This window comes from Gymnodraco acuticeps, unplaced genomic scaffold, assembly GCF_902827175.1.
Source record: "Gymnodraco acuticeps unplaced genomic scaffold, fGymAcu1.1, whole genome shotgun sequence".
Classification (NCBI taxonomy): Eukaryota; Metazoa; Chordata; class Actinopteri; order Perciformes; family Bathydraconidae; genus Gymnodraco; species Gymnodraco acuticeps.
In genome coordinates, this window is record NW_022990238.1 from 5,339,240 (window position 1) to 5,410,956 (window position 71,717).

Consider the following 71,717-nt stretch of genomic DNA (forward strand, 5'->3'; position numbering starts at 1 on the left):
AGCTTATCATAGGAGAGAGATGTTAGGTTGTTTGGAATTAAACCCATTGCTCTGTAAAACTTCAATAAAAACAGATATACCTACATTTAAATGTATGTATTTGTGACATTTTACATAACTAAAGCTAGTTTTTAATCATGTAAAATTAACTACAACAGCATCAGCACTAAGTCGTCAGTGAGGTCTTTGTTTTGAACCACAGGGTTTAACACAGTTTCCTGTAAGAGTTTTCTGTGCTAAGTAGGATATCTCATGTTGAAAATGACAAACAAGAAGTAAAAAGAAAACAACACTTGTGACTGGTTTAACATTTATTGAAGATTGAGAGAAGAAAATTCCCATTCCCACACTCCTATTGTATGGATCAAATGCTTCAGCTGAGAGTCTTAACTCATTCAGCGGAGTCACTTCCCTGAAAGTCAAAGAGAGAGAGAATAAGTACTGAAACAGTTTACAGAATGACAAAACTAGTTATGACTATATATTATTGTCAGCCATATGGCTTGCCTTTCATTTGCAGAGGTTATTGGTTACTGAACATATGTGTGTCAGGGTATCCACTAGGATTTTTTCTCGCCGGTCAAATGTCCGGGCAGAATTTATTTTATCGGACAAATTTGAAACTTACCGGTCATATTTCAATAATAATAATAAGAGTTGTGTAGCAGTTTCCGTTAGCAGGTAATTACCGGACTATGACCGGATATGCTGATGTTTAAAACACAGTTAATGGGCTCATTTTTATATTGCTTCAGTTTATAATCGTAACAGATCGAAAAATTCAGATTCATTTTCCCATAAATTATTCCACAAACAACAAACAACATAATTATTACATTCAAACAAACTACTTGTAGTAGATAACGTACATTATTCAAAAGTTTACATTAACTTTGAATAATAACACGGGAGAAACGGATCCTCTCTTTTCCCCTCTCCCTCCCTCTCTCTCCTGACAGCCCGTCAGTTTCTCATGCAGCTCCTGCAGCTCGCTGAACAGAGGCGGGGCTTCAGGTGATTATGCAGAGCTGCGTGTCTCGGTCTGACTCAGCAGCTGATCTGATCTCTCTCGCGTGTCCGGTTATACTTCACTCGCGTTTATGTCCATATCGATCAGATCCAGCTCTCCTGATCGGCCTTTATAGAGAGCACCGATCAAACTATTAAGAATGAATATCGGCCGATAATGACCGGCGGCCGATCTATCGGAGCCTCCCTAATTATTACCAGACATTTTGACCGGCAGGTTTTGAATTTACCGGTTTTGAATAGCCTACATTTTACTAGCTAAAAACCGGTAATTACCGGCTAACGGAAACCCTGATGTGTGTGTAGTTTACACTGGAATGCAAAAAATATATATATATTAAATATATGTATGTTTATTAAATGACATAAAGAAAATGAAAAAGAGACCTTCCCAGAATCCCCGCTCTTCACTCTGAGCTTGTTGACCTGGGACTCAGCGATATCAGCACGCTCCTGAGCTTCCTCCAACTCATGCTGAACCTTTCTCAACCTGGACATGTGGGTGTTGGCCTGCTCCTCCTCTGAAGGGTTTTTGAGTTGTGTTAATTAAATTATTGACTGTGATATCATTTCTAATTACACTGCATTATTTGTCACATTGATACTCACAGCCTCCTCAGACTATCTCTTGTAAGCCTTGACTTTGAGCTGCAGCTTGTCCACCAGATCCTGAAGCCTGATCACATTCTTCTTATCCTACTCAGTCTAAACAGATAAAGAATTGTCACTTATGAAGGTTGGAAAGATGATCAAACAGGGGTTGAACAAGTATTAACAGGTTTTACTTAGTAAAAGTGTTACTTTTGCAAGTAGAAGTAATGTCTTCAAAATATTACTTAAATAATAAAACACACAAGATCAGTAAAAGTATTCAATAGGAGAGTGGACTTTTTCAATGTTAAATATTTATGATTTTGTATTACTAAGGTATTTAACTTCCTAGCATTGTAGTGTTACCTAAACAGTTATAATCCGAAAAGTAATTTGGTTGACTCAAGCAGTAAGTTTTGTGTTTTTCTTGTGAAATTAAATGTACCTGGTAGGTAAGCTCCTTCACTCTCCTCTCATATTTACGGACACCTTTAACAGCATCAGTTCCACGTCTCTGTTCGGCTTCAATTTCACTTTCAAGCTCCCGGACCTGTAATGTGATGACATAAATAATAATTAATTTAATTAAGTTTTGTACAAGAATTTGACTTCAGTAAAAGGAGGACAACGTTTAAGTGATACATTCACAACTTGTTTTTCATTATTCAACTAATTTCTGAGCATTTATGTACAGTTCGTACCCTGGACTCCGGTTTCTGGAGCTGTTTCTTGCCACCCTTCATTTGCGAGGTTCTCAGCCTCATCCAGGCGGTGCTGCAGGTCCTTGACTGTGACCTCCAGGTTCTTCTTCGTCCTCTCAAGGTGAGCACTTGTCTCCTGCTCCTTCTTCAGCTCCTCAGCCATCACGGCCGCCTGAAATCAAAATCAGAACCAGAAATCCTTTAATCGTCCCACAGCAGTGAAATGTACAATGTTACAGCAAAGGAGCAGATAAAAGGCAAACATAGGATTCGTGAACTAACTTTTAAGAAACACACATTAATAACATTAAGATAGAAAAAGAACAGCTGCAAGGTAAATGGTCTGTAAATACTCAACAATTACAGTGCATGATAGACCAAACCCATAACATAGGTGAATCAGGGATGTAGACTCACGTCAGTGATTGCCTTTTTGGCTTTCTCCTCAACATGTCTTGCTACCTGCATTGAATCATCCACTTGGTTTCAGTTTCTATCCTTTAAATGATTTGTGTAGGCTTAATTTACAGGCTGCTTCTGTCTGTACAGTATGAAAGTTCAAGATAAGATAAGATGGAATCAACAGAAATTAGATAAAGATGCCTAAAAACAGAAATAAAACATAGCTATTAACATACTCCTATTGTGAAGGTAAACTTCTGTTGTTGCAATGTTGAGGTAGAATGAAGGAGTCTGGAACCGTCGTTAGCCAAAGCACTGAGAGTTTTATTGATCACAGTACATTAATTACATACGGCCGGGAGATCATCTTAGTTTCACACTGTCCTGTGCTCCACCAAGATAATCTCTGCCCCAGAATAGACCCAACACGCATCAACATGAGGAAAGGCGGGCTCACAGAAACCCGCGTATACCTAATTAGCTATTAAATGCGAGACAATAATCTCCTTGTCTCAAAGAGATGCAGCTAGGTCTCAACCCTCCCCCACGGATATAGGAGAAGCGTTTGACCTGTGACCTCAACTTACAGAGGAGTCCTTGAGTGACTACAAGCAGATGTTTGCAGTATCACAGATTCTAAAAAACTATAAGAAGCTCTATAAACAGATCAGATTAAAATATTCTCTTACACCTATCACTTATACAGTAGGCTATTAGTAGTAGCCTTCTAGAAAATACTAATACAAAAAACAAAAACAATCATAGATATAGGATAGGATAACCAGTGCAAATTAAGAAAAAGATCCAATGGACACAACAGATAAAGAAGCAAAAAACGTAGTTCAATACACTGTTTCCAGGGGACACAAAAACGTGATGCACATGGCTGACTTGTTGTTGCCAATTGCCATGGTTTGTGGCTTATGGAGTTATAGAAGTCGGTATGGAAAATCACATCAAATGTAACTATTTTTTTGTTTTGTTTTGTTATATTGTGATGGCATGATTCAGGTATTATTGCAGATATCTGCTGTTAACCATAGCTGTTAACCTAGCGTTAGCCTTTTGCTAGACAGCTAAGTTACACCTGAACTAACGTTAGCTAATTAGCCTTCAAGTTTAGGTTAGATAGTTAGCTAAAACTTGCTCATTTCTAATTTTAAGTGGAATGAATGAATGTTCTCTGGTTAACTCATGTGTATTTATTTGAGAACTTGTATTAATTATGCACTGTAGCCCACGTGTCAATAAAGTCAAACTAAACCAAAAGTTAACTGGGCACTCCAGATAAAAAAACAACTGAAAAACATTTTTAAAGCTCAACATAGAACATGAATCTTCTCAGGTAAAACACTCAAATCAATAGCTCAATTATTAATTACAACTGGAACAATTAACAAGAGAGCTACTTTTCCAAAGGAAGGTAGTGCCGTCATAGTGTTTGGGATGTATTTTAATTTTTTTCCATATAAACTTCTTTTTTTTTGGAAAGATTGAAATGGAGAATTTCAATCTCAGCCAGCATCAGGTCCTTTCTGTCCTTCACCATGGCAACCTGCTCTCTCATGTCTTTGTGTCCTCTGAAACATCAACAAGGTGCAGTTGGGAATCCTGAGAAAAAAAGGTCTGTTAAGTCATAATATAGTATTGGTCTATCACCTAAATATATCATTCATCTTAAGTATTGATGCAATGCAAGGCAAAGCAAGTTTATTTATATAGCACATTTAAACACAAGGCAATTCAAGTGCTTTACAAAAATGACATTAAGAAAATGGCATTTAAAAGTAGGTCAGGCATTTAAAAACAGTCTTTAAAAAGAAAAAATAATAAAAGAAACATTAAAAGAAAAAATACATGAATAAAAGTTACAGTGCAGTTCAAGTTCAATTAAAAGCAGCGGCAAAAAGAAAAGTCTTCAGCCTGGATTTAAAAGTAGTCAGAGTTGCAGCGGACCTGCAGGTTTCTGGGAGTTTGTTCCAGATATTTGGAGAATAATAACTGAACACTGCTTCTCCATGTTTAGTTCTGACTCTGGTGAGAGAAAGCAGACCAGTCCCAGAAGACCTGAGAGTTCTGGATGGTTCATCATTTAGCAGAAGATCAGAAATGTATTTTGGGCCAAAACCATTCAATGCTTTATAAACAATACATGTACAACAGTAATGTTAACATTCTCAATCAACACAATGAAAAGAGACCTTTCCAGCATCATGTCTCTCGACTTGTTTACCTGGGATGTGCTTATGATTTTCCACCTGCTCATCCTGAACATTCCTCAGCCTTGACATGTTAGTGTTGACTTGCTCCTCCTGTACATTGTTTAGGGTTACACTGGTCTCATGAGAACAGGATTAGTGAGTGTAATCAGAATTATTCCACAGTTGTTTTTTTTCTGTCGAACAGTTCCATTCGGATATGGTCTCTTATTAAACAGACTCACTCTGGAAAATAAAACAAGAAACATGAAATTATTGAAGGGTGTTTATAGACTGTATTGTACGGAAGAGGATTAGGGCCACATACATTTTTTTTGGTGAGGATTTGAAAAAAAAACATTTTCGTTTAGTTCATTTAATTTTAATTTGTTCCGTTCATGGTATGCACAACTTAATGCATAATAATTGTTTACAAAACATGTCTCTGTAAACACCATTAACTGAAAATAATCTTATATGACCTGCTAAAAAAACACAAAATAAATAGAAATAGATGGTCTGTCCTTCATATTTCTTATTCACAGCCAAACATAACAGTGTCGTAGGATAATAAGAGAAACACAGAAACTTACTACAAACAATACTTAGTGCCCACTTGATAGTTAACGGAAAGAAACAAAACAAAAAACAACAACACCGAAACATCACATGTACAAGGAAAAGTGCAACACCCTCATCTGAGTCCTACTGGAGAATTATGCTCCTACAAGTGGTTCAACATGCCCTAATTGAACTTTGTATTAATGAGAAATAGGATATGCAGTAGCAACCTAAATATGAACGTAATACTCCTGATGAAAATAAAGTTACGTGGCCCTCTTTAAACTTTATTTATTGTAAAATAAAGTACTTTAGCCCCCCCCCCATGTAAACATAGTTGGCACTTAAATGTATCTGAATCAGCAGCCAAATGTTGAACCTACCAAATGTACCCTAGACAGCCAGATCCTTTTTAAAAAAAAGCAATTTTAGACAATGATAAAACTCTCAGAATTATTCCTTGTTGTGACTAGTCCCAAAACAAGTGAAATTGTAATTTCTCACAGTCTTGGCATTACTACAGGCCTCCACCTGGCTGCAGAGGTCCTCGAGGCAGATTCGTGATTAATTAACAGTCAATGTAACTTGCAATTGTTTAATTTGATCACGCTTTTGATGTTTACCATCTCTCCTGAACCTGATTCATCACCGGTGATTTGGCGACACATTGTAAATATTCTGCCACGCTATTCCAAGGTTTATAGGATTTAGCACGATAGTTTATTGTACCAATTTAAATACAATAAATAATTGAACATACAAATCCTTATATACAAATCTTATAAGTTGAGCAATGTAAATGAAAAATGAAACATTGAAGCAGCTTATTAACGACAGTACATAAACTGAACACAGTTTAAATGAATAAAGATTGCTATAGGAAATGTCACTCAAATGTCAATTGTCCAGAGCTGCTGTTTTTATACACGAGCTGCATCCTCATGTGAACCATTTGATTTTGTCAGAATTGCTTGACAACATTTATAGTTTTACAAAGCTTAAATAAAGACATTACACAACAGATACAATATTACCCAACCTGAAGGTTGGCAGCTGTGTCTTCATTTCAAATCACACCCGGTGATTGGATTTTAATTTGGAGAAGCCTTGAAATGTCACTGGTGTATAGTTACAGGACATGCAAATCTCAGATATCGGAAATAAAATGCAGGCCCTTGCAAGTCTTATATATCTCCTGGCAATAGTCTGAACAAGGATTGCAAACACCGTTATTTAAATAATAGAAATATTTTCCGCACACAAAAACAAAACAAATGTCTGCGAGGAGTTAAGAACAAGGCAGTTTTTGAGTTTATACTGAATGACTAACTGACTCACTGAAACATAATTAAATTTCCCCTCAAGGTGTATTATTAATTTTCATGTTTTGCACAGACTTATTAGTTGTAATCACACGATTTTATCATGGTCAAAAATAAATCCAGCTAAGGAGGGAGCAGTGATTCATATTTGGCATGAAGAGAATCATATATATTTATAGGACACAGTTGTCTTATTAAGCCCACAGGTTTAAAGAGATAGAATTTTCGAAATGATTGGTTAATTTCTCAGATTTATTTTATTACATTTCCTCTACTGTCCCCTTTAATCAACACACCCATTGATGGCCTGCTGGGTATTGATAGCAAACAGACATGAAATGCTAACCGAAATGCTTGGTTTGAAAAGGTTCTACAACGTTTCTTCTTTTTAACAAAATATATCTTTCTATGTTTCTTGACATTACAATAAGTTGTTTTTTTAATGATGGTTTCTGATGTTTTTCACGGTTGTTGATGTTCTTTTGATATTCTTTAATGTTCTTTGATATACTTTATACTTTATTTATTATTATTTGTGCAAAGTAAATTCCCCTAGGGGCAAAGAAGGTTGCTTTCACTCATACATTCAGGATGCATTTTATTGATATAACAAGAAGACAATTCAACAGCTAGTTCATATTTTATGAATTATGTCATAAGTCTTCAGAAGGATGTTTCTTCCTATTCAGCAGTGTCAGACTGGAAAAAAAGAAAGAAAAAACAATAATTAAACACATTTTCAAATGTAAGCTATCTTTTTATCTACATTTTATTTTAAATGTACAATTTACCATATACAATCGCTACATCACTTGTGAAAATAAATAAATGATGGTATACAGTATATACATATACATTTGACCTAAACCACCCTATTAAACACAAGTGCCCTCTCATTTTACAAATTGTTGTATCCTATTGGTTACTCTAGCAGTAGGGTTAGGTTAGGGCGCCTGCTGCTGGTGGAAAGACATCAGTGAATCAGCCAGAGATTAGAAAGCTGAACAAGAATTAGGTTTTCAGTAAGACAATAAGATCTTGATGGCAGCCTGGTCTCTTGGCCATGGAGTGGCACTTTTTGGTGAAGCTGAAGTATTTAAATGTGCTTCATTTTGCTGGTGTAGTTCTAAATGGTTGTATTTGAGATTAAACCTGCTTTGTTCTTGCACAACTCCCTTCTCCTTGCGTGTGAGCAAAGACTGTTACAGTTACCTTCCCAACATCACGGCTCTTGACTCTGAGCTTGTTGACCTGGGACTCAGCGATGTCAGCACGCTCCTGAGCTTCCTCCATCTCATTCTGCACCTTCCTGTGCCTGGTCATGTGGGTGTTGGCCTGCTCCTCCTGTGAAGGGTTTAAATGTACAGTATGTCATTTATGAATACTTCATCATATTAGTTCGGCTTGTTTGTGTCCTTATGGATTTGTGCTACGTAAGATCACAAAATATTTGACTCACAGCGTCCTCAGCCTGTCTCTTGTAAGCCTTGACTTTGAGCTGCAGCTTGTCCACCAGATCCTGAAGTCTGAACACATTCTTCTTATCCTCCTCAGTCTACACAAATAAACAATTGGTATTAATGAAGTATAGTGTCTGAATGCAAACAATAAGGAACTCATGATAGTTTTTTGTTGAATATTAAATTACCTGGTAGGTAAGCTCCTTCACTCTCCTCTCATATTTGCGGACACCTTTCACAGCATCAGCACCACGTCTCTGTTCAGCTTCAACTTCAGTTTCAAGCTCACGCACCTGTCATGTGATGATATATAGTGTATCAAAAATACTAGTACAGAGAAAGGTTACATTTCTTCTTTGCCCTAAACGTACATTGTACAGGCTAAACCTCTTATATTTTGAGCATTTATGTACAGTTCGTACCCTGGACTCCAGTTTCTGGAGCTGTTTCTTGCCACCCTTCATGGCGAGGTTCTCAGCCTCATCCAAGCGGTGCTGCAGGTCCTTGACTGTGACCTCCAGGTTCTTCTTCATCCTCTCAAGGTGAGCACTGGTATCTTGCTCCTTCTTCAGCTCCTCACACATCATGGCCGCCTGAAATGATTTTCAGTTTGGAATTACAATGTAAAACGTATTGACATCAATGGTCAAATGTTTCAAAGTTGCATTATACATAAAAAAAGAAGATTCATAACATAGACTCACATCAGTGATTGCCTTTTTGGCTTTCTCCTCAGCATTTCTTGCTTCCTGGATAGCATCATCAACTTCACCCTGGACCTGGACAAAGTCAGTCTCCAGCTTCTTCTTGGTGTTCATAAGACTGGTGTTCTGAATTTATAGAAAATAAACCCATGTTTAATATGATATTATTAATGTATTCATAAAACTAGTTTCTTTGGAATTAATACATAAAAAATGCACCTGAGAATGAAGCAATCCAACACGCTCACTGGCATCAACCAACTCCTGCTCAGCTATTTTGCGTGCTCTCTCTGTCTGCTCCAGAGCGGCTCTCAGCTCCTCAATCTCAGCCACCATCAGGCCATTTCTGCGCTCCACCATGCCAACCTGTTCCTTCATTTCTTCCTGTCCTCTGATAGCATCATCAAGGTGCAGTATGGCATCCTGAAAATATTCAAATAAAGACTCACTTTCTTTACTTTTAAACATGTTTTTTTCATTTAGCAATCAAACAGATCTCACCTTGAGCTGTCCCTGGACATTCCTCAGTTGTTTCTGGGCCTCAGCAGCCTGCCTGTTGGCATGACTCAGCTGAACCTCCATCTCATTAAGATCTCCCTCCATCTTCTTCTTAATTCTAAGGGCATCATTCCTACTTCTGACCTCAGCATCGAGATTGGTCTGCATGGAGTCGATCACCCTCTGGCTGTTCCTCTTGATCTGCTCCATCTCCTCATCCTTCTCTGACAGCTTCCTGTCAACCTCACCTTTGACCTGGTTGAGCTCAAGTTGAACACGAAGAATCTTGGACTCTTCATGCTCCAGTGTACCCTTTAAATAAAATGATGCATGGTGATGTATAGAATTTGCTCTTAGATATGCTATCATGTGAGTGGTCTGATATTGTATTTTCAAATATTACCTCAGCTTCTTCCAGTGCCATCTGAATCTCAGACTTCTGAACCTCCACAGACTTCTTGGATTTCTCCAGCTCATGGATACACTTCCCAGTCTCACCAATCTGTTCAGTCATGTCTGTGATCTCCTCTATAGAACAATGAAAGTAGACGTATAAGGATTTAACTCCACACAGGTTCATAACATACACCTGTATGTTACGAGTTACTTTTTATTTAGTGAGATTAATTTACGTTGCAGGTTCTTGTTTTCTCTCTTTAGGGTCTCCAAGTGATCCAGAGTTTCCTCATAAGAGTTCTTCATCTTGAACAGTTCAGTGCTGAGAGAACGAGCCTCCTTCTGGGATCCTTCCAGCTCTGCCTGGGCCTCTTCATACTTCTGCTTCCATTCTGCCAGGACCTAGATTTTTATAGGATAATTAAAAATCAGTTGGTTGAATATATGTATGTGTATCTTGTGACGACACTGGGTTTGATTATCAGTTTTACCACTTACCTTATCAAAGTTCCTCTGCTTCTTGTCAAGGTTGGCAGCTAGACCGTTAGCTCTCTCTACATCAATCATGAGGTCTTCCACTTCGGCCTGCAGCCTTTGCTTGGTCTTCTCCAGAGAGGCACACTTAGAGTTCACAGCCTCAGTTGATTCCTCAGCCTCCTGCAGACGCTGGGCAAGCTTTTTCCTGTAGGTAGCAAGGAAGGATTCGTTTTGTCTTGCATACATACAGACACTACAATGTATTCAGATGTGTTGACTAATGGAACAGTATAACTTGGTTTATATACTTGGCCTCCTCCAGCTCCTCAGTGCGCTGGATAGCATCAGTCTCATATTTGGCTCTCCACTGAGCTACCTCACTGTTGGCCTTGGACATCCCTCTCTGCAGCTCAGCCTTGGCCTCCTGCTCCTCCTCAAACTGCTCTCTGAGCAGATCACAGTCATGACGGGCTGCCTGAACAGCATGGGCCAGGGCGTTCTTGGCCTGATGAACAATAAAATATGTGTTACTTACCTATGAAGCAGGCAAAGATGTACATACATATTAAGCATTAATTATTATTTTTAATGACTACTATTCAAAAAGGAAGACTTGATTCAAGATAAACTTATCATACCTTCACTTCTTCCTCAATGTGCCTCTTAAACTCCTCGATCTGCTGAGTGAAGGCCTGTTTGCCTCTGGTGAGCTGGGAAACAAGAGCTTCTTTCTCCTCAAGCTGGCGGGAATATTCACCTGATGGACAACATGTAAACCTGTCATTTATCAAAGTAATTACTACTGGTTTCCATTTAGTTTCTCTCTCATATGGCTTACCATTCTCTGTCTGCAGTCTGGTCTTCTGTCCACTGATGTCATTCAGTTTGCGAACATTCTCATCATTTTTGGTTTTGAGCTCACTCAACTGATCTTCAAGAGTTCTGCACATTTTTTCCAAATTGCCCTACAAACAGAAAAAGTATGTTGAATATTTCTTTAAAACCATAAGAAAAAGCACACCCCTTGCAAAAACAAACCACTCACCTTTGCTTTGGCAACAGACTCCATGTTGCTGGAGAGATCATCAATCTCCATCTTGAACTCGCTCTTCTCCTTCTCCAGCTTCTGCTTGACGCGCTGGAGATTGTCGATCTGCTCTCCCAGCTCTGCAACACTGTCAGCCTGTTTCTTGCGGAGAGCTGCTGCAGTAGCTTCATGCTGCAGGGTTGACTCTTCAAGATCCCGACGCAGCTTCTGAAGCTCAGCTTCGCGCTTCTTGTTCATCTCAATCTGAGCGGATGTTGCTCCACCAGCTTCCTCCAGCCTCTCACTGATCTCCTCAAGCTCCCTGGAGAGGTCCGCCCTTTGCTTCTCCACCTTAGCCCGAGCAGCCCTCTCAGCCTCAATCTCCTCCTCCAGCTCCTCAATACGAGCCTAGATTTAATAATGGTAATGACCAGAAGGTTTGTTAACCTTTGTTGTTTCCAAATCACTTATTAAATATATCTTGTGAAATACATTACCTGGAGTTCCTTGACCTTCTTCTGAAGCTGAGCACCAAGTGTCTGTTCGTCTTCAATCTTGCTGAGGAGCTGGCTATTCTCAAAGTCCTTCCTGAAGAGTGGGAATGCAAATATTTACTATACCTTTTGTTGAAAGAAAAAAAAGGTTGCACTGTGGCAATAGAAAAATATGAGGTTTAAAAGTAACAAACAAACAAATACTTCTTGATTCTCTCATCAGATTGCTGCTTGTCATTCTCCAGATCCATTACGGATTCCTGGGTCAGTTTCAGATCCCCCTCAAGCTTCCTCTTGGCTCTCTCAAGGTCCATGCGGAGCTTTTTCTCTTGCTCCAATGATCCCTCAAGCTATCAGAAGACAGGTATTGATAAGGCATTTAACAGACCAATCATCAACACCAAGAAGTCAATATAAGAACAAAAAACACAAAGTCATAACAATTGTTTTCTTACATCGTCCACTTGCTGTTCCAGCTTTGTCTTGGCTTTGGTCAGAGTGTTGACTTTGTCTTCCTCTGACTGGAGATCATCAAGTGTTTGCTGGTGCGCCTCTTGGAGGGCTTTCTTCTCCTTGGTTAACTTGGCAATGGATTCATCTTGAGATGCCATCTCCTCTGTCAGGTTTTTCACCTAAAAGAAGGGTACACTTTTAAAGTAACTTAGCATTCTATACATGTTATTCTGTGCAAAGGTTTTTATCATTTTGTATCAGTGTATATTTAAAGTGATAGAAACCTTATTTTCTGTGGCATGTTTCTCCTTCTCCACTTTAGCCAAGGTGAGCTCCAAGTCATCAATATCTTTCTTCAGCTCTGAGCATTCATCCTCCAGCTTCCTCTTCTTAGCAGTCAACTCACCATTCATTTCCTCTTCATCTTCCAGTTTCTCGGTTGTCTCTTTGAGTTTGGCCTCAAGCTGGATCTTGCTCTTAATGAGCCCTTCACATCTTTCCTCAGCATCAGAGAGATTGTCTCCTTCCTATATTGTAGTTTGGACATGCAATGAGTCTGTTTGTTATCTTCTTTTTAGAGATTTTAATATTCATTGATTTTTGTTTATTATTCATTTAGTTAATCTACTTTTGCAATATAGTAAGAAGGCAAATAAAGTATATGGCCTCTACTTAGCTCACCCGGAATTTGAAAATGTGAGCAACAGTTTTCAATGATTTAGGATTACTTGTGATACAATAAGACTTGCTTTTGTTTACTACTTACCGAAGCCACTTGGAGTTGCAGGTCATTCTTTTCCTGCAACAGGGAGACCATTTTCTCCTCCAGTTCCTTCTTCTTGGCCAGGGCAGTAGCCAAGTCTGATTTCATCTTATCATAGTTCTCCTTCATCTGTAACAGCTCTTTCTCCGTCTCAGCACTCTGAAGAAGAGGCTTGATCTTGAAGTACAATTTAAGCCATGGCCAATTTTTCACATTCATGAAAGAACGGATATTGTACTGGACAGCAAAAATAGCTTCTCTAAAAAGAGATAATACAAAAGGTATTATTACTGAAATGAAATCTGTAAAACTGCTTAGAATTCAACCAAAAATACATGTACGATACATTTAAAAATGTACACTAAAGTTATATGTACTGTATGATAATTCTACCTCCTCTCCATCATCTTAACAAACTCTCTCCTTGAGAGGAAACCTCTCATGCGAGCCTGAGTCATGGTCACCAGCTTAGCCAGTTTATCATCTCTCAACTCTTCAAGGGTACCCAGCAGACCGGCTTTGAAGAACACCTAGGTTATCAAGTGAAATAATTCAATCATTTGTATAAATGGATACTGGACATATGCACTTCATAGCTATTGATATTGTCCATAGAAATGTACCTTAGTGTGCCCAAACTTGTACTGAGTGTGGTCTACATCAATGGAGCCAAGCAGCTTCTCTGAAGCTTTCTTGTTGTCAATAAACTGTCCCTCAGGGATGATACTGGCATTCAATACTTTGTATCTGCAAGAGAAAACAATGTTGTTACTTATATTTACCTCTCATCTTTTATTGGTGGTTTTTTTGTTGTACTGAAATTAACTTGACTTGCTAATAATTAAAACTGCAGTTACCTCTGCTTAAAGTCAGCGTAAAGGACTCTGCTTGGGAAGCCCTTTCTGCAGATTCTGATGCCTTCCAGCACACCGTTACACCTTAGCTGGTGGATGACCAAGTGGTTCTGCATAAGACCTGTAAATTGTACCAAATAATTCAGCTTAACAAGCATTATGGCTTGTGATTGTTTTTACAGCACATATAAAAAAACAAAGACCAATACATTCATTCTGTGTATTGCAATACATTGTATTGAAACATTGCTTTACACAACCATGTTGTATAAAGTCAATTCAACTTTATGCGCTTCTTACCTGGGGTCTTCGATTCATTTGGAATCAGGCAACGGACAAAATGAGGGTGAGTGCTCCTCAAGTTGAACATCAGCTTTCCCAAGTTCTCCTGTGCATTGGAAAACACAAGATATTAGGTCAGCTGAATTTCAAGATGTGTTAAGCAACTGTTTATCATATTGTAATTTGAAACAATACATACTCTGAAAAGAGCAGACACAGTTTGGAAGGAACCACCCTTCTTTTTTCCAGCCTTCTTACTGGCACCAGCCTCTGTTTTAAAACAAATATATTTATGTGACTGAATAAATAAAACCAACGTTTTTTTCTCTGTGGATTAGATTTTTCACACAAAAATACTATACGATAGTTATTACCTTCACCACCATGAGTTAGATACAGCAATGCCAGTAGTTTGTTTGAAGCTTTCTGGTAGAGCAGAACAACTGAGTCATTCAGGGGGTCCTTGTTCTTGTCCAGCCAGCCAGTGATATTGTAGTCCACTGTACCGGCATAGTGAACTAGGGAGAAGTGAGCTTCAGCCTTGCCCTTTCCAGGCTTTGGCTTCTCAAAGGCCTTGGTCTTGCCAAGATGCTGATCATGCAGCTTGTTCTTGAAAGTTGTGTCAGAGGCCTTGGGGAACATGCACTCCTCTTCAAGGATGGAGAAGATGCCCATTGGCTTGAAGGAGTTTACATTTTCTGTTAAAATTCAACTGAGGAAGCAAACATTTGCACATGAATCAAGATGTTCTTCTAATGTCAATACATACCTTCTCGATAAGCTCAATGCAGGCAGCCAAGTCCATACCAAAGTCAATGAACTCCCATGCAATGCCTTCTTTCTTGTACTCCTCTTGCTCCAGGACAAACATGTGGTGGTTGAAAAACTGTTGCAGTTTCTCATTGGTGAAGTTGATGCAGAGTTGCTCCAAGCTGTTGTACTGTAGTTATTGAAACGTTTAATTTCATTGCAAAATAATGTTGAAATTCAAAACTGCTCAGATATTTTTCAACTTACATCAAAGATCTCAAATCCAGCGATATCCAACACTCCAATGTAGTACTGTCTGGCCAGCTTTGTGGCCAACATCTCATTGATGCGGATGACCATCCACAAGAACATTTTCTCATAGATGGACTTGCACAGAGCACTGACAGAATTTTTGACCTAGAAATAAGGATTTTAGTGTAGTAATTTATAAAGAAACATTTTCATATCACAATGTCAACCTTGCTAACATTTTGGCAAATATTTAATGTACTTTTTGTTACCTGTGACACAGTTTGACCTTTGGTCACCATCTCATTTCCAACCTTGACTCTTGGGTAGCACAAACATTTCAGCATTTCGGCTGAGTTCAGGCCAAGGAGGTAGGCGATTTTATCAGCCTCTGAATGAAAGAATCAAAGTAATTATCAAACACACGTGAACTATAAATTATTACACAAATCTTAAAATGTTGAGAATTTCTTATTTACCCTCATTGCCATCAGGTTCAGCCTGCTCCTCACGCTGCTTTTGCTTGAATTTCATGTTTCCATGATGCATCACAGCCCCAGTCAGCTTGTAAATGCCCATTTTCTCCTCACTAGTGAAGCCCAATATGTCAATTGCCATCTGCAATGTAAATAAAGCAGTTATTGGTATGGGAAACATTTTCCTCTGTGTAATATATTTTTTCATTAAATTGTTGTCCTACATCTGTTGCATCAAACTCCTCCACATCATCTATGCTTTTGACAGTGATTTCACCCTGACTGATCATATGGTAGTCATAGGGGTTGGTGGTGATAAGAAGAGTCTCTAGAAGAAAAATATATAAATACATAAACAAACTTGTTTTTTTTCTGGAATTTTTTTTAATCTTTTGGTATAACATACCCAGGACCTCAGGCCTGTGGCCAGTCATCAACTGATAGAATATATGGTAGCTTCTCTCAGCAGACAACTGGAAGGTGACACGGGACTTCTCCAGCAGATCTGTGAATTACAAATATAAATTCAAACTGGAATTACTTTACATTTCAATGTATCATTTCAACAGAGACCAGATTTTAGGACAAATAACTCTTGACTCACACCATGTTTAAAACTTACATGTTTCAATATCAGCTGAAGCCAGCTTTCCAGTAGGGCCAAAGTGGATTCTGATGAATTTACCCTAGATGGCCAGGTCATTAATAATCAGTTTTTCTAATCCAGCAACAAAAATGTAAAAATATATTTCCTGTATTACTCACAAAACGAGAGGAGTTGTCATTCCTCACAGTCTTGGCATTACCATAGGCCTCCAGCAGAGGGTTGGCTGCAATGATCTGGTCTTCAAGGGAGCCCTGCAAGAAAATATTTGATGTACATGAAAAATACGCATTGACATGAACTTTTCTGTGAAATCGTTTTTTGTTAAGCTTCTAGTTTACCTTAATTTTGCCAGACGATGACTCAGCCTTCTTAGTAGATCCAATAGCTGCAATTGTTGCAAAGTACTGGATGACACGCTTGGTGTTCACTGTCTTTCCTGCACCGGATTCTCCGCTGTGTTACAGGAGGCACATTGTCAAAATTCTGCTTCATTATCATGAAGCTTATAAATATTTAATAGGCAGCTTGTTTTATACTCACGTAATCAGGACAGACTGGTTCTCGCGATCTTAAATACAAACATACAGTACATAGTTCACATGATTTCCATTTTGAATGTTCATTCCAAAAGTTTTTGTTTAAAGTACATTTCACTTCTGTGTATTTATCATCCTTAACACTTGTAACATTAATCTTACCAGTGTGCATGAACTGATAGGCATTGTCAGAGATGGAAAAAATATGGGGTGGTGCCTCAATCCTCTTTTTGCCTTTGTATGCATCCACAACCTGAGCGTCGTACACAGGAAGCCACTTGTAGGGGTTCACAACGACACAGAACAGGCCAGAGTAGGTCTGTAAAAGCAGATAGCATAAACATAGATACACATATATACATATTTACATTCACATTGAAACATTGTATGGCAGAGTGGAAACTCACATAGATCATCCATGATGAATAACGCTCTTTGAGGTTATACAGCACAGCAGGCTCATTGAGATGGGTCATCATGGCCATGTCCTCCATTTTGTCATACTTTGGAGGGTTCCTGAGATGGATGTCCTCCTCTTTTACAGTGAGAGTCTGAAAGGAAATTCATAAAATAATAACATTCTTAATTTCTTTTTAATTCTTTAATTCTCTAGTGTCAGTAAAAAATGTACAAATACTCCAGTAAATGTCAAGATATCGTTCTTTACAAAAAGTGAAACAATGAATCACCTTTCCAGAATCTGTATCAACTGTGGCTTTGCCACCCTCTTTCTTTACAAGTGTACCCTTGAGGTACATATCCGTCACATCAGCCACAAAGTAGGATGTTTTGGCATCAAAAGGGGCAGCCTGAGCCTCAATCCTCTCCCTCTCTGTTTTTCGGAGGTAAATGGCCGCCGGGCCATAGGAGGCCATCTCCGCATCTGTGCTCATGATGGCACTTTAGAGGAGGCTGAACAGATGAGGAGTCCACAATAGTTTTAACATGACAACATATATGGTTTGCTATCATGGTGATAGTGGAGATAACATGCTTTTGGTGAGATCTTTTACCTTAGCTTGTTCCAAAAAAGACGAGTCTCAGATCTATGAAAAGATCAGTAAACATGAGTACAATGTTTTTCTAGTTCTTCAAATTTGAACTGCAGACCTTCAGGTTCAATTTAAGAACAGGTGTTGGTAAAGGTGTTAGAATTTCTTCTGACTTAAATAATGTATGTTCATTAAATCACCTCAAATCCCTTCACAATCAGAGATTAGTATTACTCTTAATCATCATGCAGTATGTATGTGAAAGCATGTGTTGTAAAATAAGCTGATTAATTGTGTAATGTTTTGGAATCAATTATTTCTTTAGCTGTTTTGGAATAATGCTTACCAGTCAAAACTACTATAAGATAACTCTGTCGGACAGAATAAGTGGTTATTATAAACAGCAGTTGTTGTTGTTATTAAGTGGTTAGCAACACATTAACATGAGAGACTAATCAAAAAGAGCATACAATTGGAGGTCCTTCTGAGTACACTCACCTGTGTTGGTGTCCTTCAGTTCTTGTGAGTCCAGCTCTGCCTCTTTTATAGAGAAGGGGAGTGGCTGGTCAGCAGTTGTCTCACTCTATTTGGTCATGACCTTTTTCCATCCTGTTGCTTATTTTGTGACAGTGATGTTTCAGGAGATGGCAGGCATGATTCTATTTAACTATAATTAAAAAAATACAAGATATATTACACACAAAGTTGCTATATTCCAACCTAAAAAACTTTCAGTAAACAATATCTAGATTAGGGGTCTGCTTAGGGGAGCATGGATGTCAACATATTTAGAGAAAAGCAAGGAGATGCATTTTGCCACTACATTATCTTTGTGAGTCACAAGCTTGCTGCTTTAGATATTGGTCAACTACTGCCTCGACCAATATTTGCAAACTTGGAACAAATTGTATAATTAATTGAATATTGCAGAATAGGGTTTGTGTAGAATTCCAACCATTCTAGTTATTTAATTTACAGGACATTGAAGTTGAAACATCTAATGGACATTAACAGTCTTTTATTATCTTCATGGCCAGCAATGGGGCTTTTGTTTTTGAAAGTCTTCCAAAATCCTCATCGATCATCTTTAATGTAGATTTACACCTTTGTCAAAGTTTGTAAATCTGGGTGGGAAAGCATTTATAATGTTAAATAATGTTTGATGATGACAATTGTATATTTCATTATGCTTAAAGCAATGTATGAAGAAAATATGTGTCAATAATACTTAAAGAATAGGTAGGGCGAATAGTGCACGATGTGATCTTGTAAATAAAAATAAAAATGCTTTATTTATAGAGTTTACATACATCTTATTGATGTGTCTGTGCCATGTGAGATGGTAGTTTTTGGAAATGCCCCCACATGTCTGTTGTCTACATTTACGAGACACTGGCACATCTGCTGTAATACAATTAAAGATGAGGTACCATCCATATAAATTAAATCGGCTGTTATATAATTCCCTAAATGGAAATGAAAACCGTTGGCAAAACATTTGAGATCAAGCTTAAAATAAGTTGCACACAAAGCAAAATGATTTTCATCCGTGTTGCGACATTTGATACTTAGGAGATGACCACAGTTTCTTGAAAAACTTGTTTCCATGGCAATTGTCATGATTTAAAGTATCCCAGTGACCAACACGTGTGTTATCCATCAATGGTTAGCTTCTTTACGTTATAATTGGTATCTTACCATTTATTTTAGCAACACTTTAACTTGATACTTTTATGCCAATAAAGCCAATTGATTGGTATCATTTAAAATGAGTTTATTGAATTAAACTGCATTGTATTAAATGACCCTGAAAGACCCTGTCACATGTCAGATTTTGAAGAGTGGATTAAACCTTTACCAGGGAAACTTCCCATCTTTTGTCTCTCATTTGTTACGACCACATGCTACCAGCTGTAAATAATTGTTTTGCGAGTTCCTCCAAGGCGTTTGTTATGTTTGTAATATGACTCTATATCACAGCCAAACTGGGATGCTCATCCCACCTACTTTTTATCATTGTAAAAGGTTATTCTAACTTGGACCCATGAGATATGTCGTTCCTTTGACATTTTAATTGTTTGGATTCTGACGTGGAACAAAATCCACAGTGTTTATTTCTTATGTTGCAATAGCGACATGAACAAGTACCCTTCAGTGGAAAACTCAAAGGGCTAACAGATTAAGAGGCATCAAAAGAATGAATGGAAACCTCATTCTGCTCCAAGATTCCAGGTCATTGTTAAATGTTCTCCTTGAGATAGAGTACACAGACTTGCCATACTTGGCAACCTTGACCTATTTGTCGCCTGTGACATCCCAAATAAAGAACCGCATGTACAATATTTAGGAGAGGCTTAACAGTAGCCATTCTTAAGCCCTAAACAGAATTGTATTTTCTTAATAGGCGCGTTCACACCGGAGTACTTTTCCCGTTTAGTTCTGTTAGTACCCCATACATATTGGCCACGTTTCCTCTGTATTCATTGTCAGATTTGTGTCCTTGGTTTTAGTTTATGTAGTTTTTGAGGATCATGAAGCTATTATTATAATATCATCTCAATATCATAATGGACAGAGGCCCATCAGTGTACCTTCTTTCCATCATCTTAACATACTCTGTCCTCATGACATACCCTCTAAGTCATGGTCAGCAGGCAGCAGCACAGCCAGTTTGTCATCTCCCATCTCCTTCATGGTATCTGTCACGATGACAAGAGACAAACTTAACATTACCAAAACAGGGGAGCACGAGTAAAGATTCCAGGATCAAAACTTCAAGGACAAACATGGAGCGTGACGTGAAGGGAAAGACAAACAATGAACCAACAGGGGAAGAGAAGAAAAATAAATGACTAAATACAGAGAGGGGTAATCACGGGACAAGAAACAGCTGAACAGGGGAGGTAGACACACAAGGGCAACAGGTGAACACAATTAGACAATCAGACACAAAACAACACCCATAACAAGACAGACAACACTAAAAAACGTGACATAACATTAGGATCGTGACAGAACCCCCCCCCCCCTCAAGGGACGGATCCCAGACATCCAAAAAACACAAACAAAGTCCAACACCTCGAAAAGGGTGGGTGGAGGGGGTCCGGAGGACGGGTCTGGGTCGACAGCTCAGAGGCAAGGCAGAGGAACAGGAGGTGGTCTCGGGCGGACGACCCGGGGGCAAGGCAGAGTTCATGGAGGGGGTCTCGGGCGGACAACCCGGGGGCAAGGCAGAGTTCGAGGAGGGGGTCTCGGGCGGACGACCCGGGGGCAAGGCAGAGTTCATGGTGGGGTTCTCGGGGGCGAAGGCCGCTGGGGAACTCAGGAGGCCGGGCACAAGGTCGGGCAAGAAGGCGGCGACAGGACAGCTCCGGAGGGCGAACAGGAAGGCGGGTGACGGGATAGCTCCGGAGGACGACGTACGCTGCAATGGGACCCCTCCAGTGTCAGCTGGATCGCCGGAGCACTGGGATCGAGAGCAGGAGCTGGTGGGACCCCTGGCGGGACAGGCGTAGATGGGACCCTGGACGGAACATGGGCTGGTGTCAGTGGAACCCCCGACCGAGCAAGGGCTGGTGTCGACGGGACCCTCGGCATGGCACGTGTCGGCGGGACCCCCAACAGGACAGGATATGGTGTTGGCAGGAAATCCGGCGGAGCAGGTGTCGGCGGGACCCCAAACAGGACAGGATCTGGTGTTGGCAGGAAATCCGGTGGAACCCCCAATGAAACAGGACATGGAGTTGGCAGGACCCTCAGCGGAACCCCCAATGACACAGGACATGGAGTTGGCAGGACCCCCGACGAAACAGGTGTCGGCTGGACCTCCAACGGCACAAGACATAGGGTTGGCAGGACCCCCGGCAGAACAGTAGTCGGCGGGACCCCAACGAAACAGGACATGGGGTTGGCAGGGCCCCGGCAGAACAGTAGTCGGCGGGACCCCCAACGGGACAGGACATGGAGTTGGCAGGACCCCCGACAAAACAGGTGTCGGCTGGACCTCCAACGGCACAGGACATAGAGTAGGAACTTGAGTAGGGACTAGAGAAGGGACTTGAGTAGGGAACTCGAGAGGAGACTCGAGAGGAGACTCGAAAAGGGATTTGAGAAGGGACTCGAGAAGGGACTTGAGAGGGGACTCGAGAGGTGACTTGAAAGGGGACTCGAGAGGGAACCTCGAGAGGGGACTCGAGAGGGAGCTCGAGAGGTGACTCGAGAGGGGACTCGAGAAGAGACTCGAGAGGGGACCTGAGAAGGAACTCGAGAGGTGACTTGAGAGGGGACTCGAGAAGAGACTTGAGACGGGACCTGAGAAGGAACTTGAGAGGGGACTCGAGAGGAGACTCGAAAAGGAACTTGAGAGGGAACTTGAGAGGGGACTCGAGAGGGAACTTGAGAGGTGACTTGAGAGGGGACTCGAGAAGAGACTCGAGAGGGGACCTGAGAAGGAACTTGAGAAGGAACTTGAGAGGGAACTTGAGACGGTTGGTACGCTGACAGGACACGGGGAGCTGGAGTCGGCCGGTGTTACGTGCCGTAGTGGGTGCTGGTGTTTGGGTGGGTGTGTGTGTGTGTGTTTTTCTCTCTCTCCCTCTATATTGTCTCCAGGTGCAGCTTCTCCTCAGGTGCTCCCAATCACTAATCAGGGCCTCCATAAAGGACCTGGGAAAAGCTGCAGTCTCTCTCCCCTTCTCCCCGGGCTGGATGTGTGCAGCGTGGTGTCCATGTCTCCAATATATATATATTTGTAGCAAGATTTGTTTTGCAAGTTGGCTGGTGAGCCGTGTTCCTGTTTGATCATTAAACGACTTGTTCGTTACTCAGAGATCGGTTTTCTCTCCCTTTTTGTCGTGCTTGGTCATCCTGGTGTGTTGTTACTTCCCTTTGTACCCCCTAGATCTAGAAGGGAACGTAACATGGGGGCTCGTCCAATCTTTCAGAAAAAGAGTGAGTATTTGTTTGTGGTTTAGTGTGTTTGGTAGCATTGACTTCCTCAGTTTAGACAGGGGAGTGTCTAACTGGGCTGAATCAGTCCTTCCTTCAGGCACTGATTTATTCCCTGTTGGGGGCAGGCGATTCAGGGTTTCGGCCGCTGATGTTTGCCTTTAAAGTCGCCTCGAGCCCGGCACGCCCCAGAAGATAGTTAGGTAAGTTTGGTAGGCAGGATCTGGGGAAGTTAATAATAAAAAATAAAAAAATAATAATAATATATATATTTATAAGTAGCCGTTGCTAAGGATGGCTTTTGTTTTGGAGCAGTTTGTGGCCAGTCCTACTGTGGGTCAGCTAGACTGCTGTAGGAAGGTTGATTTGCGGTTAGTTGCTGACCATTATCACGTTTCTGTCTCCTCTGCTCTTGTTAAAAGTGAACTCAAGGCTACTTTGCTAACTGGACTAGTTGAACAGGGGGTTTTGAGTCGGCCTACTTCAGTGGAATCTCCTGGCGCGGTGCCCGGGGCTGTAGCAGCAATATCTCATGGTGGAGGCCGCATTGGTGTTACTCCTGGTGTTCAGAGTGCTACGGAACATGCAAAACTTTTCACCACACCTCAGTTTGGCTCGTTCTCGGCAGGATCCTCACCTACCTAACCTCACCTACCTAAATTAGATGCTAGGGTAAAAGTGCGTATGGCTCGTCTCCAGTGCTGGAATTGGCCCGGTACTCACCGGTACGCAGTACCGGCACTTCTGGTTCTGACCCATGGAGTACCGGCACTTCTTGCTCAGTACCGGCATGCTGGCGGTACTCCGGTACTCATGCACCGTGCCAGTATTCAACACTCTCCCGCCGTTCTTATTAAACATCCATATATATATATACAGCCGCCCGGTACTCAGTAGATGCGTCATGAGGTGCCGAACGGACATTCTCATCGCTCTAACCGCTGGAGTTTCACAGCGGCTGTCAGCTGTTTACTCCTGTCATTCAAACAGAACGTGCTGGAGAGGGGGCGGGGCTTATCTTCTCCATGTAAATACTGTGGTGGAAACGACTATGTCAAAATTAACCTATTTGACCGTGATTTAATAGTAATACACGTTTCAAAATAATAATAATAATAATAATAATAATGCCGAAGTAACAACATACTGAAAACTGTTAGTAAAACCATGTTTTAATGCTTTACAATTTACATACCTAGATGCACGTGTGTTGTGTTTATGCAGTGCAACTCCCACCCAGTGGGTGGCTATGTAGAGTGATAGAACAGAGCAGGCACGCCCCCGAGAGAAGGAAAGCAAGTCACGTCACAAATTAGCATTTCTAAAATGTTAGCATGGATTAATAAAAGTGCAAAAAGACAGCGGTTGTCGCCGGAAGAAACTTCAAATACAGAGAATGCTGTGCCTGTGTTGGAAATTGTGTCTGATGGGGAGCTTTCTTTGGTTGATCCTCCTGCTCCAAGTTCTAGTGCATTAGCATTAGCACTAGCTCCGCCGCCTCCTCCAGAGCCTCTAACGTTAGCTGCTGCTGGCTCAACTGCCACCACCAACACCGGGCAAAGCGATGCACCTGACTGCTGGACAACGGACCAGGTGCAATATTTTTGCAAGACCAATGCATGGCTCCTTCTTAAAGATAAGAAGCTAGGATGTCGGATATGCAGAGATGTCAAATCTTTGGGGATACACACTGGACAAGGACTGAAACTGTCAACTGAATGGGGTGAGTGTGCAGTGTCTCATTTCGGTGTTGACAAGGGCAAACAACAAGCTAGCCTGAGAAAAAAAATCAAAGAACATAAAGAATCACAAGCCCATGTAAAAGCTGCTGACATCCTTACATCTGCTTCACGTGAAACTATTCAACATCAAGTGCAGTCTATGCATAAATCTGAATTAGACACCACTATCAGAGTTTTTCGAACGGCATATAAAATTGGCAAACATAGCCGGCCATTCACAGACATGCCAATTGATTTGAATGTACAGAAACTGAATGGGCTGAACGTGGGCAGGGTTTTGCACTCCAATAAAACCTGTGGCGAAATCATCGACCACATAGCTCATGAGCTGAAGAAAAAAATGGCAAAAGACATTACAGAAAACCAAAGAAAACTCTGTGTTTTGGTCGATGAATCTACCACTATTAGTGGTAAAACGGTGCTTTTTGTGTGTCTACGCTCAGCATTAGCTGATGCTGAGCCCGAAACGTTTTTTTGGGAGCTGATCGAGTTGGATGGAACAACGGCTGATGACATCACAAAGGCGTTAATGAAGTGTCTTGGAAGAGATTTTAACGAGGACTTTTTAGGTCAGTGTTTCGTTTCTTTTGCATGTGATGGGGCTTCAGTCATGCTAGGGAAGAGAACAGGCATTGCTACCCAGTTGTGTAGTAAATTCCCAAGCCTGTTTGTGTGGCACTGCTCCAATCATCGTCTAGAGCTGGCAGTTGGGGATGTGGTCAAGGAGGTCTCAGGGCTCAATCATTTCCAGATCTTTTTTGACAAACTCTATTCCTTGTTCCATGCCTCCCCCAAAAATCAGAGGCAGTTAGCGCAGTGTGCGCAAGCAGTCGGACAGCGTCTCCTGGTGATAGGGCGTGTTTTGTCCATCCGCTGGGTGGCTTCAAGTGAAAGGAGCGTCAGAGCAGTCTGGGAAAACTACCGAGTGCTTCATGATCACTTCACAAATGCTGCAAACGACACGAGCAGGGATTCCAGAGACAGAGCAAAGTACAAGGGCCTGGATGATGTGCTCACATCTGCAACGTTTGTCAGCAATCTGGGACTGATGTACGATGCGCTCACAGAGCTCAGCGACCTCTCTCGGCAACTCCAAAAAAGAGAGATGACACTGCCTACAGCAGATAGGCTCTTAACTCGAGAAATACGAGTTTTTGAATCCATGGTCACCATGCCTGGCCCACACATGACTACAGTTCATACAGCTCTAGCTGAGAAGTCCTTCAAGGGTGTTGCCCTGCGTGAGAATGGCAGGCTTGTACAGATTCATGCAGGTCAGTTTTTCCGCAGTATGGTAGAGAATCTGAGACACAGAATGACTTCCACAACCTCCTCTCATGTCAGCACAAGAGAAATCCCATTACATGGCCGGGAGGCCAGGGACAATCAGCTAATCCAGGACATGAAAGTTATCCATCCTGGAAGTTGGCCTGAAGAGGAGTTAGACGTACAGTATGGGGACGTAGAGGTGCTACGTTTGTGCGAAGTGCTGAAAGTGGACAGAAGAGAGACTGTTCAGGGCTTTCGCGAATACAAGGAAACCAGGGCATCCCGTACACCTGCTGCCATGGAGCCTCTACTGAAAGCAGTCCGAACCATCGCTGTCTCCACTAGTGAGTGTGAGCGGGCATTCAGCTGCATGAACGATATCCTTACTGCAAAAAGGAATGCTCTCTCTGTCAGCCGACTGTCCAGCCTGGTTTTCATTAAATGTAATGGACCATCACTAGGACAGTTCAATCCGGAACAGTATGTGAGGTCCTGGCTGGCAAAGGGAAGGAGAAGTGCTGATGAAAGAGCCTGTCCAGCTCCAGCCCCTGATACTGATGTCCCCAAGGCCTTCTGGAGCCTTTTCTAACAATGTGAAGTATATTGCAAAGCAGCTCACCCAGTGAGAAGACTTTTGGCATAATGTGCCGATTTGTACAGATCCTGGAGATAGAAGGACTTCAGACCAACCAGGGAGTTATCTGATCAGCTTGGTGTTCAATGTAACTCTTTACCATGGCTCAGACTTTGTTACTTGCAGTTACAGTTTCTCATTTTAGATTGTGCAAATTTTGCATTTGTTTTTACATGTTCTTTGTTCATGCTCTTTATCATTTTTCTGAGTTGGAAAGTTAGATTGCATCATAGTTTACTTTATACATATTTGTATTCTTCAGTGGTGAAGTATATTGCAAAGCAGCTCAGCCATGTGAGAAGACTTTTGGCACTTTTTCGTTTTCTGAGTTGGAAAGTTAGATTGCATTCAAAATGTACAGAAATACTTAATTTTGTTAAAGCTTTTTATAAAAAATGCTTCTGACCAGAGCTTTGTTTCCTTGTCATTAATGTTGAACACCACCAGAGGGGCTCTCACCTGAAAGGTCTCTGCTTCATGTGTCTTCAGCAGAAGATCTAGACTTTGATTGCTATATTTTCAGTTAATATTGACCTTACTGAGCTTTAGCCATATCCGCTGCCTATCATAAAAAATGTTAAGTACAGTGAACCTTTCTAAAATATACAGTAGTAAAGAGACAAACCAACCAGCATTATAGTAGCCAAATTCTTGTTTGTGGGCTGTATATATAAAATTGACTTGAAAAAGTTGCTGATTTTAGAGTACTGGCACCTTTTTCATTCCAATTCAAGCACTGCTCGTCTCCAGTGTGAGAGGGAGGAGCGTGATAGGGATTTTCAGCTCAGGAGGGAGCTGGAGATCAGGAAGCAGGAGCTGGAGCTGGAGATCAGGAAGCAGGAGCTGGAGCTGGAGATCAGGAAGCAGGAGCTGGAGGCAGACACTGCTGTCCGGATGCGTCAGCTAGAGCTTCAGGCAGCTGTGGTGGGTGATTCTGCAGTTACACCTTCTGGTCCTGCTGCCTCCTTTGACGTGAGCAGGCATATTTCTTTGGTCCCTGTGTTTCGTGAATCAGAGGTCAATGTCTATTTTGGTGCATTTGAGCGCATTGCTGCTGCTCTGCACTGGCCAGAAGATGTGTGGGCTATTCTTTTACAGTGTAAGCTAGTCGGCAAGGCTCAAGAGGCTTGCTCTTCTCTTTCTGTCGAGGATAGTTTGGTGTATGACAAGGTGAAAGGTGCTGTTCTCAGGGCATATGAGCTTGTGCCCGAGGCCTACAGGCAGCGTTTTCGCGGCCTGAAGAAAACTTCTGGCCAAACGTACGTGGACTTCGCAAGGGAGAAGAAAGCCATCTTTGACAGGTGGTGTAGAGCGTGTAAAGCTGATGACATTGCTTCAGTGTGCAAGCTAATGATGTTAGAGGAGTTTAAACACTGTGTACCGGAGCGTACGGTAGTCTATTTGAATGAGCAGAAAGTGACTACCCTTCAGCAGGCTGCCATTATGGCAGACGAGTTTGCGCTGATACACAAGAGCGTTTTTTTCCAGCGTGATCCTCCTCAGCGGGTCACTTCTCGTAGAACACCTGACAATTACGTTCCCTGTGCCAGTGTTCCATTGTTAGGTCCCAGGATAAACAGAGCTTGTCATTTTTGTCTGGACCCAGGTCATATGATAGCAGACTGTGCAGCTTGGAAGAGAAAGCAGACAGTGGATGGCAAGCGCCCAGAAGGGGTGGGTTTGGTTACAGCAGTGTGTCCTAGTGGACCACTGTTAACAAAGGGCCTGATGAGTGCTTGAAACCGTTCATCTCTACTGCCTTTGTCTCTCTGTCAGGAAAGGTGGAGGACCAGCGGCAGGTCACGGTGTTGCGAGACAGTGGTGGCTCACAGTCATTCATCCTTGCCGGTGCCCTGCCCTTGAGTGCTGAGTCTGCCTGTGATGCGAATATGGTGGTGAGAGGTATTGAAATAGGTTCTGTGCCCGCACATCTTCACAATGTCCATGTCCAGTCTGAACTGGCTACTGGTTTCTTTCCAGTTGCTGTGCTCCCCAAATTTCCTGTCGACGGTGTGGATGTCAATGGGTAATGATATAGCCGGGGGTAAAGTCTATCCTCAGGGCAATTATCCTCACTGTAGGGCTCGTAACAGACGTGTTACACGTGCTCATTCTGTTTCTCACTAAGAGATTGTGTTTTTATTGTCTTGACCCTGGTCATTTAGTGGAGGAGTGTGTGGCTTGGAAGCAGCAGGTGGCAGCTTCCAAGCATCCAATAGTATGCTTGTGAACAATGTAATGTGTGTTTTGGTAACTGTGGCCAAACACTTGTTTGGTTTTATGGAGGGGGGTGTTACGTGCCGTAGTGGGTGCTGGTGTTTGGGTGGGTGTGTGTGTTTTTCTCTCTCTCCCTCTATATTGTCTCCAGGTGCAGCTTCTCCTCAGGTGCTCCCAATCACTAATCAGGGCCTCCATAAAGGACCTGGGAAAAGCTGCAGTCTCTCTCCCCTTCTCCCCGGGCTGGATGTCTGCAGCGTGGTGTCCATGTCTCCAATATATATATATTTGTAGCAAGATTTGTTTTGCAAGTTGGCTGGTGAGCCATGTTCCTGTTTGATCATTAAACAACTTGTTCGTTACTCAGAGATCGGTTTTCTCTCCCTTTTTGTCGTGCTTGGTCATCCTGGTGTGTTGTTACTTCCCTTTGTACCCCCTAGATCTAGAAGGGAACGTAACAGCCGGAGAGCCAACAGGACACGGGGAGCTGGCGTCAGCTGATTGAAAAATATTCAATCAAACCAGCAAGGTATGATCAGATGTAAATGTTATATAACTAAAAGTGAATAGAAGGAAAATAAGCAAACAGCTTCAAACTCTATTATTGCACAAGGCCCTGTATTGGGGAATCTTATGTTGTGCGATCTTTGCGCCGGAGCCGCTTCATCCAGAAACAGCACTCCGTTTAGAGAGTTCACACGGAGACAAGGAATACAGTCTTTGGACTTTAATTAGCTTGAATGCGTCTTATAACAGCTATAGCAGTATTGAATCATTAATGAATGTAGAATGATTGCATCATTTTCTTCACTGACGCACATGGTAAACAAACCGCTCGAGGACCCGCAGCTGCCCACTCTAGCTTTCCCCAAATGTGCCCGACCAAAAACACAAACGATACAACGCAGACTAAAGAAAACAAGGGGAATTTACAACAGCCGCCCCCCAGAGTAGCATAGCTATTATGTAAAACAGAATAAATTCCCTAAGGTGTAGTGGAAGTCCCTGGATCAGCATTGTCGTCCGATAAAGCGGGTAGCTGCACAAGGCGTGCCACGGGTCGCAGGTACGTCCTGTCCCCGACTTGAACCTCAGCCGACCGGATGCATCCATCAGCACTGGCCTTCAGCTTGACGACCTTCCCCACTGGCCAGTGGGCACGTGGAAGCTGAGGATCAACTATCATCATGACAGTACCTTGAAGAAGACCATCAGTGTGCTGCCGCCACTTCTGGCGGACCTGAAGGGATGGCAAGTAGCTTCTGATGAACTGCACCCAGAAGTGGTCAACCATCATTTGACAATGACGCCACCGCCTCTTGCTGAGGGTGTCTGTAGCGTATGATACTTGTTGAAGGGAGGCATCACGCCGCCCCATCAGCAACATGCTTGGCGTCACAGGATCTGGATCTGCGAGGTCTGATAACACATAGCCTAAGGGTTTGGCATTTAAGATACCTTCCACCTCAACTAACAAGGTAAGGAGGACTTCTCCCTGGAGAGACTGAGTGCCGATCACCACTTGTAGAGCCTTCTTGACTGATTGTATCTCGCGCTCCCACGCACCACCAAAGTGGGGAGATGCTGGAGGGTTAAAGCGAAACTTGATCTGTTTCTTGGCAAGTCCCTCTTGCAGTTGGGGCATCATTCCAGCAAACACCTCCTCAAGCTCCCTAGCTGCTCCCCGGAAGTTTGTCCCCTGATCTGAGAGAATCTCGAAGGGGGTGCCGCGCCGAGCGATGAATCGCCTCAAGGCCAAGAGGAAAGCATCTGCATCGATGCTATTAAGCAGATCTAGGTGGACACAGTGAGTGGTGAGACATTTAAAGATGACTCCCCACCGTTTTTCACTGTGCCGCCCTTCCTTGACGGTATACGGCCCAAAACAGTCGACCCCAGTAGAGAAGAATGGAGGCGGGCAGAAGGCAAGTCGGCCATAATCGGTATCACTGGCTTCCCTTTCCACTTCCTGCATCCAGTGCAAGTCCTCTGATGATGCTTGACGGCCTATCTTCCACGCAGGACCCAGTACTGGCGCCTAGTCTCAGCAAAGACCCTGTCGGGCCCTGGATGGAGCAAGTGCTCGTCCATGTCCTTAATGAGGAGTTTTGTGACTACATGACTGGGATTGAGAACAATGGGGTGAATTTCCATATCACAGGAAGTCTCCAGGTGGCGAAATCTTCCACCGATGCGGATCAGACCCATTGCAGGATCAATCTCCGGTGAAAGCATACTGAGCTTACTGCCAGGTTTTGCTGGTTTTCCAGCCTTAAGACACTCAATCTCCTCTTGGAAGCATTCTGCTTGGCTGCGCTGCAACAGGAGGCTTTCAGCGTCACGCAGGTCAGACTGAGGCAAGGAAAGGTCAGTTGCCGCCCCGTGAAGTAAGTGCTTGGTGGCCTCGATCAAGTCTGTCCATGTGTCAAACTGTGTGACATCTGGTGTTGGAGGTACTGAACTGGTTCGTGTTAGGCCGCAGAAGGTAGCTTGTTTGTGCTCGTCAGTATCTTCGGGCTCTGTGGGGGCAGGAAGCGACGGCCATTGGTCAGACAGGCCACGTAAGAATATTGGACCTTGAATCCACCGATTTGGTGCCGCCAGCTCAGCTACTGTCTTGCCACGGGTGAGGTCATCGGCTGGATTATTGGCTGTGTCAACATACCGCCAGGTGTGCTCGGCTGTCAATTCCTGGCTCAGATACCCTGGTTCCCACGAAGACTTTGAACCTACATGACTCTGACGTCAGCCAAGTTAGGACTGTGGTGGAATCAGTCCAAAGATAGGTCTGGGTGATGTTTAAGGTGAGCTCTCGATGGAGGAGAGAGGATAGCTGAGCTCCTGTCAACGCTGCACAGAGTTCCAACCTTGGCATCGACTGCTGGCGCTTCGGGGCTACCCTAGACCTTGCCATGACAAATGACACATGGACTTTGTCACCAACCTTCGTTGCGAGGTAAGCTACAGAATAGGGCTGCACGATTTTGGGAAAAAATCTAATTGCGATTTTTCTGACAAATATTGCGATTGCGATTCGAATTGCGATATTTGTTTTCAAGCGACCCAACGGAAGTTTATTGTAAAATGCGGCCAGAACTCCGGCTAGGAAGGTCGTATCAACGTGCTCCCGTCTCTAGCACCCTCGCAGCCCGAGCTACGAGTGAAAAAACTAAACTTACATGAAACTTCCGTTGGGTTGCTTTAAAGTCAAGCTTCAATTTAAGATTCACCCTGTAATAGAAACACGTGATGGAGTAGTACTAACCTGACTCAGAAACCATCTAGGAAAGCTCCATTGGAAGCCATTTGGAAAGGGCAGGCACTTTCAAAAGCACTGTGACAGGTGATTGGATCAATCTGTCTATCACCTTCTATCATGGGCTACTTCTGATTGATTAACAATGGCTGGTACATGTGGAGCACAGCACTTCTGATTGGTGTGGATGACTGACACACAATACAAATTTTAAAAAAATGTTAAAAAAAAATAGCAGGCTTTGCGATTTGATAATCGCATCATTTAAAATCGCGATTTCGATTTAAAATTGATTAATCGTTCAGCCCTGCTACAGAACCATATGCCTGTTCGGAGGCGTCACAGAAGACGTGCAGAGTGTAGTCGGTGGCTTCAGTTGCAGCCTCCAGTGGCGTGTAGGTTCGTGGCAGGGTGATGTCCGCCAGCCTGGGGAGTTCTCTCTCCCAGCTAGACCAAGCCTGAACAATATCAAGAGGAAGGTTTGGGTCGTCCCAGCTCCTCTTCTTCTCCCACAAATTCTGAACAAGCACTTTGGCCCTCGTAGTGTAAGGAATAATGGCTCCGAGAGGGTCATATTGCCGGGCAAGCACCTTATATATGTGGCACATAGTGGGAGTCGCGCTCTCCATTGGCCTTGACCGGTAACCAAGTCGATCAGTCGGACAGTGCCACATCAAGCCCAGAGCTGGCTCTTGAGGGTCAGCGCTCTTCTCTGCTAGCCATAGCTCTGTACTCTCTGACCTGGCAGTGGATGGTAGATGGGAGACGACAGCAGTGATAGTGCTTGCCCACTGCCGTATCTCAAAACCCCCTAAGGCTAGACATTGACGCATCTTGTCCACAAGGAGCTTGGCAGACTCAGGTGTTGAAAGGTTCTGAAGACAATTGTCCACGTAGAACGACTGCTCCACTGACTGCAGTACGTCCTCATTTCCCTTTGCATGGTCTTTGACATGCTTTTGCAGCGCAAACGTTGCGCAGCAGGAGCTGCTTGTTGTGCCGAATGGCAAAACCTGCCATTGGTACACGTCAGGTTTCTCCTCCCTTTGCAGGTTTCTCCAGACAAACCTCAGCAGTGGCCGGTCCTCAGGCAGGAGACGAACCTGATGGAACATTGCCCGTATGTCCCCACTGATGGCTACAGCATACTGCCGGAACCGCAGGAGTACGCCGAGAAGGGATGGTCCAAGTGTTGGACCAGGAAGGAGTTGCTCATTAAGTGAGAGACCACGGTAAGTAAAGGAACAGTCGAAGACTAGACGATCCTTGCCATTGTGATGGACGAGGTGATGGGGAATGAACCAGGATTCGTGGGACTCATCCACTTCTTCTGTAGAAAGCTTAGTCACACACCCTCCATCGATGAGCTTTTGGATCTCTGCTTTGTGAACTTTGGCCTTAGCTGGATCTTTAATGAGTCTGCGCTAGGTGCTGCGAAGCATTGGCATAATTGCTTCAGGAGTGGCCATTAAGGGTGGAGCATCCTTGACGCGGGGAAGAGGTGTAGCATACCTTAGTGTGTCGCCCACCTTCACCCTCTCAGTGCGGGTTTCCAGGATACTCATGGCTTCCTGGTCCAATCGGGACCGTACTACTAGCTTTTCACTCTTGAACGGGAGTACATCAAGCTGCCAGAGACGTTCAACATGTTGGTAGAGGTCATCTGCTGCTGGCTTGACAGATGTGAAGTAGCATGAAGTCATCTGAGATGTTAGCCCATCTGGACCCTGAAGTGCCCAGCCGAGTGCTGTATTTATGACTGTGGGTCCACCTTTGGGGCCGACCCTGACTGGCTCCGTTGCTGTGATCAAGTGGGTGCAATCCGAGCCATTTAGCAGTAACGGCTGAACTTTACTGAAGTTCTTCAGTGAAAGCCCCTTCAGGTGGCGATAACGCTTCTGGAGTGCGGTCACAGGGTAGGACTGCTCTGATAAGGCTAGCTGACCCGCTGTAAAGGCACTCGTAATGAGATGCTGCTTAAGAGGCTGTGTCAGAGAGGCCACATGGAAGTCAACAGACTCACCAGTGAGGCTGGACACATCTTGGCGGATGGTCTGCAGAAAGAGAGACTCAGCTTCCCCTTTGAGTCCCAGGTGTTGAACTGCAGCTGGCAGTATCATCGTTCGTTCAGCCCCATCGTCCAGGATCGCGTAGGTGTCAAGGGACTTGTGCCCATGGCTGATGATGACTGGCACCACCTTGAGACCTTCCCTCCTTGCTTGGAGTTGGAGAGCACAGCACGATTCTTTGGCGTGATGAGGTAGACGCGTGGACTTGGCTTAGTAACACAATGAAGAACTCTGAGGTGTATTTCCTGGCACTCACTGCATGCTTTCTTTAAGTTACAAGCTTCTTGCCGGTGGTTGGTGCAACCGCAGTTACGACAACGTTTGCCGTCTACTATCCATTTTTCAAACTTCTCCTGAGAGCACTGGATGATGTTTGAACACTGTGACAGGTAATGCTCATCACTCTTACAGAAGAGACACATCCTCTTGAATTTCTGCTGCTTAGCCTCTGGCCGAGTCGTCTCTGAAGGATGACGGTTTTCAGTTTCAGACTTGTCAGAGCCATGGTAAACTGAGACCTGATGGTTGCGAGGCCTTGGTGCAGGAAATCGATTGTCTCTTTTAGGGGGATGTATACCTTCACTCCGATGGCGCTGTGCCATCCTTTCAGATAGTCGTTGAGCTTCGGCCTTCCCCCTTAGCCAGTTGGAGAGGTCGCGGAGGTTGTACGGGTTTAGGCTGTTTGTGTTAAGGCGACCTTGAACCTGTAGATCAGGGGTGCCCACACTTTTTTGGCTGGTGAGCTACTTTTGAAATGACCAGCTCACCGAGGTCTACCAACCAAAAATAAAATCCAAAATTGCAAGGGTTGCTGAATAACACGTTTTATTTATACATGGGATAATAGGGCTGCAACAAACGACTAATTTGATAACCGATTAATCTATTGATTAATGAAACGATGAATCGACTATTCGGACTATTACTGTATGCCTTTTACAATTTCTCAAACGCTCTTATTTAGCCATCAACTTTTAGATTTAGCTTGAGGTTGTTTTACGCATGTGGAAACTAACAATGAAGACAATAAAGATGAATACTTGATTCAAAAATACATATATTATTAAATTAACTTAACAAATTGTGAACAAAATTAACATTGCTTTTTATTTAAATAAAATAAATTGTTTGTTTGTTTGTAGCCTTTATTTAACCAGGTGAAAGCCCCTTGAGATCAAAAGATCTCTTTTTCAAGGGTGACCTGCAAAAAATATATATATTTCACATTAAAAGAAACAACAATGTTTTAACAAATCGTATTAAATAATCTGATGACAGAACTGTAAACAGAATAGCTGAAACTTTAACAAAATAAAGAGTAACTCTGTTACCTCTCATCATTAACCCATGTTTGTATAATTGTGTTAACTCTGTGTGGTGCTGCTAGCATACATAACACCTGACGTGGAAACGTTACTCGTGGATGGGGGGGGCTACAGAGTTACTAGAAAGACAGTCAAACCCGGTGCATTCCTGCGTCTGAATGTGGTGCACTTTTGCTAAATGTTTCGACAAATTGCTCGTGTTACTGCCCTTACAAGCATTGTCCACCTCAAGACAGGTAACATTTAACCACACATTGGAGAGCTTCTCTCCGCCATCTCCTCCGTGTGTGTGTTGCTGCATGTAGCAGCCGCGTGTGTGTAAACTGCCCCGCCCCCTCGCACACAGACGGGAGAGAGATCTCGTCTGGATTGGAAAGGTTGAAAATACACCGACCATAGACGCATTTGTTTGTCTTTTTGCATGTTAGAAACTAGTTGGCGACACTAAGACTGCGAGATAATGTTTGTGTAGCAATAATACCAACCCAGTCTCATGGCATTTCGTGTTCACCAACACGATTTTTAATCTATTGATTCGTGTTCACCAACACGATTTTCCCCTTTTTTTCGTGTTGCACAGCACGATTTTAAAAGCAATGTATTTCTACTGGTAATGTGTTTCGTGCCTGCAGCACGTCTTTTTCTCCGGTCGGGTCGTGGAAGACCAGAAGCTGTGTGGTTCATAAAAACATGTTCTTACTCAATAGCAAGCCACAATTATTGCTTTTATTTTAAATCGTATAATTTCGGACTTTTGTTGCCGTCTGTGAGGAAAATAAATGGGGCTCAGAGCCTCAGGATACTGAAATCTGTATTTTTTAAATCTTTTTTTCCTTCTAATTTGTTATTCTTTTCAAAATAACACACTGTTATTTACTCACCGATAACACACAATTATCCTTGCTTTTATTTATTGGTTTAATTCCATAATCTCGGGCTATTTTGGCGTCCGTCAGGAACTGAATTTCAAAATAAAAATAACCGGAAACAGACATAGGCATTTCGAGCGATTACCCAAGATCCTCAGCTATGGTTTAAGCTCGCTGATTGGATGTTTTAGCCGCAATGCATGCTGGGAATTGGGGTTTATATGATATGAAATCCGGAAAACATTTAAAAAGAATAAAATAATACTTAATTCCGAGTGTTCTTGCTTTTCTCTTTGAAAGTCATCACATTACGGCATTGTAATACACGGTTCAGCTGCATTACATATTACAGATCTGCCGTAGTTCTTTATTTATAGAGCCCTGATGAGAAGACCTTTGGAAAAACTGGAAGAAATGCCGCCGAAACTGAATACTTGACGTGGATCATAAATATATCAACAATTAAACAACATCTTCAATTTCTCTTCACACAATACGTCTCCTTGCAGTATCAACACTAATTCGGCTGACTTTTACATTTTATCTAATTCATAGATAGGTTATATTTACACCATAACGGTGCACAGCTGATATAAAAGGACTTGTAGTTTTTAAAGATATTACTGATTTTCTTTGAATGTAAGAATGTAAATACTGAGTCTGAAATAGTATAGCAATATGCTGTGAAATTATGTGAAAGCATGAATAAAACTACACATCTTCAGATGTTGTACATACATAAGTGTCCTACACTAATAATATAATAAAAAAGTTATTATGGCTGTGTGTACCTTGTGTGCACCGCCTAGTGGTTAAAGCACGTTATTGAATTATTGTTTTTATGTGTTATATTTGATTAAAAAAATATTAAGAGTACATACTTTCATAGGGGGAAAGTAGAAGGTCTGGGATAGAAATATAGAATATAAAAAATCAAGAAGATACTATAAGTGATCTCTACAATAAAACAGTTTAGTGCAGGATGTACAAAGATATTAATAGGAGGAGGTGCAAAACAGAAAAACGAATTAACCTTTATTTAAACATTAAATAACAGATTAAGTTCTTCTTTTAAATAAGAAAACAACTTTGGGGGTATTGTTAGAGATTTGGAGGGATAACTGGTCCGCTTTTCAAATCTCCGCGCGTTCCTATGAAGCTGGTTATAATACAGGAAGGAATCCATAGCTACAAAGTAACCGTTAACAATAATCTACTTTAATGGCAATATGACAATGCAATACAATCATTACAATACAACATGATATATTACAGTTATATTGCAATGCTTAAGGAGTAATGCCGGCTTACTCCTGCTCTAGTCCGCATACTACAGAGCTACTTTCACCCGAGGGCAGCATGTGAAGAAGAGGCCGAACGCCAGGGATCCACCGGATATATACCAGAGTAAGAAGGAGGGGTTTGGTGTTAGGTCAGCTGGTCATCTTTTCAGGTCATCTCATTGGGAGACGCAACGCAGCAGGAAACGCAGCAGGAAACCAAACAGGCTCACTTTCCAACAAAAGGTCTCAAGGCCTGCATACCTACACCTCCCCCACAGAGCCATAAAACCCTGTTTACTCCAACCAGCCCAGAATGTTTATAGCCATTTGTAGTCCTTACATTTATGAAAGGATAAAACAGAGAAATCAATATAAAACACAAACACAGGTATTGTTTGAACAGTATTCACTTAACTGCTACTATTGATAAGCACCAGAGAAACCCAAGGGACCTCTCTTAATATCACAACCACTGTAGCTCGTTCTAAGTTGAATGCAAATCAGGACATGCTCTCACCTTCCCCCATCTTCCTTTGTCCTCAAAAACACATGTCAACAGGCCCCAAATGCAGCTCACAGTTTTACCCAAATTATTCCCATTTTAAGCTTATCCATAGTTTGCTAACATGAATAAATACAAATATAACTCTACAAATCCCCCTTTTTATCTCCTTCTCCAGAGATAAACTTAGACAAGGCATTTTGAAATATACCCACGGTCATTATTTTCTACTGTGTCCGTAAATCCATCCGAAGCTGGTATTTAGAGTACTTGAAACCTTCATGGAGACAGAACACCACTTTCCATGGCAGTGAAGGAACCATGAGGGGGTAGCTGAGTGCTAGAATCATCAGCCCCCCCCCCCCGGAGGAATAGCCCACAAGGACAGCTAATAGGGAGGGGGAGATGCAGCTTGCCCTTCACGGGTAGAACTGATCAGAGCGAAGTAGACTCCTCTGCTGCCTCGACAAGTTCCCTGTGCCGTCCTGGCTTGCCGTGTCTTTGTCTCCCAATCCGCTGACGGCAGCTTCTGGGCTGCCTGCTAGAGAGATGTCTTCCTCCTCCTCGTCCTCCGGCCCGCTGATGGCGGCTTCCGGGTCGATGCTGTAGAGATGTCTCCAGGGTCCTCCTTCTCCGGCCCGCTGATGATGCCTCCCGGGTCGTCTGCTGTAAGGATGTCTCCAGGGTCCTGCTCCTCCAGTCTGCTGCTTCCGAGTAGTCCACGTCTGCCAGGGCCACGTCCGTCCTGATGTCGTCCCCTGGTCCTAGCAGGTGTTTCCCCCGCCGCACACTGGCTCCCGTGGTACGAGCTGTCCCCCTTTTCTCCCAGGCAGACGGCATAAGAGGTCCGCTGGGTCACTCGGTCGGGGTCGGAGAGCCTGGGGTTGAGCCACTTTGTCCTCGTGCTTCTCGGGTCCCCCTTTTGGCGCCGGTGACCTGTGTGGAGAAATCTGATACAACTCCCTCAAGCCTACGCTCAGCTGTTTTGACCCACTTGGAGCCTGTTGGTGGGGTGTCTTGAAACAACAGCCGTCTGTGAACAGGTTTTCCAAATTAATTGTAGCCCTCCTATCTGCCAGTGCAGCTTCAGAATCTTAATACTTGGATTGTGCCAACTAAATAAGAACCCCAACATCTTTAGGTAAACTAAATAACATATTTCAATAGCTCTGAATTTCTGACAAGCATCCGTGTTTATTTTTAAATGAAATCCTATTTAAAATCCAAACATAATATGAACTGCTAATGTTTCTGGTAAAGAAACACACTAATGTTATGGATTCAAAAACAACCAAAATCACGATGCTAACAAAGTGAATGATTTCCTGGTGATACTGCTTCTACCTGTCAGTGCTTAGATATTATCACGCTGAAAAAATGAATACAGAATTCCAACAAACTGTCATCAAATGTCTTTCTATTATAAATTTAGGTGAAATGTATATCCCCATAATGACCTAAACAATAAAGTCTATGGCTTTTACTTCTTTACCAGGCTAGTTACATGATGTTGTCTAAATTAAATTCTGTCTCAATACACTACTATGTTTTAGCTTTAACTGTAATATGTTCTTTCTACATTTCAAACCTCAGTTACTCTAATGTCTGTTAAAATATTACAAAATTGTTTCATTATCACAGGTCAACTTCTTCGGTTTCACAGTAGCCCCTTGGCCACTGCTTCTTTGTTACCTGCTATAATTCAAATCAATATTTAGAAACATCTCAACATTCATCAAACAGTATCTTACCCCCCGATATGGAGCAGGTTAATTACATTCAATGCTCAATCCTTAAAAGAAAAATGTAAATTGTGAATTTTACAGCCATGTTGACATTTATACATTATACTCACTCCCCCCTTTTACACATGAAATAATGTGTAACAAAAGCCTGTAATGGGAGGGGAACAAAAACTGTCAGGTAATTGGTTAGGAACATAACGAACATTATTATCATTATTTCCACAGTGAACACTTCAGTGAAAAGAAGTGTTCCTCTCCGTCCTTCAGGCCTAAAAGAAACAGAATCTTCAGATTGTAGTTTTACATTTGCAAACCGCCAACTCATGTGAGAGGAAAATATCACATGTGCGGTTTCCCCTTTTTGTGGAATTTTTAGGAAACCTCTCGTTTCCCTTGGAGCTCCAAAATAATATGTTAGTCCAAAAACATGCTTGGTTGGTTATTGTTTTAGAATCATGCAGTTACACTGATCACATGCCGGCATACATTCACACTCACACTGTCTGGTTGTCATGTCAAGTTTGGTCAGGTTCACCCCAGAGTCAGTCATCCACAGTGCCTTGTCAAGTTACACTGTCGGTCAGGGTCAAAGGTCAGTTGGTCTCCGTCTTTTTTGGCCATGTGTCGTGCTCTGCAGAGACTTTGACATTTCAGCATAGGCCAGTATCCTTTGTCTACAAAAATATGTCACGATTTCAACTATAATTTTCAAGATGATTCTCACTTGTCATTGGGACTTCCGCCTCCCACTTTTCCTGAAACTTGGTACAAAACTCACTCCCTTCGAGTACCACTACTACAGCAATCCATTTACACCTAATTAGTATTAAAATGTCTAATGATCTATTTCAGAAACTTTTGTACATAACTATTATCTTGAGTCAAAACATTACTAGGATCTGTGTCGCTCTGCATTTCATAGCTCATTATAATTCTGGTCTACTTAAAAAACGATGTTAAACTCTTTAGCAGTGTGTGGAACCTTGGGTGTCCGAACATGCAACAATTACTCCCTCCTTTATCAAGGATTTAAAACCGAAGTCTGGTAATAACTATGCCATAATGGTGAAATCAACACTTTAGATTGGAATTTAATATGTGGCTTGGCACTAGCCATTAATACAAACAAAGATTTGTCCTATAGAGTGGTTCCTAAAACTATCCTTTTAATGGTGATCAATATTGTAACCAATGAGATCACTACTTTATTCACACGTGAATAAAAATGTCTTAAAGAATGAATTGTTAACATGATGAAAATATTGAAGAATATGGTTCTACTCTGTCAGTGTGTTTTAGGATGATTATCATTTTACTTTAATATTTTCCTCTTTACTGCTATTTTTAATTTACCAAATGATTAATAAATCTTTCTGTCTTTACGCATTTATGAAGTTAATTCAAGTTATTTAAATGTGCGTTTCGTGAATAAGTGTGTTTATGTGTAACTCACTCATTCCCGTTCTCCTTTCCTCCTCCCCTGGTTTTCTCAAGCCGTGACCCCGGCCTCCTCACTTCTAATCGACCATGCCAACTCCTCTGATTCTGTCTTCTCTTCAGTCCATCAGCTGTTGAATCCATCCGCTGTAACTTTTGTAGGCCGCCATTGGCCCAGTCACATCTGCAGCCCCATCATGCCACTGTTGTTGCACTCCTCCTTCACAGTCTCTCTGCTGTTTTTATGGAGGGCGGATTCTGCTCTCATGTCTATTGTGCCAAATCTCGCGGCGCAGTTTGGAACTTCATGTCCTGTTTGAGGGACCGATGAGAGTATCTCTCTGTATGTCAGCATGCTGGTTTGGTTCTGGATGCCACAGGTGGAGATAGTTCTGGCTGCAGTCTTGATGTAGTCTTGTTGTTGTTGTTGGTTCAGCTCTGGTTCTCTGTCTGTACGATGGAGAAGGAGGAGTCTCCTGTTGGGTTAGGTCTCGTTGTCTGCTTGGAGGGTCGGGATCAAAGCCTTTCTAACTCAGAGGGGGAGTCCAGGTCTCGGGACGCATTACCTATAAGAAGTCTAGCACACTGAGGTTAAATAAATCCAACCCTTTCCACTCTGTCTCTTTCTAATCATACTATCTGTCTTAGTTGTTAAATGCCATCTAAACAACATAATTAATGTCTACTTATGATATTACAAAAACTAACTCCAAAAATTGTTTCATCCATTGTTACATATTTACCCAACACAACTCTGAAATACTTACATGTTTCCAGCATCACATATTCCACACACTATGAAAGAACATCTCCATATCTTCTCTCATTTTAAATCCCACTGTTACTTCGAACAATAGTAAACCTGCAGAGCACACCAATCGGATCACAGTAATGAAATTTGAATCAAGTGTAGGCCTATGTCTTCTTTCTGAACATTTATTTATATTGTCTACATTTGCAAACAGTTCGAGTGTAAAATGTGTTTTGCACAATGTATTTACACTCTACAGATTCTTGAGTTTACTCATCTCCTGGTGCTGTCGTTGTAAAAAATGTTCAATCCCTTATTGTTTTGTACCAGTTTACCAAACAATACCGGCCAGCAATGTAATGATTAAACTCTAAGCTCGCATAAGTTTCAAGGGTGTGATACCCCCTTTCAGCCACTAGATGGCAGCAGAAGAAGTTTCAAGGGTGTGATACCCCCTTTCAGCCACTAGATGGCAGCAGCAGAAGTTTCAAGGGTGTGATACCCCCTTTCAGCCACTAGATGGCAGCAGCAGAAGTTTCCAGACAAAGGGAAACGCTCTACCTTGGTTTAATATATAACAGACCTCTGGCTTTAAGCTTTTAGCATTGGTCTGTTATTTAAACCCCAGTTTTAAACGGCGACTCGATCTGATATATCGAGTTTTCAGGTTTTGCCGTGCAGGATTCAAACCTCGCATTCACACAAACTGCACCATTTCTACGCCACTCAGGAATAAACACCTGCAGATCCGCGCCAAACTGCTCTATTTTACGTCACGCAGGACTTTCGTCTACCTGTCGATCCACGTTTACGTTTTGTATATAACTTTCCTAACATAGTAAAATATGCATTGTATATTCCATTTAAACTATAAAAACACTGTGAAACGCCTACAGACAATCCTAAAGTTTTAGCATATCCAATTACAGACAGGCGACTTTCATCGTCTGCTTACCTTATTTGCAAAGTTGCAGAGTCCTGCTGATTGTCTGAGATGTTTGAAAGCGTCTGAATTCTTCCTCAGCTTCGTTATAGACGTCGGGTCACCATTTTGTTAGAGATTTGGAGGGATAACTGGTCCGCTTTTCAAATCTCCGCGCGTTCCTATGAAGCTGGTTATAATACAGGAAGGAATCCATAGCTACAAAGTAACCGTTAACAATAATCTACTTTAATGGCAATATGACAATGCAATACAATCATTACAATACAACATGATATATTACAGTTATATTGCAATGCTTAAGGAGTAATGCCGGCTTACTCCTGCTCTAGTCCGCATACTACAGAGCTACTTTCACCCGAGGGCAGCATGTGAAGAAGAGGCCGAACGCCAGGGATCCACCGGATATATACCAGAGTAAGAAGGAGGGGTTTGGTGTTAGGTCAGCTGGTCATCTTTTCAGGTCATCTCATTGGGAGACGCAACGCAGCAGGAAACGCAGCAGGAAACCAAACAGGCTCACTTTCCAACAAAAGGTCTCAAGGCCTGCATACCTACACCTCCCCCACAGAGCCATAAAACCCTGTTTACTCCAACCAGCCCAGAATGTTTATAGCCATTTGTAGTCCTTACATTTATGAAAGGATAAAACAGAGAAATCAATATAAAACACAAACACAGGTATTGTTTGAACAGTATTCACTTAACTGCTACTATTGATAAGCACCAGAGAAACCCAAGGGACCTCTCTTAATATCACAACCACTGTAGCTCGTTCTAAGTTGAATGCAAATCAGGACATGCTCTCACCTTCCCCCATCTTCCTTTGTCCTCAAAAACACATGTCAACAGGCCCCAAATGCAGCTCACAGTTTTACCCAAATTATTCCCATTTTAAGCTTATCCATAGTTTGCTAACATGAATAAATACAAATATAACTCTACAGTATCTATCTACAGATAAATATTAAGCCTGACAAAGTACTTAATGTCTAATATATTGCTTTCCTGCAATGTTAACTATGTTGAAGCACTTATTTTAACTGATATTATACATATGAATTATACTCTCATGTATGTAGATAGAATAAGAAATGTGCAGAATATGACAGTTTAATGGTGGAGGTATACACACATATTGATAGATGTTGAGGAACCTGTGACCCAAGATTTTCATTCATTTTATACACCGTAGTTGTGTATATGATATGTCAATAAACCTTTGAAAATCTTGAAAGAGATGTGCAAAATAGCCATAATATACAGTCTTTAATTAACTATTAGTAGAGAATAATGAGTAATGAATATACTTTATTACTCGTTTCCATTCATGTCAATTGCAGATAAATGTTTAGTCTTCTCAAGCACCAACTATCAAATATCTCTCCTGATTGTTGGCACTTGACAATCACCTTACCTGAATTTTACTCAGGTGTAACTAAAGTCTGATTTAAGGGTTGTTTATATTTCACATCATTAATCAGAATCTGCAAAGTAACTCAAATAAATGTAGTGGAGTAAAAATACCAGGTTAACCTCTGAATTGTAGTAGATTAGAATTACAAAGTAACAATGAGCTGTCATGTGGGTATATATTAATACTGCGCATTATGGACACAAGCGATTTTCACCCATTTATTAATTATATGTTTTACATTTGATAACACCAATGTGTTTAATACTGGCAACTTCTAATTGTGGGAAAAACGAAAACGTTCAGTAGAGACGTCCCATAGAACATTTTGCGAAACACAATAGCCAGCATGTGTAGTTCTGGGGGGGGTGGGCGTTCGATTCCAGTTTTGGATAGTCTGGCGTGGTTTCGTTACATTTCAAACAGCTGTTTGACGCTCGGCGTAACCTTGGCGCACTGCCACTCCAACATCCAATCCCAGAGCTTGAAGATTAATCACGGGGACTGTAGTCCTAAACGATAGCTGGGGATTATGGGTAGTGTAGTGTCTTCGGCCATCCTAAACTCCTAGAGACCTACGTCTGTTTCCGGTTATTTTTATTTTGAAATTCAGTTCCTGACGGACGCCAAAAAAGCCCGAGATTATGGAATTAAACCAATAAATAAAAGCAAGGATAATTGTGTGTTATTGGTGAGTAAATAAAAGTGTGTTATTTTGAAAAGAATAACAAATTAGAAGGAAAAAAAGATTTAAAAAATACAGATTTCAGTATCCTGAGGCTCTGAGCCCCATTTATTTTCCTCACAGACGGCAACAAAAGTCAGAAATTATACGATTTAAAATAAAAGCAATAATTGTGGCTTGATATTGAGTAAGAACATGTTTTTATGAACCATGCAGCTTCCGGTCTTCCACGACCCGACCGGAGAAAAAGACGCGCTGCAGGCACGAAACACATTACCAGTAGAAATACATTGCTTTTAAAATCGTGCTGTGCAACACGAAAAAAAGGGGAAAATCGTGTTGGTGAACACGAATCAATAGATTAAAAATCGTGTTGGTGAACACGAAATGCCATGAGACTGGGTTGATAATACATGACCTTTCTCTTTCTCAACTCGCTACTCGGAGGGAAGTCGCTGTCATATGTCTTTGGCAGAGCGACGCTTGCTTTACAAATAAGGCAAATAACCTTTGAATGTGACATCACAAACAAATATTCTTCCTCCCATTCTGGGTGGAAATGGTATGTTTTTTGCTTTTTGCTCGGTCCCGCACTCATTTTGTTGTTTGTCTCTTTAACTTAATTTTTTTATTTTTTTATTAATGACTCGCGATCTACCAGCATTGCCCCCGCGGTCGACGTACTGGGCACCTCTGCTGTAGATGCTCCACGAAGCCGTCCCTTAAATGGTTAGGGAGCTTGCTAAGGAGCCGATCGACATGGCCAGTCGACATCACTTCCATCCCGTTGGGTCCCTCCAGCGACGTCAGCATACCTACTAATAGGTCAACGCTTAGCGCGAAGCTCTGGAATGCTTTGGTATCTCCAGCTTTGAGGTCAGGAGAGTTCAGGAGAGTTCAGTATAGTTGCGATCTCGCTTTGTACGAGCTGGTGTGGCTGTCCATATTGCCGCTGTAAGGCCTGCATGGCGGCCGTGTAAGGCTGGGCGTAATGCCTGCAGGACTGGGCTATTAACTGGGCCTCAGCCAGAACTAGTTGTTCCATGAGAACACGGTACTTGTAATGTTCAGACAGTTCAGTGTGGTCACTGAGTAAGTGGTCCAGCGCCATCTTTAGGTCAGTAAATTCTCTCTCGCTGTCACGCACCAATTTAGGCAGTTTAGGTACTGGGACTGGCTGTCTAGGAGGCAGGGGGGCACTTGACCCGTACAGTGACTGCTGTGGTTGAACGGAATACTGGACTGGCAGGGCTGGTACAGGCTGCTGCATTAATGGAGCAGGAGTGGAAGGCACTAGTTGATAGGCTGGCTGAGCCGATGGGCCAGGCTGCAGTACGCCAATTTTAGATGACCCTGCTGGTACTGCGGCTGCTGGTACTGCGGCTGCTGGTACTGCGGCTGCTGGTACTGCGGCTGTTGGTACGCATACTGTGCCGGAAGGACAGGCAGAGACTGATACGCTGCCTGCTGGGGGACATCAGACTGTGTATAAGGTGAAGGCGCTACAGACCAGTTGTGTGGCACGTAGGAAGATTGCTGAGGCATAACCACTGGATGTTGGGTAGCTAGTAGCTGGTGAGCCGGGTACAGCGCTGGTGCGTACTGCGGTTGATATGGTGGTTGGACAGGTGCAGCCGGAACATATTGGTTTGCTGCGGATGTCGTCGTCATAAACTGATATGGGATTTGTGTTGCCGCCTGCATGCTGCCATACATGGTTGCCACAGGAGGAGGTACAGGCTGGTATGGCTGGTGAGCAGGCTGGTACCCTGTAGTTGTCAGCAGTTGTTGGCCAACGTGACCGGCTGCCTGCATCCCTTGGACGATAGGTGACGACATGACCATGCTTCTAGCCAGAAGTGCTGTTGTCTTAGAAACAGCTCCCAACAACCGTGCAGATGTGACTGTTGGTGGTAGAGATTGAGTCAATATACTTCTCTCCTGATTCTGACTCGGCATGAAGGCTTGAGACTGGAATGTCGCTGTAGTCGTGCACAGCAATGTTGTCGTTGGCAGCTTACCCTGATGATTGATGGATAACGGCTGCTGCTGTAAGGTGCGGTTATCTGCTTGTGAGTCCAACCAGTTTGAGTGGGTTGGAGGTGTATGTGACGAGAGGGGGCCAGATCCGTTCTCACTGAGGCTGTATTCTGACGATTGGTGACTGTAGCAGCTCGGCTCTGAGGGAGATGGCAGTCGAGGCCTCACACACATATTCTGCAGGTCAGGCATGCTGCTAGCATAAGGTGCCATGTCCCACAAATTTGCCTTATTTGCTGCTCCTGGCAAGGAGTAAGAGGGAGGGCGTCCAATTGCAGTGTGTAGCTGGTCACTCTCAGCTGCTAACCCGGTTTGCAGGCTAAGTGACCGCAGCTGACGCACACTGTCATATTGGAGGGGGGTAGGATTAGGCAAGAGAGACTGTGGTAAGCTGACCTTATAGCCTTGCAGGTGTGTTGGAAGCTGTCGCTGTCTTCCTCCATGAGCTCCAATCGTAGCTGTTTCTGTTTCCTGTACATCCATGGCGCTGTCGTGGGTGAAGCTTTCCGGCTCGAAGGACCAATATTGGGGAATCTTATGTTGTGGGATGTTTGCGCCGGAGCCGCTTCATCCAGAAATAGCACTCCGTTTAGAGAGTTCACACGGAGACAAGGAATACAGTCTTTGGACTTTAATTAGCTTGAATGCTTCTTACAACAGCTATAGCAGTATTGAATCATTAATGAATGTAGAATGATTGCATCATTTTCTTCACTGACGCACATGGTAAACAAACCGCTCGAGGACCCGCAGCTGCCCACTCTAGCTGTCCCCAAATGTGCCCGACCAAAAACACAAACGATACAACGCAGACTAAAGAAAACAAGAGGAATTTACAACACCCTGTTTATTTGGAATATCATACAATTTTGAAACCAATAAGTCTTCCAACTCATATGACCAAATAGGCCGATTGTTCAGGCCCTTATTACGACCAAATATGTTGTTTGTTCAAGCGCTTAAAGAGCCTGTGACAGCATCCCAACAACTGTTGTGCAATGAAATATTGGGCTACTAGTAATCTCGAACCGTCAATTTAAAAAAGAAAAAGCGATACCGTTCCGTTAAATATCAATAATTTCGAACATCGCGGGGAAATTCCTTCGACTCATTTTGAAGTTTGGGGGGAAGCCGGAAGTGACGTCAATGCGGGAACGCTTCACTGTGCGGCGAGAGAGCCAAACACGGACAAAGTGTGTTGTCATGCGTAGAAATGGTGAATTACTGAGTTTAGGCACGTTAATAACGTTTTAATGAAGTTGACTACAGTATATTCATATTTGTCAGTGCTTTCATGTCAATTTGGCGAACATAAACATAAATGATCGTGGTGAAGATGATGATTACATTAGGATTAAAAATCGGTAGTGAGAGCTACTGAATTTCCTCCCGTAGGATGTGATATAAAAACAAATCGATTATTTTTGTAGTTGTAAACTCAAGTGGATGAAACTACATTTATTAGTGCTTTCATGTCAATTCGGCGAACATATGATACATTAAATGATCGTGAGAATGATGATTAAAAATCGTTTGTTTGAGCCGGTCTGCATTTCCTGATGAGAAAACAAACCGATGCTTTTTGTAGTTGTAGTACACCAACATGGATTAAACGTGTGGTTTGTTACCACAATGTTGGGGAAATTAATGGATAAAATGCACGGATTATTATTATTATTATTCCCACTCCGATCGGGACACTAGGTCCACCGTTTCCCCGCAGCGAGGCTCCCCCTGTTGACAGTTTACGTGGGCTGGGTGCAGTGGCGGACTGGCCATCGGGACGAATCCCGATGGGCCGGTACCGAAGTGGGCCGGTCGGATAAGTCACTAGCACATCCCCCATAGGCGGCGCGTGAGGCTCAGGTTTGGGAGGACTAAATAACTTTTGTTACGCCTCCGGCGTCTATAGAAAAGAGATCAACTCAGTGTGCGGAGTTTAAATCTCTCAAGTCATATTACAGCAGGGCCGGACTGGGACAATAAATCAGGCCGGGAATTATACACCCAACCAGGCCACTACCAGTTTTATTTTGTGTAATTTTCCTGGATTTATTTGTCAATATTTACAGCGTTGCTGCCCATAGTGATAGCCATAAACTTTAAAACTACCCCAGAATAAACATATGGACATGGATTACAATTTTTTTTTAAAAGTGTAAATCTATTTAGGAACCTATCCATGTGAACATATTTTAAGTGGAGGTGGACCTCAAATCCTCTAGGGGGGTCGGGGGGCATGCTCCCCGCGGAAGATTTTTTTTTTAAATGTTGGACTTAAATGCATCAATCTGGTGCACTTTGAGGGGGAAATAAAGAGACTACACCCATATGAAACAGAACTGTATACATTTAAATAATCATAAAATCATAAGAACATGGCCATAACCAATAACATACCATATCCAATATGAAAAAACATTGAAACTTGTTTATTTATTTGTTTTTGGTTCATTTATAGTTAGCATGGCATAGTGTGTCTGCTCCTGAACCAGCCTCACCTGTCTCCCTCCTCTCCCCCTGCTCCTCTTTGAGGCAGCAGCAAAGACTAGTTTTAGCTCTCAACAAGTTTTTTAAGTTTATCCTACCTTTTTTCACCTAGTTAACTTTTTTTTGTTGTATTATTCATGCATATTGTACTAATCACTCCCCCTTCAAATGGAAATATGTGTTTACATAAATGGTGACCAAACCGTTTGAGACCCACAGTGAACTTAGACTAAGTTAACTATCTAAACACTCAGAGAGTCCTTTACCTCACCTGAGTTGTAGTTATCAGTCTCTCAGTCTGACAGGAGAGGACTCTCCTCCACCTTGTTGACAGCTCATTCCGTTAGCGCCACTAGCTAGCACCGGATGCTAACAACAACAATACACGTAACCAGTGCACGCGCTTTCTCTCTCGCTTGCTCGCGCCACACATACACACCCTCCCGAGCTTGAATGACACGAGACCAATCGAGGGCATTAGTGCATGATCTGTATGAAAGTGGCCATGTCGACAGGCCACATCATGTAGACCGCCAGTCACCCTCTGTGAGGCAGAGTCAGACCCACATTTGCGCAGCGTTGCGTTCACAATACATACAAAAAATTCCTCAAGCCAGCAGGCCACTTAACAGGCCAGGCCATCGGGAAACCTCCCGGTCCTCCCGATGGCCAGTCCGGGCCTGTATTACAGGATAAAGGAAATACAGTTTAAACTGCCGTATGCAGAGAAGACGCCGACGTGTCGCACTTATCATTCATATTACATCATCAATCAGATCATCGATCATATAATATCATAATATATCATATATTTCCTTATCTGAGTCAGCTTCTCCAGCCGTATCTAGCCGTGCAACACTCACAGTGTCACATACTGTATGCAGAAGTATTATTTTAAGCAACACATTATGTTGACGAAACACTCGAGTCAAATGTAATTAAAGTCAGATCCACTCGTGTCTTAGACGTGAACGCGCTCTCAGCTGGTGAGAGAAACCCTGGCTTGATTTACCGAGTTGATAACCAGCGTCGTAGGACCGCTTAGCGAGATCTCGTTTATTAGTTTGTTGTTGTTAGTTTGTTTGTTACTCAAACATATCCAGGGTCTGTTGAACTGGCTTCGTAGTACAGGGCACAGGTGGCTAGCAGCGCTAATGTCAAAGACACAGACATTATACATTATATTTGTATTTTACCAGGATGCAGTGACACAAATATTTACATATTTACATTTACTATCTACAGCACCCGCCGCCCCTGACATCCCCCACTCCCCCCGTTGACAATTTACTAGCGGTACCGAAGTGGGCCGGTCGAGAGTCCCGGGATGATTTTTAGTCCCAGTCCACCACTGGCTACATGACCGTATGATCGCCCATATTGACGCACCTAATTCCTAAACTTCTAACAGATACAACATAAAGCGATCCTTCAGCCTCATATGAGCTCTCTCAGACACGTTCAACATTAAACTGTCATCGCTGTCATCGCTTGCTGCTGTGTGCGCCATCGTGCGTTTACATGCAGATGCTGGGATCCTGAACGGTGCAGCTGGAGCGCTGTGCCCGCAATGACGTCACACATCATTTGGCGGGACTTGAAGAATCCCAGAGAAGATCCAGAATATGGTCAACATTGAAGGGCAGATTAATGGTTATCAAAGTACAAATATCCAAAATCAGTTCAGTAACGGTTTTCAAGGGGACAATATTTACTCAAATTGATGGGTTTGGATGATGGGGGAAACTCGTGTCACAGGCTCTTTAATACGTCCTATAATTACGTTTTAAAGTGTTCGCCCTCTAGTGCTCCCGTTGAATGCAAACGTTACTACGGTGGCCCTGAAGTGCAAGACACCACAGCATTTCAGAAAACACAACAGCATTTCAGAAAACACAACAGCATTTCAGAAAACACCACAGCATTTCAGAAAACACCACAGCATTTCAGAAAACACAACAGCATTTCAGAAAACACAACAGCATTTCAGAAAACACAACAGCATTTCAGAAAACACAACAGCATTTCAGAAAACACTACAACATTTCAGAAAACACAACAGCATTTCAGAAACACAACAGCATTTCAGAAAACACAACAGCATTTCAGAAAACACCACAGCATTTCAGAAAACACAACAGCATTTCAGAAAACACAACAGCATTTCAGAAAACACCACAGCATTTCAGAAAACACAACAGCATTTCAGAAAACACTACAACATTTCAGAAAACACTACAACATTTCAGAAAACACTACAACATTTCAGAAAACGCCGCAGCATTTCACATTGGACGGAAAGGGTATTCCTTTAGGGAGAACACTTCTTGTTTGTGATTGGACAGAGCCAGCCAGAGAAGTACTGCTGTGATTGGTTGTTTTTGCTGCCAGTCAAGAAATGACGCTTCGTGATTGGCCCAACACATCAGCCGTTAGCTGTTAGCACACACTCAGAGCTCACAGCTCCTCATATCTGTTCAGAAACTGGACAAAAGTTAAACATATACAAAACACAGACTGTCTATGTCATGGCGAATACAGTCGCTGCTTTATTTATGTCTGTATGACGTTGTTGTGAGCGTGGACGGAGCAGCTATAGGTTAGTTTAGCTCAGAGCCCTATCTCTCTAGGGCTCTGGTTTAGCTGATCGATCCGATCCGATTCCGATAGGATTTACATGGAGATACGCCCCCGCCCCCTCTCCAGCGTCTTGTTTGAATGACAGGAGTAAACACAGAATTAATGCTTTATTAATTCATGGTTTTTAAGGGGCTTATCTCCATGTAAATACTATGGTAGACCACCCAATATTCGCATCGCTCTAATCGCTCGAGTTTCACCGCGGCTGTCAGCTGTGTTTGCTCCTGTCATTCAAACAAGAGGCGCTGAGAGGGGGCGGGAAGTATCTCCATGTAAATCAAATGGGAGATACCAACTACAACAAAATGAACATATTTGACCGTGATTTAATTGTAATACATGTTTCAAAGTGATGCCGAAGCAACTACATACTGATAACGGTTAGTAAAAACCATGAATTAACGCTTTGACAAGTCTGCAGACAAGACGGCAGGCGGAAAGCTTTTAAAATGCGTGTTTTCTGAATGGAATCGGATCCATCAGGCTAAACTAACCTGTAGCTGCTCCGTCCACACTCACAACAACGTCATACAGACATAAATAAAGCAGCGACTGTATTCGCCATGACATAGACAGTCTGTGGTTTGTATGTTTAACTTTTGTCCAGTTTCTGAACAGATATGTGGAGCTGTGAGCTCTGAGTGTGTGCTAACAGCTGATGTGTTGGGACCGGTTGGGACATATTGCGCTGTCGGGCGTTGACCAATCACGAAGCGTCATTTATTGACTGGCAGCAAAAACAACCAATCAAAGCAGTGCTTCTCTGGCTGGCTCTGTCCAATCATAAACAAGAAGTGTTCTCCCTAAAGGAATACCCTTTCCGTCCAATGTGAAATGCTGTGGTGTTTTCTGAAATGCTGTAGTGTTTTCTGAAATGCTGTTGTGTTTTGTGAAATGCTGTGGTGTTTTCTGAAATGCTGCGGCGTTTTGTGAAATGCTGTTGTGTTTTGTGAAATGCTGTTGTGTTTTCTGAAATGCTGTGGTGTTTTCTGAAATGCTGTTGTGTTTTCTGAAATGCTGTGGTGTTTTCTGAAATGCTGTAGTGTTTTGTGAAATGCTGTTGTGTTTTCTGAAATGCTGTGGTGTTTTCTGAAATGCTGTAGTGTTTTGTGAAATGCTGTTGTGTTTTCTGAAATGCTGTTGTGTTTTCTGAAATGCTGTTGTGTTTTCTGAAATGCTGTGGTGTTTTCTGAAATGCTGTAGTGTTTTGTGAAATGCTGTTGTGTTTTCTGAAATGCTGTGGTGTTTTGTGAAATGCTGTGGTGTTTTCTGAAATGCTGTAGTGTTTTGTGAAATGCTGTAGTGTTTTGTGAAATGCTGTGGCATTTTCTGAAATGCTGTGGCATTTTCTGAAATGCTGTGGTGTTTTCTGAAATGCTGTAGTGTTTTGTGAAATGCTGTTGTGTTTTCTGAAATGCTGTTGTGTTTTCTGAAATGCTGTAGCGTTTTATGAAATGCTGTTGTGTTTTGTGAAATGCTGTGGTGTCTTGCACTTCAGGGCCACCGTACGTTACAGATGGTCGTTTATTCACAAATAACCCTCTCTGTAAAATCCTAAATTGTAGAATAGTTTGGCCATTAAAACGCTTTTTGATTAGTATATATTGTACTTTTAGAATCCACGTCCAGTCGATATGTAGGATCTATAGTTTGATAGATATTACGAAGATGATTTCAGGTATGCGGCAGCCTCCATGTAAAGTTACGGGTTGAAAACAGTATTTCCGGTCTCGACGTTTTCATAATATAACCAATGATCAAATGATTCAACAGTGATATCTGCAGTACTCATCAACTAAAAAACATCAGTTTATCCTTGTTAATTATACGACATTTATTGGTTTAAATTGTGTACAATGCTTTTGTGTTTTTCCCATAGGTTTTTCTCTTTCGATTCTGAGAGACACCTTTCTTTTTTCAGAGGTTTTGATAGGCTAAAACATCGCCGCAATGCATGTCGGGATATGGTGTTTATCCGATATAAAATCGGAAAAACATTTTTTTAAATAAAATAATACTTTATTCCCAGTGTTCTTGCTTTTCTCTTTGGAAGTCATCACATAACGGCATTGTAATACACGGTTCGGCTGCATTAAATATTACATATCTGCCGTTGATATTTATTTATAGAGCCCTGATCAGAAGACCTTTTGACAAACTTTAAGAAATGCCACCAAAACTGAATACGTGACGTGGATCATAAATATATTAGCAATTAAACAACATCTTCCATTTCTTTTCACACACTATGTCTTATATTTACACCATAACAGTGTACAGCTGATAGAAATTGATTTTTTTGTAGTTTTTAAAGATATTACTACCTTTCCAACTCCTCGTGCTGTTGACTGTTACAGGTCTATACAGGTTCATGGTACAATGCATAAGCTTCAAATCGAGAGACTGAAACTGTATTTTCCTTTACCGTTCTGTTTTAATTTCACAATAAAGTTAATAGTCATATTATGTTTGATATTATTATGTTTTATTAACTACACCACTGTTTTTTTAACCCGCACCGCCTAGTGGTTAAAGCACGTTATTGAATGTTGTTGTTGAATACGTTTTATTTGATGAAAACATTTTAATATTAAGAGTAGCCTTCATACGAAATTGAAAATATCAAGAAGATACTGTAGTGATCTCTACAATAAAACAGTTTAGTGCAGGACGTCCAAAGATATTAACAGGAGGATGTGCAAAACAGACAAACTAATAAGGCTTTATTTAAACATTAAAGATTACTTTAAGTTAAGGTCTTCTTTTGAATAAGAAAAAAACGTTGGGGTTATCCACAGATAAATATGAAGTCTGACAAAGTACTTAACGTTCAATATATTGCATAGTTTATTTTGGCACTTGACAATCACCTTCCCTGAATTTGACTCAGGTGTAACTAAAGTCTGATTTAAGGGTTGTTTATATTTCACATCATTAATCAGAATCTGCAAAGTAACTAAAATGAATGTAGTGGAGTAAAAATACCAGGTTAACCTCTGAATTGTAGTGGAGTAGAACAAAGTAGTATGCTGCTGTAACAAAAACATTTCCCAACTTAGGATCAATAAAGTATATCTTATCTTATCTTATCTTAAGATGATCGATGGCTACTGCCCCCGGGCTGGACCCGTCCAATTCCAGTTTTGGAAAGTCTGCCGTGGTTCCATTCCATTTCATAGAGCTGTTACGCTCAGCGTAAACTTGTCGCACTGCCACTCCAGCATCCAATCACAGGGCTTGATGACTAATCACATGGTTTGTAAAGCAAGGCTGGGTTGCGTTCCATTTAGCTTATTTAGCTGTGATTTAGTCCATTTAGCTTAGGAACCTTCCTAACGGAGTGAAATGACCCGGAAGTACGTCACTGGCAGCCATGATAAGTGCCGTTCCAATTCTCCAAATGAAAGGAAAGGAGGTTTCAAACTTCCTTTATAACCAGGGCTGCACATAACTGGTGCGCAGGTGCGCATGCGCACCTCCGCCAAAAAAAGAGCACCGGGTCATTTGAAAAAAGGCGCATTTGCGTACCAACATTGAGAGAGAGAGAGGGAGAGAGAGAAGAGAGAGAAGGGAGAAGAGGAGAGAGAAGAGAAGAGAGAGGAGAGAGAGAACGATATTTGCGAGTTGCATATGAACTCAGGGCCGGTGTTATGCCGTAGGTTGAAGCCCTGCCGTGGATTGAAGCCCTGTTCGCGGGGACGCGCAAAGGTGACGTCATCGCCTGTATTGAGCTTTTGCCGTTTTTTCACCCTTTTCAAAGCTTTTTTCTCTCTTTTGAATGATATATCAGATTAAACAGCAAACGGCTGAATAAATAATGTGCATACAATTGCGAGGAGGCTCGTTTTAAGGACACGTTTTTCAGATCTGTCACAATCTTCGTATTGGAATAAACTTCCGTTTTTGAGTGTATAGTCCCACTCTGTTATATTCCTCCTTCCTACAGAACAGACAATGACGGGATAATATGTGATTTGTCAATAGTCCTATTTCTTAAAAACTTCTCTGTTGTTTAAGTGTCTGATAACCACGAATAGTAAGCAATGATATAACAGTAATGATATCACATGATCATGTCAGACAGACACTGTGTTATTTTCAATCAAGCCTACAAGATAATGTGTTCAAACTGGCTTCACTCACTTGAATTGCTCTTTTGAATATCATTTTTATATATTCCTACTCAACACATGTTTGTATTGTAATGCCACTCCTATTTTTTTTTAATTGTATTTTAAGGTGACATTGAATGCTTTGAAAGGTGCCCTAAAATAAAGTGAATTATTGATCTTATATCTGTGCCTCTATTACATTACATTTCATTTTCTATCACACTATTAATGTTCCTTATTTTAGACTAGGTTAATCCTGGTGTCAATAGGGAAGATCTGCACTGTTCTCTACATAACATGTTCAGAGCAGGTATTTCTCCTGACGGATTTGGAACCCCCCCTATATCTTTCTCCAGGATAGTCACAGACTCACCAAAATCACACTGGTGCTGGCTGTTCCCCTCTAGTTTGTGCTCACCAAAGCATTTCACTCTGGGCCCAGCAGGTCAAAAACTAAAGAGGGGCTTCCATATCCGGCAGTGCAGTTGCTAGAGCTGCCGGATTTTGAAGCGCCCCCCTGTCATTTTGGCCAGGACAGTCACAATGTCACCAAAATCACACTGGTGTTGCCTGTTCCCCTCTAGTTTATGCTCACAAAAGCATTTCACTCTGGGCCCAGCAGGTACAAAAATAAAGAGGGGCTTCAAAATCCGGCAGCTCTAACAACTGCACTGCCGGATTTTGAAGCCCCTCTTTAGTTTTTCACCTGCAGGGCCCAGAGTAAAATGCTTTGGTGAGCACAAACTAGAGGGGAACAGCAAGCACCAGTATGATTTTGGTGAGTCTGTGACTATCCTGGAGAAAGATATAGGGGGGGTTCCAAATCTGGCAGGAGAAATACCTGCTCTGAACATGTTATGTAGAGAACAGTGCAGATCTTCCCTATTGACACCAGGAATAACCTAGTCTAAAATAAGGAACATTAATAGTGTGATAGAAAATGAAATGTAATGTAATAGAGGCACAGATATAAGATCAATAATTCACTTTATTTTAGGGTACCTTTCAAAGCATTCGATGTCACCTTAAAATACAATTAAAAAAAATAGGAGTGGCATTACAATACAAACATGTGTTGAGTAGGGATATATAAAAATGATATTCAAAAGAGCAATTCAAGTGAGTGAAGCCAGTTTGAACACATTATCTTGTAGGCTTGATTGAAAATAACACAGTGTCTGTCTGACATGATCATGTGATATCATTACTGTTATATCATTGCTTACTATTCGTGGTTATCAGACACTTAAACAACAGAGAAGTTTTTAAGAAATAGGACTATTGACAAATCACATATTATCCCGTCATTGTCTGTTCTGTAGGAAGGAGGAATATAACAGAGTGGGACTATACACTCAAAAACGGAAGTTTATTCCAATACGAAGATTGTGACAGATCTGAAAAACGTGTCCTTAAAACGAGCCTCATCGCAATTGTATGCACATTATTTATTCAGCCGTTTGCTGTTTAATCTGATATATCATTCAAAAGAGAGAAAAAAGCTTTGAAAAGGGTGAAAAAACGGCGAACGCTCAATACAGGCGATGACGTCACCTTTGCGCGTCCCCGCGAACAGGGCTTCAATCCACGGCAGGGCTTCAACCTACGGCATAACACCGGCCCGTAGCGCTGGCGTTATAGATGTTCGCCTAGGGCGCCAGATCTGGGGAGGCGCTGCGCTGGCAGCTCTGGGAGGGAAAAAAACATTTTTGACCGTTGGGGCTCATCCTAATTTTCGGCCTTGATGTAACAATATTCATAATTAAGTAAATGTAACACCCTTTTCACCCCGGTTACACGTTTCATTTGCTCTGTACGATGGGCGCTGTAAGTGGTGAAAATGGGAGATGTTGGCTTATCTGGCACCCGCAGCTCACAGCCAAAATGCGAGTGAGCGAGAGAGAGAGAGGGAGGGTGCACCGGTACCAGCGCTGTTGTTATTAGAATCTGGTGCCGTGCTAGCTGCTCTAACGGAGATAAGAAGAAGATGTTTCTACAATGATGTGGAGGGAGAGTCCTCTCCAGTCAGACTGAGTGGCTGATAACTACAGCTCAGTGAGGTAAAGGACTCTGAGTGTTTAGATAGTTCACTTTAGTCTAAGTTATCTCAGTGGGTCTCAAACGTTTTGATCACAATTTATGTAAACACATTTACAAGGCACTCCTTTATAATTATTGGGATAAACAGGTTTTAAATCATTCCAATGTATACTTTTGGACAGTAACCAAAAATATCCTTTAAAACTGGAAAGATTAAAAAAAATGCATAAATAAATAAATGTTAAGGTAAAATAAGATATGAATGAACAACAAAAATAAAACAAGTTACATTAATTTGTTATTGGCTATGGTAGGTTATTGGTTATGTTCACATACTTATTTGATTACATCCACTTGTCTAAGATGACAACAGAGACTTTCGACCCAAACCCTGCTGTTGACTTGTGGATGCAAGCAGCTAATCACAGACTCAACCAGAGAGAAAGTAGTAGGCCTACATCATTAGCTACCATGTCTGACAGAGAGGAAGACAGTGAGGAGAACAGTCAGGAGGGTAGTGATGACAGCTTGTAGGATTACTGCTCGTGCTAATGTTGTCTTGTGTTCACCTCTGCATGTGTGTTCTGTGTTCACCTCTGCATGTGTGTTCAGTGCCGTGTGTCTGGCAAATAAAGTCAAGACCCCCTCAAAAGTTACGGTTTATTTCATTTTAAGGATGAGCACCAAGCAACATCTCCAGGTGCTCCTTTGAGAACCAGGGCAAAAAAGTTATGTGCACCCCTGTTTATAACCTCCTTTAGCTCAGGAACCACTGGACCTCCCTAACCGAAAGGAGAGGAGAAAATGCTGCCCCACAATGCATTGCAGCCGCAGCATTTGCCGTCACTCAACAGTCGGCCGTTCACGGAAACAACCGATTATGACCGAGAAATTATCATGAAAGTTACGGTGTTTATTAAGCATTTTAAAACGTATGTGGTAAGTTGCCAAAGTGCTTTGTTTTGAACGTTCATCAGTATTATAATCAAAAAGAGAAATATGAACGTTAGTTTTGACTGAAATTATCAAATAAAGTCAACATCTCACAGTCTTTACTGAGCTGTGTGGAGTTTGTTCAACTTTTAAAAGATGTTTGAATGGTGATATACACAGTGATAGATGTTAAGGACTAACGTTTATAATAAATACATTTGATTTTAAGATATTTTCATACAATCATACGTATTGGGATCATTTGTATTAATGTGGACCGGAGGGAGAGGGTGACGAGCATAAGTTTCACTTTCCTTTTTTATTTCAATTCCAACTTTGGTCATGAAGAATATGTTTCTCTGTTGTCCACGTTCATAAAGCATAAAGCAACAGCATCAGAGCACGGTGCAGAGTCTCTAGATGAGTTTACAGTAGTCCCTCGTTCTTATTAAACATCCATGTTGTAGTCCGCTGTATAGAAAACTGTAGTTTCCATAGTTTCCCCACAGCAGCAGACGCACATTCATGACGTCCGCTGGCGCATCATAAACACGTCGGATAGTGAAAGTGCATTCGGATTCTCTAGTACCACAGTCTCTTCTCCTAAGTCCTTTTGAATTCTCCTATCCACTATCCCTTAACCCCGTGACGTTTCACTCAGAGGTCAAGGAATAGGAGATAGGGTTAGAATTTAGGAGCTAATTTTTGGATTATCGGAACGCAACCCCGCAGTCTCTTCTCCTAAGTCCTTTTGAATTCTCCTATTCACTATCCCTTAACCCCGTGACGTTTCACTCAGAGGTCAAGGAATAGGAGATAGGGTTAGAATTTAGGAGCTGATTTTTGGATTATCGGAACGCAACCCGGGTGTTGTAGTCCCAAACGATAGCTGGGGATTATAGAGTAGTGACTAATAAACGTCCCTCCGGAGCGATGGAAATGAACGGGCCGGGAGCATGTTGTTTCTTACACGACCACTAGAGCACCTCTAGTGGTCGTGTAAGAAACAACATACACTTTAAAACGTGTCTCTGGGTCGTAATAAGGGCATGAACAATCGGCCTATATGGTCGTTTTTTTGTAGGAGGACAGGCTGAGATAAACACACAACTAATTTTAAACTATTTATTCATTTGGAATTGTGCCTTGACTTTCATTTTTGAACACATACACTATTTTCTCTCTGTAAAATAAACTCAAATGTGATTTGTATTTAGTTTTGGATCTTGTCCATATTTAACGTAAATGCAGTCAAATTGAATAATATCAATGGTGAGTCTCAGCAATACAAAATAGCATTCAGCATTGTAACTCGCTCATTTATATATTTTAAGATTATGCCATATCATTTGAATATTATTATACGACATGTTTTGAATAACATATTTAAACGTGGCATTATTTCTGCTCATAAAAGCACAAGTTTGATAGCATTGTCCAAAGTATGTCCCAAAATACATACCATGTTATATATACGCAGATTTTGGAACCAACAAAGGATGTATTCATAAGTGTATTCAAACTTGAGAATGACTTCATCATTTTAAAATGGAACTTGTCTATACCTGTCCCTGCAACTAAACAGGACAATCACCAGAAAGTGAATCCAAGGGGTTTTGTTGTATAGTTGCAGGAACTTGGCACTTCTCACATTTCTCTGGTAAAATTGATTGTATGGTCCTTTCTATAAAATTCAAGTGGTATTAACTTTAACTATATTTATTTGTTGTTCTTTTCTTTTCACTATCTTTGTAAAGCGAATTTGAGCACCTGTAAAAGCGCTAACAAAATAAATCTATTATTATTATTATTATTATATTAATGGACCGTGAACTAAAACTTGAGTCAGATTAAATCTGTGGTAAAAACAAGCTTTTATCACCTGAGGCAGCTAGCCAAAGTAAAACATTTTCTCTCCAGACAGCAGTTTGAGACAGTAATCCTTTGTCACCACTCGGCTGGATTACTGTAACTCTCTCTACAGTCAGTGGTCAGTGGCTCCCTCGCTCGTCTGCAGCTGGTGAAAAATGCTGCAGCAAAGCTTTTAACTGGCACACGGAAATATGACCACATTTCCCCCATTTTTGCTTCGCGCCACTGGCTGCCAATACATTTTAGGATTCATTTCAAAATCCTTGTGTTTACTTTTAAATCCCTAAATAGCAACTGCTCCTGAATGTGCCCAGAACCAAGTCAAAGCTCAGAGGGGGCCGTTGCTTCTCTGTAGCGGCTCCCACACTGTGGAATCCACACTGTGGATTCCACAGTGTGGAACGATCTGCCCCTGCACATCAGACAGGCCCCCACTGCCTGCTTTAAATCACTTCTTAAAACCCTTCTCCTTAGCGTAGTAACATCTTTTAGAGAGTTGCTTTTATTGCTTTTAAATTGTCTTTTGTTTTTACTTGTAGGCTATTTGTTTTATGGTGTGTGAGCTGAGCTGTGTATTATTACATCCTGCCTTAAAAGGACAACAAGAACATTTGCCAACCAGGCTTAGAGAAGACCTATAAAAAGAACTACTCAGAATTTAAAGATCTTTATCCTTGTGATTCATTTGAAGAAGATGTTGTTGCTGTTTTGGGAGTTCAGTGTCTTTGAAACACTATACAACTATGGCATTCAGATATCCAAAGCATGGGCTCTAAAACATAATGACCTAAAGTCATTGTCACGTATCCAAATATCTTTCAGAAGTATTACAATTGCATTTATAATAGCTGCACCCGTCATTGTCAATGACCCTCACTGACACAGATTATTATCCTCTCCCATATATTAAGGGTTACATTGACCCACCCCATCATGTTAGCCTTTCCACTTTCAAAATAAATTGAAACTTGCACATTTATTTGTTATTTTGCACATTTCTGTTCAATAATACCTTTTTTTTTAAAAGTACACAGCTTTTATAATTTAAAATACTGCACACATTTTATTTATCAGAATGATTTGTCATATTTTCCTTTACTTAGCTTTTTGTGTGTATTTCTGGTATATTTATGTGTCTTATAAACATTTCGTTTTATTTTCTTTATTTTTTACGTATAATATAATGGTTTTATGTTTGTTCATTTCTTACATCACTCCAAAGCACATTCGTTGTAAGTTAAAACCTACTCTGCAATATATACAGATATATTTGTGCATCCCATTTACTCACACAGGTAACAACGATTGATTTTCTGCAGTATACTCTAACTGGCCACACTTTTCTATTCAGTTTTATTAAGATTTCCTTGAATTATAACTCCTATATGCCAATTATGTAGTTTATTCTTGCAGTTGAAACATGTGGGAGTGGGGCACTGTGTTGGTTTAAAGGTGGCTTTAGTACAGAATATTGAAATCCATCAATTAGTCGGAAAAAAAACTGGCCTCAAGTCATACATTCCTTTTGCACTGTGTGTGTAATTATAAGGGATTTCAATAAAGGCATTTTTAAAATGATTTTTTACAAGTGATAATTGCATGGGATTGTGTGGTCATTTGTCCCTCAATACTTGGTGCTCATTTTCACATTTCAGCTGTACTTGCATGTGACTTATGTCTCCATCAGAAATACGGCTCAAGCTCAAGGTTATCACATCAACCATTTATTTATACAGCAGTGTATTTAAGTAACTAAGTACATTAACACCATTTTGAGGTACTTTTACTTTACTTGAGTATTTACATTTGATGTGACTTTGCAATTCTGCTCCACTACAAGTCAGAGGTAAATATTGTAATTTTACTCCACTACATGTATGCAGCACTTTAAGTTACTTTGCAGATATAGGTTAATGATAAACAACATCAACCCTTAAATAAGACTTTAGTTACACCTGGGTTAAGTTGACATGCTAACAAGCAGTACATTAAGTAAATACAATTAGTCCCACCTTTAACAGCTTGATAAACACATTAAATTACATGTCAATTGTTAGATGCTTTTATTCAAAGCGACTTACATACTCAATACTGTGGGCAATCCCCACAGGAGCGATTCGGGGTGAAGTGTCTTTCCCAGGGACACAACTACATGCTGACTGCAGTGGGGTTTGAACCCCTGATCCGAACACCAACACTCAACCCACTGCACCACACGCCTCCCGTTAACGCATCAATAATAAACTAAAACCTATAATGCATATGATTGTGAAATGGGCAAATCTGCATAATGAGTACTTTTATTTGAGTAACATGTTACAGGATTAGAGTATTTCTTCACATTTCTACTTTTACTAAAGTACAAGATCTGAGTACTTCTCCCACCTCTGATACAAAGCAACCCCATTTAGCAGTGTTCCCCCATCGCTTTTCCCAGAAACTAACATAGATATGAGTATCGTAGAAAGGAAAAAAGAGTGGCAAATAAATGAAGTGGGAATTAAACAAGTATGTATCTGAACGAAAAAGTACTACAATTACCTAAAAATGTACACAGATGGTTCTAAGAACAAGGAAGAGTGTGTTGGAGTTGGTATACATCCCAGACTTTAAAATATCAATCTCAAAAAGAGCGTCTGATCAATTATCAGTGTGTACAGCAGAAATGCTGGCTGTAATAATAGGATTACAGTGGGTGGAATAGGTCAGACCAGATAGGGTGGTGATATGCACAGATTCATTGTCCATATTAAAAAGCATACAGTCAACAACAACTGTCAGAGAAGACATTCTCATAGAACTTAATCATAGCCTATCAAGACTTCACAGAGGCGGTATAGATCTGCAGTTCTGCTGGGCGCTTGCACATGAGGGGGTAAAAGGGAACTAGGGTGCTGATAAATTAGCAAAAAGTGCACTACAAAAGGAAATAACATTACCAGTTCAACTTGGAAAAGGAGAAGGAAAAGCAGTAATTAAGAAAAAAGGGATGGAGATTTGGCAGAAAAGGTGGGAGAAAGACCAGAAAGGCAAAGAGTATCATAAAGTTCAAAAGACAATCACAATTAATATTTATAAAGAAAGAAACAGAAGGGAGGAAATCATGATAGCTAGACTCAGAATAAATCACACAGCTTTGAATGGTACGCTGTATAATGGGGAAAAGTGACAGTGACAAGTGTGGGAGCTATGGAGTAAAAGAAGATGTAGAACATATCTTGTTACATTGTGACATCTATAAAGCTGAAAGAGAAAAAACTAAAGGCTAAAGTTTAGAGGCAGAGAGGGAATGGAGTGTGGTTGGTGTTTTGGGAACAAAAGGAGAGGGAGTAAGAGCTACCAGAAAGGCACTGTTTACCTTTCTGAGTGAAACTGGGGTAGGAAAAATAATTTAACATTAGGTCAGGAAAGATCATAGATTTTTATTTTGTTTTATTTATGTTTTTTGTTGATTTATTTATTTATTTTTTGATGATTTATTTTTATTTTTGATTAGATCATAGATATATGCGTCCATGAGTTAAGAGATGGAATGATATGATGATTCACACTGCACAGTAGGTGGCGGTATGCACCTTTAAAGTGGTTTGCAATCCGCCAAAAACCGAGAGAAGAAGAAAGTTTATGCTTCTGTCACTCTAGTCTAGAACATGGATGTATAATATAAGTAATAAATAAATATAATAAATAATAATAAGGTCTAGAATTGTAGTGGCTAAAAAAAGTAGCAGATGTCATACCGGTAACCACCGACATTTGCCAAGATTGTGACGTGTAGTGACGAAGCCGGAAGTCTCACTGAGGACTACACGCTTTTAGTAGTCTGCCGTTAGCTACACTTAGCATTCATTTTTTAAATCTCAAACGACCATATCTTTCAAGGAAAAAAAAAATGCCTTCGCTAAACGGAAAACCCGATGTTATGTTTGTAAGCTACACCATTTATTATTTTGTGTGTTATCTGCTAGCGTTTATGAGTATTTGTTAGCTCGCTAACTTTTACTGGCGCGCTAACGTTAGCTTGGCCGTGTGTATTGAAGTTAGCTTGTTATGGCTCGTTTGCCTGGAATCACATCTTTGTTGTCACACAATATTGGCTCCTTACTTGTGTTAACATATTTTAATTCTGAACTTACAATAGCTTTTGTTAATTAATTGCGTTTGCAGACTGAATTGTTATTGTGACGTTCACGTTACGTTGTGGCGCTAATGTTAGCCATTAGCAGACGCAACTCTTTCAAAAAGTTATTACAGTTGTACTTAAAATGTTATGTGATTTCTGCCTCTGTTAGGAGGACGATGATCTCCCTTATGAAGAAGAGATCATCAGGAACCCGTACTCGGTCAAGTGCTGGATGCGTTACATCGAATTCAAGCAGAATGCAGGAAGATCCACCCTGAACATGATCTATGAGAGGGCTCTGAAGGAGCTGCCTGGCAGGTAAGTTATCTAACGGTACAGGGGACCTTTTAGTGAAAGCATCGACATGTAAAGAGAAACAGGTGGCTAGGGATGCCTGCAAATCAACATTGTAATCCTACAACTTGTATAGCTTTTTATTAAGATAGGACATGTTTCTTTACATCACTGTTGTGCGTTGTTAATTATCTTTAAATACCTTAACTTTTATTTAGGCTGTGATTCTAAAGAGTCATATTCGTTTTAAGATTTGTCCAATTGCTATTTGCTTATGGTGTAATACTTTTCTTTTCCCTTTTTGTTTACAGCTATAAGCTGTGGTACAATTATCTGAGAGAGAGACGGAAACAAATCAAAGGGAAATGTGTCACTGAACCAGGATATGAAGAGGTCAATAATTGCCATGAAAGGGCATTAGTGTTCATGCACAAGGTAATACAACTTCAAGAACTCCATACAAATCCACTGGACAGCACACAATAATATTACTTTGTGGTCTGTGTGCTTGAACTAAACCACCTTGTCTTTCCTTAAACCAGATGCCGAGAATATGGCTTGATTACTGCCAGTTTCTTGTTTCTCAATGCAAGATCACAAGAAGTCGGCAAACATTTGACCGTGCCCTCAGAGCTCTTCCTGTTACACAGCATCCACGTATCTGGCCTCTGTATCTCCGCTTTGCCCGTAACCTGCCCCTGCCTGAGACAGCCATTCGGGTGTATCGCAGGTACCTTAAGGTGAGAGCGTCGGTCACAAACTAGTTTTATACACCCAACTGTCATTTGTTTCTTTCACAGTTTCTGATGACTGATAGTTGTGTTTTTGCACTTTCAGTGGCAATGTATAAAAAATGTATGTGATGTGGTATGATGTCAGAATGTGGTATGATAGATATGAGTACGAACATTTCTTTTTAAAAGTTCTCATCTAATAGGACAATTTATTTGATATATTACCATTGAAAGGGAATGATAATGTTGACATTGAATTGAACTTTTTTTTGCTGTACTTGGAAATGTCCTCAATGTGTGCTGTCTGCTCTTTGTACTATGTAGCTTTCCCCGGAGAATACAGAGGAATACATAGACTACTTACGTTCTGTTGGCCGCTTGGATGAAGCAGCTTTGCGACTAGCAGCTGTTGTCAATGACGAGAGCTTTGTGTCCAAAGAGGGCAAGTCTAACTATCAGGTAAGATAATATTACCCTAGCACTTTGGGTGCCTATTTTTGTAAGCATGAACTGCAAAATAAAAACTCTTGTTTCAACATGTATTCTTTTGGACAGCTGTGGCATGAGCTCTGCGACCTGATCTCCCAGAACCCTGACAAAGTGACATCTCTGAATGTCGGAGCCATCATCAGAGGAGGCCTCACTCGCTTCACAGACCAACTTGGAAAACTCTGGTGTTCATTAGCTGACTATTACATCAGGAGTGGTCACTTTGAGAAGGTGTTTCTTTTGAATAGATTCAATTTGTATACATTTCATGCAACACATTGATATCATGTTATTTATCCCAAATACTACTCTTCCTTATTGTTAGAAAAATATCACTAGTCACCGGCTTGAGCTTCAATATCAGGATACATGTAATTATTATCCTTGCAAGAATGGAAGTAGTCATCACATACAGAGCATATGGTACAACTAGTTCCTGAACAGTGTCCTTCACATGCTGATATACAAGAGGGTGTTATACAGTCACAAGATGGAGGAATACCGGTTCAAAGCAGTATACAATGTTTGGATTAGTTCTGACCCACGTCAGAAATGATCGTGCCTGTCATATGTCTATCTCCATAGAGGCTGAATCATCATGTTAATCACATAGCTATCATATTCCTAAAACAGTCCTGACGCTCTTCTAGGCAATCAAACATCCTGTGACGTACACAGCTACGTAGGGCCTTTGTTATCATGTGCTACTCTGATATTGGAAGAGTACATTCAGTATTTTCCCAACACTTATAAATATCTAGTTAGGTTGCCTCAATTGAATTAACATTAATGTGATTTACTAAACCTATACATTTTTCTTTCTCAGGCTCGTGATGTTTATGAGGAAGCCATCCTCACGGTGGTAACTGTAAGGGATTTCACGCAAGTGTTTGATAGTTATGCCCAGTTTGAAGAGAGCATGATCGCAGCTAAGATGGAGACCACTGCTGAGATGGGAAAAGATGAAGACGGTGAGTGCTGATTCATTTATATCTGCAACATACTTCACTTTCACTGCACTCCACCATGCATGCTTTACTCTCTGTCCCTCTTTTCCCAGAGGATGTAGACATGGAGCTTAGACTGGCCCGCTTTGAGCAGCTGATAGCCCGGCGGCCGCTCCTGTTGAACAGTGTTCTACTGCGACAGAACCCTCATAATGTACATGAGTGGCACAAGCGGGTTAAACTGTATGACGGCAATGCACGGCAGGTGAGGCCTTTTTGAAAATTGTATTCAAATTGCGTTTTGCTCCCACATTTTATTGTGGTAAAACATTCAACGTACACAGTTAACTCAAATGTATGGTCTACCTTACTAATAGATCTGTGCTCACCATATCTTTGGCAGATCATCAACACGTACACAGAGGCAGTGCAGACGGTGGATCCAATGAAGGCCACCGGGAAGCCTCACTCTCTCTGGGTTTCCTTTGCTAAATTCTATGAGGAAAATGAGCAGCTTGATGATGTAAGTCACTGAGGTTTTTAAACGGGTTTTCCAACTCTCTGTAAATGATATGAGAAACTTGTTCTAATCATGGTATGTCTCAAATGTAATGACTGTCACACAGGCCCGGACCATTTTTGAGAAGGCTACTAAGGTGAACTACAAGCAGGTTGATGACCTCGCTGCGGTGTGGTGTGAATATGGAGAGATGGAGCTTCGCCATGAGAACTATGAACAGGCACTGCGTATACTGAGGGTAAGACACTTTAATTCACATCTGCAGTCATTGGATATAACAGTAAAATAACAGCACTATTTTCACTAGATGTTTAGTAACATCTAGTGGAAGGACTGAGAAACTACAATAACGTTGTCTTCCTCCAAATGTTTTTTGAAAGCATATTCTACATCAAGATTCCAAACAAGGTGTGGGATACAGTAGTCCATAGATGAAACCTGAGGCCGCAAATCATGTCTGTGTAAAGCGTAGAAGTTTGACATTAAACTATAAAACACTAGCTTGACTATTGACTAAAAAATACTACATTCTGTTTGTTGCCTTTTTGAAGCTCTCCTTCTTTCAAACAATTCACTTGTTCGGTGGAAACAACCATGTGAACAGTGCATAGTTGAAAGTTTAGGGCCCTAGGAGATTAGAGTATTGACCACAAAATACATTTGGGGAAGCTCTGCCTGTGTAGAGTATGACATCTGTGCAACAGATATGATGACTGGAATTGATTTAAAATACTCCTAAGGCTCTGCTCATGAATTCTGACCAAGTGTTTTACTGATTGCACCATTTTAAATAATTGACAACTTGTTTTTTCATTTTTATATAGAAAGCTACAGCCATCCCATCCAAGAAGGCTGAGTACTTTGATGTATCTGAGCCGGTCCAGAACAGAGTTTATAAGTCCTTGAAGGTCTGGTCCATGCTGGCGGACTTGGAGGAGAGTCTCGGCACTTTCCAGGTATGTCCACAATGTCTGTGTGTCAACAGCTGAATGTTACTACAATGAGCCAAATATATGAAGGTGTATGTATGTCAGGAAATGTCTGAGATATTTATTGATTGTGTTAGAAGTCTTATCCACCGTTTGCTTTTAAATCAGATTTGTCATTCATCTCTGTGAGTTGCACATTTTGAATTACATTTGTATTAAATGTTCTCTCTCCTCAGTCCACAAAAGCAGTGTATGACCGGATCATTGACCTCCGCATCGCCACACCACAGATCATCATCAATTACGCCATGTTCCTCGAAGAGCACAACTACTATGAGGAAAGCTTTAAAGTAAGAACATGCTACTAATGAACTCAACCAACATTTAAAACCAGTGTGTTCTTGCTTTTGTCAACGTAACAATTCTTCAATGTCTTTGTCAATACCTTTTTTTAGGCATACGAGCGAGGTATTGCTCTCTTTAGGTGGCCGAATGTTTATGACATCTGGAACACTTACCTCACCAAGTTCATCGATCGTTATGCGGGCAAGAAGCTGGAAAGAGCTAGGGATTTATTTGAGCAAGCCCTCGACGGCTGCCCGGCCAAGTTTGCCAAGAGTAAGTGGCTTTGTTATACTAACATTGACAATTTGTGTGCAGATTATTGGCACACTGTTTCTCCTATTTTTTCTGCATAAAGTGTACTGACGTTGAATGTCCCACTTCGCCTTGGTTTCCAGCCATTTACCTGCTGTATGCCAAACTGGAGGAGGGATATGGATTGGCACGACATGCCATGGCCGTCTACGAAAGAGCAACGCAGGCAGTAGATGATGGGGAACGACATACCATGTTCAATATATACATCAAAAGAGCAGCTGAGATTTATGGAGTCACGTACACAAGAGCCATCTACCAGAAATCTATTGAGGTACATGGGATAGCTTTTATGAAAATGACATGTTGTATTCAAGCTTTTTCCCCTATTTAATCAAAAATATTTGCTCTTAAAATGATCGTTTTATTGATATTGAAATAATTTGTATTTATTTATCCAGGTCCTTCCTGATATGCATGCCAGGGACATGTGTCTGCGCTTTGCCGACATGGAGAGTAAACTCGGGGAAATTGATCGGGCCCGAGCAATCTACTCCTACTGCTCCCAGATTTGTGACCCACGGGTGAGATAACCTACCTCCCTGGCATTTATCGTTTCTGAATAAACTGTATCATAAACAGTGGTGTGAAAATCTTGGCACTTTTCTAAAAATGTCTGAACTTTAGGTGACCGCAACTTTCTGGCAAACATGGAAAGAATTTGAGATCCGCCATGGAAATGAAGACACTATTAGAGAAATGCTAAGGATCAAACGCAGTGTCCAAGCCACCTACAACACCCAGGTCAACTTTATGACCTCTCAGATGATGAAGGCCACGACAAGCTCCACAGGTGAGAGGGGTTGTTATAACTCTTTAGCTGTTAACTGTCTGAGCAGTACCAAACATTGTGTGGATGTTAAATCATATTATTGGCGTATCCACACATGCTATTGGTCCCAAATCCTCAGGCTAGATCCCTGAACCTCCCAATAATGAATGTCATAATATATGTTCATGTTTCCGTGTTTGTTGTACCCAGTGTCCGATCTTGCTCCAGGCCAAATGGGAATTGATGACATGAAAATGCTGGAACAGAAAGCACAGCAGCTCGCTGCAGAGGCCGAGCAGGACAAACCCAAGCCCAAAGAGAAAATTCTCTTTGTCAGGTTTGTCCATAGCCTTTCTTTTCACTCCATCGCTTGTCTTTTTTTTCTTACTGAAAAGCTATATATAAAACCTGTGCAGTTCCCGTGAGAGGAATTGCTTGGCGTTGATGCATGTTAGAATCTAACACATTAATCTCACTCTTTGTATCTACCAATGCAGGAGTGACACCTCTCGCACTGAGTTGGCTGAACTTGCCAAACAAGCTAATCCTGATGAGATCGACATCGGTGATGATGATGAAGATGATAATAACCAGGGACCAGAAGGTGAGCTACTGTCACAATAGGCCCAGCCTCAGCAGTGATATTCTGTCTTCTTTTAAACATACATGCAGACAGGTCTTATTTGTAAACATACATTTCATAATTGTTTGATCCTCTGGTCTTTTCACAGAGGTGCAGCTTGAACAGAAGAGTGTCCCTACAGCTGTCTTTGGAGGGCTTAAAGAGGACTGAAAGATATCTTCCTCACTCAATTTTTTCAAAGATGCAATCTTCTATTTTATCTTGATACATTAAATATGCTCCATATTTGAATGTGTGTATTTGCTTAGTTGTATCCACTTTATTTAAAAAATAATTTGACATGAGTCAGAAACAGAATGGCTTCATTTTTGCCTTCTGTGGAATTGTGTAGTACAGTTAAGAGATATGAACCTGTATTACTATTGGCCATATGGTGTCAGTCTTTCTCAAGTTTGAAGCTCAGGGTAGTTTTGCTCAAATCCTATATTGAGCCGTTTTCTATGATGAAAAACCTATATGCGGTTACGGGATAACTGTAACTTAAGTCTTTTTGAGTTTGACTTTACTTCCGGGCAACATTTTGAAAAAAATAGTTGAGAAAAAAAACGTTTGTACCCCTTTTTATAAATGCA

General features: G+C 41.6%; 2 protein-coding genes and 1 pseudogene across 2 annotated transcripts in view; 1 reads left to right on the plus strand and 2 right to left on the minus strand.

The window, feature by feature from the left end:
- Positions 1 to 391: 391 nt before the first annotated feature.
- Positions 392 to 2,804, minus strand: LOC117548605 (annotated as a pseudogene).
- Positions 2,805 to 7,387: 4,583 nt separating this feature from the next.
- Positions 7,388 to 47,657, minus strand: LOC117548844 (myosin heavy chain, fast skeletal muscle). The gene is made up of 43 exons (XM_034220339.1): positions 47,347 to 47,657; positions 20,456 to 20,521; positions 18,321 to 18,489; positions 17,844 to 17,876; positions 17,520 to 17,742; positions 17,238 to 17,381; positions 16,993 to 17,149; positions 16,835 to 16,862; positions 16,633 to 16,747; positions 16,453 to 16,545; positions 16,310 to 16,373; positions 16,094 to 16,192; positions 15,912 to 16,015; positions 15,691 to 15,829; positions 15,484 to 15,602; positions 15,230 to 15,379; positions 14,982 to 15,152; positions 14,587 to 14,890; positions 14,412 to 14,482; positions 14,231 to 14,318; positions 13,934 to 14,051; positions 13,700 to 13,823; positions 13,470 to 13,606; positions 13,080 to 13,335; positions 12,598 to 12,840; positions 12,316 to 12,492; positions 12,065 to 12,210; positions 11,864 to 11,954; positions 11,385 to 11,774; positions 11,178 to 11,304; positions 10,978 to 11,096; positions 10,648 to 10,844; positions 10,361 to 10,544; positions 10,099 to 10,264; positions 9,870 to 9,994; positions 9,470 to 9,778; positions 9,188 to 9,391; positions 8,969 to 9,094; positions 8,687 to 8,857; positions 8,453 to 8,557; positions 8,264 to 8,359; positions 8,017 to 8,148; positions 7,388 to 7,503 (listed from the first exon to the last, which is right to left on the minus strand). The coding sequence occupies exons 5-43, from the start codon at positions 17,721 to 17,723 to the stop codon at positions 7,486 to 7,488; spliced, it is 5,811 nt and encodes a 1,936-aa protein (XP_034076230.1). The 5' UTR covers positions 17,724 to 17,742; positions 17,844 to 17,876; positions 18,321 to 18,489; positions 20,456 to 20,521; positions 47,347 to 47,657; the 3' UTR covers positions 7,388 to 7,485.
- Positions 47,658 to 64,656: 16,999 nt separating this feature from the next.
- xab2 (XPA binding protein 2) overlaps positions 64,657 to 71,717 on the plus strand; it is a 7,761-nt gene continuing 700 nt past the window's right edge. The window contains exons 1-19 of the mRNA XM_034220358.1: positions 64,657 to 64,965; positions 65,330 to 65,478; positions 65,766 to 65,889; positions 65,997 to 66,194; positions 66,513 to 66,647; positions 66,744 to 66,908; positions 67,504 to 67,648; positions 67,738 to 67,889; positions 68,028 to 68,147; positions 68,251 to 68,382; positions 68,969 to 69,100; positions 69,310 to 69,423; positions 69,529 to 69,691; positions 69,814 to 70,004; positions 70,132 to 70,254; positions 70,358 to 70,523; positions 70,713 to 70,839; positions 71,000 to 71,106; positions 71,234 to 71,717. The exon at positions 71,234 to 71,717 is cut by the window's right edge and continues 700 nt beyond it. Of these exons, the coding sequence (XP_034076249.1) occupies positions 64,930 to 64,965; positions 65,330 to 65,478; positions 65,766 to 65,889; positions 65,997 to 66,194; positions 66,513 to 66,647; positions 66,744 to 66,908; positions 67,504 to 67,648; positions 67,738 to 67,889; positions 68,028 to 68,147; positions 68,251 to 68,382; positions 68,969 to 69,100; positions 69,310 to 69,423; positions 69,529 to 69,691; positions 69,814 to 70,004; positions 70,132 to 70,254; positions 70,358 to 70,523; positions 70,713 to 70,839; positions 71,000 to 71,106; positions 71,234 to 71,295 (2,541 nt within the window). The 5' untranslated portion in view covers positions 64,657 to 64,929 and the 3' untranslated portion in view covers positions 71,296 to 71,717. The remainder of the gene's footprint in view (positions 64,966 to 65,329; positions 65,479 to 65,765; positions 65,890 to 65,996; positions 66,195 to 66,512; positions 66,648 to 66,743; positions 66,909 to 67,503; positions 67,649 to 67,737; positions 67,890 to 68,027; positions 68,148 to 68,250; positions 68,383 to 68,968; positions 69,101 to 69,309; positions 69,424 to 69,528; positions 69,692 to 69,813; positions 70,005 to 70,131; positions 70,255 to 70,357; positions 70,524 to 70,712; positions 70,840 to 70,999; positions 71,107 to 71,233) is intronic.

Bases quoted from the DNA above. Each gene is read 5' to 3' on its own strand.
- LOC117548844 (XM_034220339.1), bottom strand. From the start codon at position 17,723: ATGAGCACAGATGCGGAGATGGCCTCCTATGGCCCGGCGGCCATTTAC. The intron at 9,779-9,869 runs GTAATATTTGAA...TTTTATTTAAAG, and splicing joins TGGCACTGGAAGAAGCTGAG to GGTACACTGGAGCATGAAGA. The intron at 9,392-9,469 runs GTGAGATCTGTT...GAATATTTTCAG, and splicing joins ATGTCCAGGGACAGCTCAAG to GATGCCATACTGCACCTTGA.